The sequence below is a fragment of the Arachis stenosperma genome, chromosome 4 (genome assembly GCF_014773155.1).
Source record: "Arachis stenosperma cultivar V10309 chromosome 4, arast.V10309.gnm1.PFL2, whole genome shotgun sequence".
NCBI lineage: Eukaryota > Viridiplantae > Streptophyta > Magnoliopsida > Fabales > Fabaceae > Arachis > Arachis stenosperma.
The window spans coordinates 144152462-144211447 of record NC_080380.1 but is presented as its reverse complement, the minus strand read 5'-3'; the positions used below and the strand labels follow the sequence as shown (position 1 = coordinate 144211447).

Sequence of the window (58986 nt, the reverse complement as noted above, 5' to 3'; positions counted from 1 at the left end):
TACTGTTGTTCATATAATGAATAGACTACCTACTGTTGTTCTTGATTTTATGTCACCGTTTGAAAAATTGCATAATCAGAAACTAGATTATAGTGCGTTAAAGGTGTTTGGGTGCACTTGTTTTCCATTTCTTTGACCATACAATAAGCATAAACTTGAATATCACTCTAAGAAATGTTTATTTTTAGGCTATGACACAAAATTTCATGGATATAAATGTATGAGTAAGTCTAGAAAAGTTTATATGTCTCGCTATGTGATCTTTGATGAGTTGAGTTTTCCTTATCATGATTTGTTTCAAAATTTTTCTGCTCACATTACTAACACTGAATCTGTTCCTAGCTATATTACTGATGCTTATTACAGCTTACCCTCCACATTAAAGTCACCAAATACTACCATGACAAGTAACTCGTTCTCAAATCAAACTCAAACTGGTGGAACAACTACACATTTGCAATCACCTACACCTACTAGTGTGCATGACACTAGTATTACCCCTAACCCAGTTTTAGAGACTAATGTCTCTATGCATAGTGAGGCTACTGGTTAGGGACTTGATCCCCCTCCAAGTCAGGTTCCTCATCTAACCACCAATACACACAATATGGTAACAAGATCAAAGGCGGGCATACACAAGCCAAAGTCCTATATTACACATGTTGATATTGATCTTAAACAACAAGTACCTAAAACTGCTGCTCAAACTATCCAAACCCCTCACTGGAAGGAGGCTATGGATGCTGAGCTTAAAGCACTAAAGCAATGCAATACTTGGTGTCTTGTGACTCCTCCACCGAATGCAACTAAAGTAGGGAGCAAGTGAGTTTTTGCCATTAAACAAAATACTGATGGTGAAGTTGTTCGTTATAAAGCTCGTCTTGTTGCCAAAGATTTTCATCAAATGGAAGGCATAGACTATGAGCAGATATATAGCCCTGTGATAAGACCTTCTTCTGTTAGTGTTGTGCTTACTCTAGCCATCACAAAAGGATGGGTTCTACATCAATTTGATTTTAATAATGCTTTCTTAAATAGAATTTTAATGGAACAGGTTTTTATGACTCAACCACAAGGCTATGAAGGCAGTAATACTAACCTGGTATGCAAGCTGAATAGGGCCCTGTATGGCCTGAAACAGGCGCCACGAGCATGTTACTTCACTTTGAAAGAAACATTGACAAAGTTTGGGTTTGAAAATACTCGATCCGATATTTTCCTATTTGTAAGAAAAAATACCAAATCAGTTATATACATGTTAGTATATGTCGATGACATTGTTGTCACTAAAAATGATGCTAATGAAATTGATCTATTAATTAAGCAACTCAATACAATTTTCCCTCTTAAAGATCTTGGTAATTTAAATTTTTTCCTTGACATAGAATTTTTTTATTTGCAGGGAGGACGTGTACACCTATCTCAAAGGAAATATGCAATGGAAATTTTGAAAAAGGCCAACATGGAAACGGCAAATGCCTTGCCTACTCCCATGGTTGGGAATTTGAAACTCTATACAAATGATTCTAAACCTTGCTCTGATCCGAAGTTTTATCGTTCTATAGTAGGGGCTCTCCAATATTTGACTATGTCAAGGCCTGATCTTGTATTTTCTGTGAATAGAGTTTCACAATTTTTGTACAACACCACTCTTAATCACTGGAAAGCAGTGAAGAGGATCTTGCGATATTTGAAAGGAACGGTAAGTGATGGGATTATCTTTTCAAAGTGTACTGATTTTGGACTCCTGGGTTTTACTGATGCAGATTGGACAAGTGATCTCGATGACCGGCGGTCTGTCATAGGCTACTGTGTATATCTAGGAACAAATCTAATTTTTGAAAGTGCCATAAACAATCTAAAGTCAGCCATAGTAGCACAGAGGATGAGTATCGTGCGTTGGCTTCTGTGTAGTCTGAACTTGTGTCACTACAGCATCTTCTTAGTGAACTGGGTGTGTCTCAAAAGATTGCTCCAACAATTTACTGTGACAACCAGGGTGCGTGTATGCTTGCAGCCAATCCAGTTCTCTATAGCCGTTGCAAGCATTTGGAATTAGACTTGCATTCATTAAGAGAAATGGTGAATAAAAAAGAACTGTTTGTAGTTAACATTCCTGCACTTGACCAAATTGCAGATGTGTTAACAAAACCATTATCTTCTAGGTTGTTTGAATTTTTTAAAGGCAAACTTAGGGTCAGTAGTTCACTCCCCCAAAGTTTGAGGGGGGTGTTAGTGTTGTAATTGAGAAAGGATAGTTATTAGCTACACTTGATATGATAAGTATGTGATGTGATCCCTATTATTGTAAACATACTTTCTAATACAATTTCAAAAGCATTTTCTCTTCTAATTTCATTTCTCTTACTGATACCTGTGTTACAATCAAAACTTGGTATGTAGACACATAGTATCAATATCACATGTTTATTTTCGGCGTTCTCATCAGAAAAAATTTTTAATTTTAAAATTTTTAATTATTAGTTAAAATTTTTAATTTTAATTTTTTTATCCTAACTTTTAATCTAAACTATCAACTAGGTTTCGATTCAATTTGACCAATTAATTTCTGCCAATCTTACCAATTCTAAAACGTTTTTATAGTTGTTTATGCAAATTAAACCGCAATTTTCATTAATTTCTAATTTGATTGATCAGTTTGAATTGATTTTTAGAACCCTTGATTTATTCATAACATACATGTCACACAGCACACTTAAATATTGTAATTTTTTAATTTTCTATATATATTTTGTTAGAGATATGACCATTTATGTTGATTTCTCCTTTTAACTTAAATTTTTGGAATAAGTAATTTCACGATTTGATATCAAAACTCTATGTTTAATTCTTGGTTAATCCCAAAAATAAAAAATAAAAAAAGTATAAGACAAATAAAAAAAAAAGAAGGCTCATGTAAAAATAATACAAATACAAAAGAAATTCTTATTTAAAAAAATATTAAAAATATAATCATTTGTGGTGCCTGTTTCTATCAACTTAAATTTTTGAAATAAATAATTTTATGATACGGTTTAAATAACTTTCAAATCCAATTTCTTTTTTTTTTTGGTAGATAAATCCAAGTCCTTATTATAACTAGTCATAGGATTATTGGCACTCTTTTATTTTTAATATTGGATTAACAATGGTGTTTCTCTAAATTGTGATCAACTGTGGTATTTTTCTAAAATGTGGGATGATTTAATGTACGGAATACATATCGGACCGTCTGATTTTTAAAAGGTACAGAAACCAGACCATCCAATTTTTAGGTACACAAATCGGACCGTCCGATTTGTGTTGAAAAAATTAAAAAAATTGGATTACACAAATCGGACCGTCCGATTTGTAGAGGTACAGAAATCGGACTGTCCGATTTGTGAGAGGTACACAAATCGGACCGTCCGATTTGTGTTTAAAAAAAATTAAAAAATTTGAGGTAAAGAAATCGGACCCTCCGATTTGTGTACTTCCACAGATTTGAAAAACACCAAAAATTATAATGTTAAAGTATATTATCACTTCTACTTCCATAACAAAAAAAATTAGCCGGATTATTGGCGCTCATGTTAATTTCCAAAAGCTTTCACACAAAAGGAAGCACTTAAACAAACTACTCTAAATAAAAACCATGAGCAGCGCATGCACATATAGCTTCTAACAATCAATCGTTGTCTACAAAAGTTTTTTTTGCTATACATACTATATCTTGGCAATATCTTTTCTCAACCAAAAGGGTGAAAGAATCCTATTGCGTACCTGGCATGTCGAAACAGAGAAATTCACATCAAGGACGGATAATGTTGTTAATTCACTATTATTATCATATTTTTTGTGTTTTGGTTACAATAAATAATTAAACAGTCATATTACACATCTTTGTAATTTTGTATTTAAGTTTATCCAAGTTGGACTAACACAAAAAAAAAAAAAAAGAAAAAACCAATACCATTAAATGAAACGTGAAATACACGCGTCCAACACACACGAAACCACTCTTGTCCATTGCTTCTTCTCTTTTTCCCCGTGCTTCTTCTTCTTTTTCTCACGCTCGTTTACGCACGGAGTGTCTTCTTCTTCTTCGCCTTCTTCTTCCGTTCCTCCTCCTCCTCATTCTCCTCCTATTTTTTGCGTTCCTTCTTTTTCACATGTTTTCTCCTTATCGTCATTCTTTTGTTGTTGTTGCTGTTGTATTTTTTTGTCTTTTCCTCCTTCTCTCTAGTGAAGAATAGAAATGAACCGAATATGTTATTATGGTAAAACAATTGTATAGTACTAAATGAATGGAACATTATCCATTATATAAATTCAAATTCGAACATCTTTCTGCATAATGAACGAAACACGTACTCATGGTGAAACAATTATATAGTACTGAGTGAACGAAACATAATCCATTATATAAAATCAAATTCAAACAGCTTTCTGTATAATGAACCGAATAGCGAACACGTACTCATGGTGAAACAATTGTATAGTACTGAGTGAACGAAACATAATTCATTATATAAAATAAAATTCAACTACTTTTTGCATAATGAACCGAACGCGTACTCATGGTAAAACAATTGTATAGTACTGAGTGAACGAAATATAATCCATTAAATAAAATCAAATTCAAATAGCTCTGCCTACAATTTACTGATTATCAATTCAATTCAATTCAATTCAGTACACCTCCATCCATTCAATTCAAATTCAATTCAATTCAAATTAGCAATTGCATTCCATTCAATTCGATTCAAAATTGAATAATTCAAACTTCATCAGTTTGATTCGTTTTAGAATTCAACTGATTTGGAGTCATCCATTGTTTCGATTCAGAAGTGTAGATCAAAGAAGAAAACGAAAAAGAACAGGAAGAAGATAAATACAGCGTAACCAAATCGAAAGAAGAAAACGAGAATATGAACGCAACTAGAGGAGAACGAAGAAGGCAATGTAGATCAATAAGGAAAATGCGAGCGTGAGCAGAAAAGAGGGTTTACGTTATAACAGAAGGTTTACATTGAGCAAAGCTTTAGGTTACAGCACGTTATATGTAGCATGTGTATGACAAATGAGAGAGGGAGAGAGGAATGCGTGTGGCCAATATTACTTGGATAACTTGGATGCATTTTTTACATAAATGTAGAGTATTATTGATAATTAAATACTACCTAACAGTATATTTTGTCCTCTTCTAGCATTTAATATAATAGGGTATTGCTTTATTTTGGTACTAGAAAAAGTAGTTTATTAAGTAGCACAGCAACCCAACAAAACTTCGGACAAAACAAATTTGGATGATTGTTGAATTTTATTACATGAATTAATTAAGATCATTAAGATTTTAAAAATAGTTATATAATATTTAAACAACTTTTAATCCTAAGTAGTTATACTAAGACAATGGACAAAAAAAAGAAACATTAATAAAAATATAAAATGTGTATTATTTGAATTTTGTTATATCATATCTTATCAAACTTGTAAATATCATAAAAGATTTTTATTCTAATAAAATAATTTTGTATGAAAAGTCTCTACTTCTAAAAAGAAGAGGCGTAAGAAGATGTGAAAATGATTTAATCTAATTAGACTTGATTTTGCTTGAGTTAGGCTAATGAAAATGCCCGATTCAACATGTAAAATATTCTAATTGTCACAAAACAAAAAAGGAGGGCGAGCACAAGGTACATTGAAGAACTTCAGCAAATTAAGAATCCATAAGAACTCGCAGGTGGTGCTAGCAAGAGCGCGATATTCGGCTTCGGTAGAAGAACAAGCAACAATGGTTTATTTTTTAGTCTTTCATGATACTAAAAATCCCCAAGAAAAAATAATAGATAGCTAAAAACCTACGTGTATCCGGACAATTGACCCAATCTGAACCACTAAAACCGCAAATTTAGAGATTAGAACTTTGAGAAAAGAAAAGTCTCCTGCCAGGACTACTACTCTTATGATACCGAAGGACACAGACAATTGCTTTGTAATGAGTTTGAGTTGGTGCAGCCGTGCAGCTAAAAATTGACTAAGTTGATGAGTTGCATAAGTAATATCCAAACAGAAATGGATCCTCTCAATTTTTTTTAACAATTGAGAGAGTAAAGTATGATCTCTCACTATTAATTTTATAAGTGGGACCAAGAATAAATATGAGAGAGAGAGCAATGAAGGGTTAGAGATCACACTTTACACTCTCAACTTTTTTTAACAATTGAGGGGATCCATCCCCATATCCGAACGAGTAGAGGTTAAATTAATCAAGTGACCAACTAAGCGACGATAAACAAAAGGATCTAGAAGAAGATGGCTGTCATATTGAAAAAGTTTAATTGCACTATCTATGAGAACACTAATGGGCTTAGCTCCTAAAAGACCAAAATGAGTCAAAAGGTATAAGTAGTATTTATGCTGTGAAAGTGCAATTCTTTTACAGAGTGAGCCACTTCAATACCCAAAAATATTTTAAAATTTCAAGATCTTTAATCCTAAAATAAAAGTTTAAGGTTTGTTTAATGACTGTAACATTAGAAATAGAATTTTCAGTAACTACAATATTATTAACATATATTAACAAAATAGTAAATACATACTTCTCTGTCCACAATAATAAATAGACTATAATCGAAAACAATTTGTTGATACTCACAAGAAAGAAGATGAATGAAGAGTTTTTCATACTACATTTAACTAGACTAACGCAACCCATACAAAGATTTATATAGACAACAACATTAAATTGGAAGACTAGAAGAGAGGTCCGATGGCAGCTCCATGTATACCAATTCGGATAAATCATCATGAAAAAATGTATTATTGACATCTAGCTACTGAATTGGCCATTGTTTATTAGAAGCTAAAGCCAAGACTATGTGGATAGTGGCTGGTTTGACAACCGGTAAAAATGTCTCCAAAAAATTATCTCTTTAGTCTGTGTGAAATCTTTGGCCACCAAACGTGCTTTGTATCTTTCAATTGAACCATCTAGACGACGTTTGATTTTATACACCCATCAACAGCCTATGGGTTTCACCTTTGAGGGATACTGTAACATCATTACTACTAGAATGTCATGCTTCTAGTTGCACCACTTTGATAGCAAAAATATTATGACTTTTAAATATATTTTTACATAGTAGGAACCTTTAATTGTAAATCACATTGACTTTTTTTTTTTTTGAAAAACCATATATATATATATATATATATATATATATATATATAAAGCCATATCACAAAACCACAACTCCTATCCCTCTTTATAAAATTATAATAATAATAGCAAAGGCAAGGAAAAATATTTAAGATAATACAGTCATAAAGCACAATCCAACAAGTACAGAAATCTCTTCATAAGCTTTCTCGTCCGTTTCTTAAAAAAGATAAGGGTGTAGATAGTGAGAACCTAACCACACTGTCTTATTAGTGGAGTTTTAGGATTGTTATGGAAGGATATACATATATAATCAAAAATCCGTTTAACAATAGTGATCATTGCTCATCTTATGAATCTTTTTTCTCTAATTTAAATTTATTTCATTCTTAAATTCATCTATTCCCTTACTCGTTAATTCTTTAACCTCAATCTTTGTTTTAAAGTTATGTGATTATCCATTTAAAATCAAAATCATCAATCACGCCATTACAAGTCAATGTGCATATCAAATTTTTATCGACTTACCAAAATATATAACTTATCGAATTACGACCTCCATCCCAAATAGTTATGACATCTGCCCTAAACATAATCGTCAAACCACGACCTCGATCTAAAACATAATCAAATCACGGCCTAATCCCAACTAGTTTTTCATCTTTTTGGATTCATCATATCACTGACTTCAGCACTTTTTCAACGTTTCGTATATCCAAACTAGTTTTTCATATTTTTTTTTAAAGCGAATTTATCATGTAGCAAAATTATTGAACCAACAACACATACGGATACTGTAAGGTCCCACATCGATTGGAGAGGAGAACGAAGCATGCCTTATAAGGGTGTGAATACCTCTCTCTAGTATGACGTATTTTAACGAGTGAGTGTGGGGGGCTTCGGCTATCATCCCTATCGTCAAAGACAAAATCGTGAGGCCTTGTGTGCCAAAGCGGACAATATCGTGCTAGCGGGTGGTCTGGACTGTTACAGATGGTATCAGAGCCGAAACCCGGATCGATGTGCTAGCGAGGGCGCTGGGCTCCCTTATGGGGCTGGATTGTAAGGTCCCACATTGGTTGGGGAGGGGAACGAAGCATGCCTTATAAGGGTGTGGATACCTCTCCCTAGCATGACGCGTTTTGACGAGTGAGTGTGGGGGGCTTCGACTATCATCCCTATCGTCAAAGACAAAACCGTGAGGCTTTATGTTCCAAAGCAGATAATATCGTGCTAGCGGGTGGTCTGGGCTGTTATAGATGGTATTAGAGCCGGAGTCTGAATCGATGTGCCAGCGAGGGCGCTGGGCTCCTTTAGGGGGGTGGATTGTAAGGTCCCACATCGATTGGGGAGAGAACGAAGCATGCCTTATAAGGGTGTGAATACCTCTCCCTAGTGTGACGCATTTTGACGAGTGAGTGTGGGGGGCTTTGGCTATCATCCCTATCGTCAAAGGCAAAACCATGAGGCCTTGTGTGCCAAAGCGGACAATATCGTGCTAGCGGGTGGTCTGGGCTGTTACAGATGGTATCAGAGCCGGAACCCGGATCGATGTGCCAGCAAAGACGCTGGACACCCTTAGGGGTGTGGATTATAAGGCCCCACATCGGTTGGGGAGGAGAACGAAGCATGCCTTATAAGGGTGTGGATACCTCTTCCTAGCATGACGCGTTTTGACGAGTGAGTGTGGGGGGGGGGGGGGGGTTTCGGCTATCATCCCTATCGTCAAAGACAAAACCGTAAGGCCTTGTGTGCCAAAGCGAACAATATCGTACTAACGGATGGTCTGGACTGTTACAGATACTATCTTAATAATTTTCTTATATCCCTAATTGCCACCCTTCCCAAACTCTATTATCAAATAATTACTACTTTTTAATTAATTAAGGTGTCGTTATTTATTTATCTATTGAAATTCTTGTATTTTGTGCGGGTTATTGTAATTCTTGACTATCATGAAAAGCTAAGGTCAAAATCATAAAATTCATGAATATGTTATCTCGTTTCTTAATTGGGATGGATTTATTTTTACATAATGTTAATTATTTAGTTTGTTGTGTGCACGCTTTGAAAATTAATAATAATTAAACTAGGCCTGCTACTTATTTCTTTCTCTTAGATTTGTATGTAGTTATATTATATAATTTGCAATTATGTTGTTAGAGATATAATAATTATTTATGTTATTTTTTTATTAATTTAAATTTTTGGGATGAATGATTTTCTGACATAGTATCAACATTCTGTGTTTAAAAAATTAAGAATTCGATATTTGATAAATTTTAAAAGTGAAAAAGATAGTATACAAAGAAGATCGACTCTTACTTGAGAGAGAGTATTAGAGATAGTATTATTTATATTGTCTTTTTCTATTAACTTAAATTTGAGATAAATAATTTTATGACATATGTTAAATATAGTTTCATAATATTTTCTAACCCGATAAGTCAATAACTAATCCGTCGTAAATTTAAAATCTATTTAAAAATTTATTTTTGAGTCTTGACACAATAAATTATTACACAAGGCAAAATTCAAACTTAAATATAGTTATATAATTTGTAACCATGCCACTAACATGCTTGTGGCTCATAACTCGGTGCGTTACGTTGGAGTCTTAAATTCGGGTGTAGCATATTAAAAATTTAAAAGAGTAAAACTCTATATTTATGTAATTCTTTTATCCAAACTATTTAAGTAACTTCAATCAGACGCGCCTCTCCAACCCCGGCCCCTTACGTGTTTGTTATATACGCGCCTCATATAACGTATATAACGTAAACCTTCTGCTGCGTGATAAACCTTTCTCAACGTAAATCTTGTTCTCTTCTCGCGTTTTCATCCTCCTCCTCCTTCTTCTTCAACCTAATAAAATTCATCGTTTTCCTCTGTTCGCCTTTTTCTTCTCTGCTCGCATTCTTCATTATTGATCTGCATTGAATTCAACGTAATAAGCTCCGTCGTTCTTCTTCTTCTTCTTCATTTTCTTTTTCGATCTACACTTCTGAATGGAAACAATGAATGATTCAACTTCAAATCAGTTGAATGAGGTTATTACATTGAGACACCTAGGAAATGATTGCTGCATGCTATCACAATAATCTTAAACACTGAACAAAGTAAAAGGAGGTCACTGAACCGAACAACATTCATCTAATGAATCAAAATCACAAAGGCCTCCGAACCGAACAATGTTCATGTGGTGAATAAATGGTGATCAACAAGAATAGTATTTCTCCTCCTCTTCCTCTTTTTCCTCATTCTTTCAAATTTGCGCACGTAGTATTTCTCCTCCTCCTCCTTCTTCTTCTTCTCACATTTTATTCAGCACATGATTGGTGTTCGGTTCAATGGTGTTGACCATTTCGGTTCACCTGATTGTTATGTATTCAGTTAATTTCTTTTGCATGGAAAAATACTATTCTTGATGATTGAATGTTTATGACGTTTTATTCAGCACATGAATGTTGCTCGGTTAAGTGGAGTTGCTCATTTTGATTTACTTGATTGTTAGTATGTTCAATTGAGTCTTTGTGCATGTAGAAATATTTTTCTTGATGATTAAATGTTTATGACGTTTTATTCAGCACATGAATGATGTTCGGTTCAGTGGAGTTGACCATTTTGGTTTATTTCTGTTCTGCACAATTCAAAAATTTTCCTCCTCACCTTCTACTGCTTCTTCACCAGGGAGAGAAAGAGAAAAAGACAAAAAATACAACAGCAATAACAACAAAAGAATGAAGATAAGGAGAAAACACGTGAAGAAGAAGGAACACGAAAAAAGAAGGAGGAGAATGAGGAGGAGGAGGAAGGCGAATCTCTGTTGCTGTTTTCGTTCGTTTCTAGTTGTTTCTTGCCAAATCTTCTCGCGATTCTTCCCCAGTAGTTTGAGTGATTTTGAGAGAGATTCGAAGAGAATGAGTGATTTCGTATTGAGGAAGAAGTAACGTTTTTTCATAATGAGCGTGAAGTAACGAATGATTTTCGGGCGCGTGTTTTCACTCGTCATTAATGCGTTTGACTCTATTTGAACTTGGGTCAACTTAGTTACATAGTTATATGGATGTGTAGCACGTCCCAATTTAAAATGCATCATGATCTTTTATTTCAACTAAAACCTCAGCTGCAATTAGGATTAACTTTTTTTTTTGTACATACACTAGAACTTTTTTCTGTCCGCAACTAGGATTAATTAATTATTAGAACTAAATATCCCGTTGTTTGTTGGCATGTATTTAGGGCAGTGGGCGAGCACGATTCATGGTTTCTGAATAATTTTTTTTTTTTTGGACAGGTGAATATTTTTATTAGAACTACGTTTATGTAACAAGTATGTTAGTGGGCTGGACATGGGCTTGAAAGAAATTAATCCAATTTTGTAATATTGATATATCATTCATAAAGTAATTAATCAGCATTAATCATATATATATAAAAAAGGTGATGTATGAAACGAATAATAACCGATTGAATTTATTATTATTTAGCAATATACATGTCGTTCAAGCATTTTGTGGTTGTATATATGGTCAGGTTTTGTTATTTAATTTTGGTGGTTAATAGTTGGCTAACAATTAATAGTGTGACTGCCATGGATGGGGCTGTAGTGATTGTTGAACCTAATACCAGGTGTATATTATTGTTAATTCCCAATTGTCAATTGTATGTATGTCATCCTTTCAGCCATGATTTGAAAGGAAAAAATAAAGCATCCACAAAATAATTATTTTATTTTATTATTTAACTATATATATCTGCTCAACGCGCAACCCTAAACTTTTTGAGTTCCTGATTTCCATATATTCCAAGCGTAGGTAAAGGAATGTGTATGAAAGCGAGTATTTTGACTTTGACAAAGACTGCTACATGTTTTGAACAAATTAAGAACCGGCGATAATGTAAATAATAATAGAATAAAAAAATATTATATATATATATATACACCAAAAATCAATTATTAAATTAATTATTAAATATTTATATATAAATATATATTATTCAATTTTTAAATATATTTTATATTTTAATATATATTTATACAAATAACTAATTTAATAACTTTTTTTACACTTAATAGTTGATAGAATAAATATAAAAAATTAATTTTTAATTATTTAATACTAAAATTTTATTTTTAAATATTTTTTAATTTAAAATTTAAGATTAAAATTAAGATTTAAAATTTAAAATTTATAAAATTAACAAATATTAACTAAAAAGAGTTGCATATCTTTATAATTAAACTAATAATAATAATAATAATAATAATAATAATAATAATAATAATAGCTTATCTTGTGTTTTAAAAATATATTCTAAGAATATAATAATCAAAATATTTTAAATTTTTTAAGTATTTAACATATTAAAAATATAAAATACTATTTCTAATCATTTTTAATAAAATATTTGTTATAATACTATTTTTAGAACACATTTTAATAACTAAAAAAATATTATGTGGAATTAAGAAGAAGTATAACAAAAACGTATTTTTTTTAAATAAAGACACATAATAAAGTTATTAATTAAAAAAGTTTGAGTAAAGGACATTTTTGTCTTTGACCTTTTTTTCGCGGACATTTTTGTTCTAAAGGAATGAAAAATACATTAAAACCCCTGACCCCTGAAAAACGCGGACATTTATGTCCTTCCGTTGAATTCAGCCGTTTGCACTGGACGGAAAAGGATGAGCTAGCAGAGGTGGCGCTGAGGTGGCCGCAACGGAGGCCAGGTGGCATGGAGCATTTCGTAACAGGATATATAAGTTCCTGGAGACGAAAACGACGCCGTTTTTGTAACCTCCCCCGATCCTGTTTCGAATTTCTCTGCCTTTTCTTCTTCCTTCGTCCTTTTTCCCTTCTATTCTTCTTTCTTGGCCCCTGCCTCCATCACCACCTCATAGCGGCGCCTCCGTTAGCCACCATCAATGTCGGCGACCTCCTCCTTCCTCTCTTTTGAGTAGCTGTTGGCCCTGTGAGCGATCCTCAATCTCATACCCATTAATGGATGCTTTCTAATCAGGACAACCTTTTCGGATAATGGATCTTCGATGCTACAAACATCAAAATAATCAGGGTAATCGGCTATAAGAGTCTTCACATAATCATGAGGAAGACCCAGATCCCATTTTAGCTTCTCAATTACATAAAGTGGCAATTTTCCCATACCAGCAAGCATTAGAAGCCTTGCAATCCTATGAACAATGTCTACACGGTTAATGACACATTTGTAGATATCAATTTCTTCTTTGTGTAAGCATAAAGCATGAGCTGTGAGCTTAACATGAGGAGGGAAGCCACGATCTAGTTGGAATTGCATGAAAATACAATGATACTTGTCTATAAATTTGGTGGTTGTCATGGAAAGGTTGAGGGGTTCTTTCAACAGAGAAGCATTGTATAAAAAGCATTGTATAAGGAGAGGGATTTGGAAGTAGATGAAACTATTTCATTCTTGAAGGAAAGGGCCTATTTAAAATATTTCTCTTTAAGGATTGCATTCAACTATGTTGACCAAAGGACAAAACGTCCAACACAAACTTTTGTGCCATTCAACTATGTTCTATTTTAATAGAATGCTATAGCATTGCCTAATCCACTGGAATAAAGCTTAATTATTTTTGTCAACTGTGTTCAATTAAACCCTAATATACTCAAATTGTGTAAACATAACCTACAGAAGAATTCTCAAATTATAGAAAAATTGCAACAGGTGAAGGGAGTGGATCGGACCAAGTCAAGCTGTAAGGGTCATATGTGTAGTTGAAATATTTAGTATGACAGTTAGCAACATCACAACATCCTCTTTCCAATGCAGCAAACAAAACTTTTTTGAAATTCGGCAGCATCTCAGCAGTACATAGTACATTTTTCAAAGTCAAACAAACAATGAATTCAACAGTCAATTATAGGTAGAGAGTGTAGATCAAATAATCAAGTCTCATTGAATCAAAATTGAAGTTCAATATACATTAAGAATTCAGCATCACTAAACAAGAACAAAAACAAGTAACATAACCATAATCAAGCATAGTGAAAACCAAATAGCACAATCAACATAAGTACAGCACAATGCCTTGAAATACAACACAGAGAACAAAAGCACCAGATTCAAGCAGCAATTCTTATCGAGTTCAACAATTATATCAAAAGTAAGCTACATAAAACCTAACAAAAATGCATCATTGAATCAAAGGAATTAGCTCATTTTAAAACAGAGATGTGGCATCAGACAGCAAAATGAGCACATAAGAGTTCATTGTTAACCAAATCAGGCAATGAGAATTTACACAGCAGTAGTGTAAAATATCAGTCTCAGCAATTTTCATTAACCAGCCCTAATCCTAACAACTCAAGAACAATTGAACAAACTAAATATAATGAATTACAAACAGTGATTGCACAGACAGCAGCATTAAGCAAGCAAGACCTAATCCACTATCCACGTCAGATTCTCTAACAACCTAATGTAACTAACTAATCTAACCAAATTGAAATTAGCTAAAAAAAACTAACTAAACAATATTAATTAACTAATTGCATAACAGAGTGAATTAAACAGAGATAAAGAAGACCTGGAAAGCACAGGGGTGGTAATGAGAAAGAGGAAACGATGCTTGGGCCCTAGTAGTGACGGTGGTGTGCCGGTAGAAAGGCGGCGACACGGCAGCAGTGGGTCGCCGAGAAGGTTGTCGCGGACGTATGGTGGGTGGAAGGAGGGTGAGAAGAGAGAGAGACTAATGGGAGTAAGGGAGTGAGAAAGGGAAGAAGACGAGAAAAGAGAGGAAGGAGGAGGTCGCCAACGTTGATGGGGGCTGACGGAGGCGCGCTATGCGGCGGTGATGGAGGCAGGGGCCAAGGAAGTAGAATGGAAGGGAAAAAGGACGAAGGAAGAAGAAAAGGTAGAGAAATTCAAAACCGGATTGGGGGAGGTTACAAAAACGGCATCGTTTTCGTCTCCAAGGACTTATATGTTCTGTTACGAAATGCTCCATGCCACCTAACCTCCGTTACGACCACCTCAGCGCCACTTCTGCCAGCTCATCCTTTTTCGTTCAGTGCAAACGGCTGAATTCAATGGAAGAACATAAATATCCACGTTTTTCAAGAGTGAGGAGTTTTAATGTATTTTTCATTCCTTGAGAATGAAAATATATGCAAAAAAAAAGGTTAGAGACGAAAATGTCCTTTACTCAAAAATTTTTTATAAAAAACAATGCAAAAATTAAAATTTTAATATATTTATTATGTATTTATTAAAATAAATTATTTAAAAAAATTATTATTAATGATCTTTTTATTTATTAAGTTAAAAAAAAAAGTCAAAACTCATAAGAGAGAAAATCATAAAAATGCACAGATCCAGGCTGAAATTCGCCGACAGTTTAATTGCGTACTATTTGCGGTTTGAAAAATGCACGTAACCCAAATTGCATTAAAGGCTTTTTGCACACAACTTGATAACGTCTGAACTACTTTTTAAATTTTATAAATATAAAAACAGGTTCAAACCATATCACATTTACCTCAATATTAAAATGCAATAAATAATAAAAGTCTAAAGATCTACACTTTTATTAAAATTTAATTAGTATTTAATTAATAAAGATAAAAAAATCCCTATGGTTTTTAGTTTTTTTCATCGGCTTGAGTGTGTTGAACAGTAAAACCTTTCTTGTAACTAAATTTCTGGTGACTTTAGTTGATCCGTCACGCTTAGAAAAACGACCAGCAATTCAATTTTTAATACTTAAATAATAACCGCCTTGCTGTCACAAAGTAATTGAGCCACGTGTCTTTCTTGTTTGACTTGTCCTCACCTTACCTTAATTGTTTCCTCATATACATCCCATAATGCACTATATACTATATATAGTAGTTGCATTTCCTCTGAAACTCATGTCCCAATTAGCACTTTAGCAGCATATAATAAAGTGGTCTTAATTTGGAAAAGTAATTAAGTATTATTATTGTTATGGAATATCATGAAATAATAGAGGAGGGAGTAGAACCAGTTAGTCCTGTGGGACAATATTTCAACAGCTCTGCACTATGCATATACATTATTGGAGTTATAGAATTTGAAGTTCCAATTCATGGTTTGCTAATGCAGGCTATGTCTCTTCTCAAACATGTTTTTCTTCCCATCAATCCACGCTTCTCCTCCATCATGGTAAGAAACAAACACATTCAATTGCTAACACTTTAATTAGTTTTTGTTTAAATTTTTAAATTTTAAAAAATATTATTTCTATCATAATATCTAGCTTCTTCACTAGTTCGATTTCTATTGGACTTCTTTTTTCTAATAAAAATAAATTCTATGAAAAAGGTTGACCAAAATTTTCTTATTTTATTTTGTTTTCAAAATTTTGATACTTTTTTGTTGACTCTCTATATAGTAGTGTATATATATTAGGAAAATTTTTAAAATATTTATAAAACATTACTATTTCAGTAATTTTAACCGTCAATTTGTTTTAATTAATATTATATATATTTTATAATTGAGACTAACAATTTAGCTATTGTTATTTTAGAAATATTTAAAATTCTTCTTAATTAATTTGTTTGTTTATATTGTTATCACTAAAAAAACTTGCTAATTTGCGACGATTTTTTACCTTCATTAAATGTATGTATGTGTGTCATGTTATTTAATTGCGGCGGTTTTTAAGAAATATATTGTGGCGGTATTTTTTTTTTTTATCAAGTTTTAACATTGACACATATCATATATATGGTTGAAGGTGCAAGACAAAAAAGGAGAGAAAAGATGGAAGAAAGTTGATGTAAACTTGAAAGAACATGTGAGAACCCCAATATTCCCAAAAACACTAGAATCAAATGACAAGTGGTTTGAAGATTACTTATCAAGAATATCAATGGAGGAATTACCACAAAGCAAGCCCTTATGGGAAGTTCACATAGTGAATAGCCCGACAAGTGATGCAAATGGGAGTGTGATATTCAAGCTTCACCATGCACTTGGAGATGGCTACTCTCTAATGGGTGCACTTCTCTCATGTCTTCAAAGAGCTGATGACCCTTCTCTTCCTTTGTCTTTTCCAACTCTCAAGCCTTCAAAGCAAGAATCTAAGTCCACCAAGGGAATTTGTTCAAGCTTTTCTTGGTTGGTGTCTTCGGCATTTTACACCGTGGCAGATTTTGGATGGAGCATGTTGAAGAGTAGCATCATTAATGATGAAAAGACACCAATTAGATCTGGGAATGTTGGTGTTGAGTTTCAACCGATTTCTATATCAACCATGGCTTTCTCTATCAATCAAGTCTCGGATATCAAGTCTAGGCTTGGAGTGGTAAGACCATTATTACAATTGTTTATTAACTAGATTAATTTAACTAATTTAATTATTTTAAGAAGGAAAAATATGAACAATATGAACAATAGAGTTAAAAAAGTAAATTAATCTTAAATTTAGTTAATAGCATGAGTAATTAAGATAAGAATAACATTTTTTGGATCAAACTTGTTAACATACCTTAAGATAAGATTTTAAAAGCACTATAAAAAAATAAACATTTTATTAAAAATGATTAAAAATATAAATACTCCTTTACTCGATTCAAATTGAGTAAGTTTAATTCAATTTTAAAAAGTTAATTTATGAAATAAGAGATATCTCATATTTATAAATTATTTGAAGATCTTATTCTTAAAAAATACGAGATTTATATTACATATTTTTTATGATTAGAAATAATCGTATGGAACATGAACGTGTAATTCAATGATATTAGTTTGATTCCGATTTTGTCATAATATAATTTTTTAAAAATATTTGACGGACAAAAAAAAAATACATTAATAGTTATATCTTTAATAAAATATATAAAAAAATAAAAAAATTATTATTATATTATTATATCATTAGTGATCCTTTTTGGTTGTTTAATATATGTTTGTATATAAAGTGCAGACAATAAACGATGTAGTAACTGGAATAGTGTTCTATGGGACAAGATTGTATATGGAACAAATGAACTCCAAATCAAAGACAGCAGAATCCACTGCATTGGTGTTACTGAATACAAGAAACATTGAAGGATACCAATCAATCAATGATATGCTCAACACCAAAGCCAAGGGTCCTTGGGGCAACAAAATTTCCTTCTTGCATGTTCCTATTCCCAAATTAAAACAAAGTAGAACCTCAAATCCTTTAGAGTTTATTTGGGAAGCACATAACATAATCAAGAGAAAGAAACAATCTTTAGCTGTTCCTCTTACCGGCACACTATTGGAAATGGAGGGTAAATTCAGAGGGCAAGAGGTAATTTAATTTGCTACATTATTATATATTTGGCTAATTAAACTAATCAATTTTGATAATCATGATGATAAGTTTTCTGTTATATCATTACTTCATTAGTTTTATGGTGATTATTTTGTTTATCCTGTTCGAAAAGGTTTTGTCACTTTTTACTCCAAATATATATACACTTAAAAAAAAAAGTTAATTCAGTAACTTCAAAAATATTTAAAATAATGTTAGTACTACTAATTAACCTTTAAAATCTATTAAACACTTAGTTATTATAAATTCATGAGTTGTTTTGAGAGTGAATATGTGTATATATTTACTAATATTGATGATAACAATATTTAAAAGTTTTTATTCTTCTAATATATTTAATGCGTAGATATTTATAAACTTATTACTAAACTTTTTATGATAATATTGTTAAAAGAACATTTTTATTAGTAAGGCCCTGAAATTTTAAATAAAAAGTAACCTAGCTGTAAAAAATGGAGATATAGATCTAATGTGCTTGTCTAATATACCAAATATGGATTCATGGGACAATATCAAATTTAAAGTATAAACCTTAATATTAAAGTATTCTCTAATATGGTATGGTTTATTGGTTGGTCAAAGTTGTTGTATGGAGTAGAGTAACTAATTAAAAACGTTCAAGGAATCATGGGACATACGTACACAAAAAAAGTATAAACCTTATTAATAATATTATTAATCTTTTATGGATGTTTTAATGGTTTTGGTTGACCAATAATGTTGTTGTAGGCAGTAGCTAAACACATTTATGGGACATTATCAAATTCAAGTGCGGTTATTTCAAACTTAGTTGGACCACTACAACAAATGGCTTTAGCTAATCATCCTGTCAAAGGCTTGTATTTTACTCTCGCTGGTGGACCTGAGGTATAATGTTTATTAATCAATTAATTAATTAATTAATTAATTAATTAATTAAATCCTATTCTTATTATTACCTATCTATGAAAAACTACCTATCTATAAACTATGAACACTTCATTGAGTTGTCGTATTCGCGTATCGGACACATTCTAGACACGACACTCATCGACACGTGTGTCTGGCGTGTCTAACCGTGTCTTAATAAAAAAATAAAAAATTCTTTTTCAAACACGTTTGGACGCACTTAAATACTATCACGTGTCAACGTGTCCAGTTTTATTCTTAACATGTATTCTTAAAATAAATTTAGAAATAGTTTAGTATATATTTATTATTTATTAAAACAAAATAATATTTTAAATACCTTATATAATTAAATTAAGACATTAAAAATAATTAAAAAATTAATTTATATTTTAATATTAATAAAATATCAAAATATCATTACGATTTATTTAAAAAATACTTTATATTTATATATATGCGTGTTTTTCGTGTCTTATAAAATTTTAAAATTCGTCATGTGTCGATATATCTCGTATCGTGTTGTGTCCCATATCTATGAGTCAGTGTCTGTATATCATACTTACCTATTGATCCTATGAAAAATTTAAATAAAGCTATGTATTAGAATAAATAATATTAATTAATTTTGTTGAATGTAATAGAATTGGAAGACATCTTAAGAAGGCATTTTCACTTATATTCTTACCTTTTTTATTATCTTATTTAAACATTTTTTTTGGACATCAACGTAAGACACAATTTAGGACTTATATATATGTTAATAAAAAATACTTACACTTTTTTGTTACTAATTTTTTATTTTTAAATGTGTGGTGTTCAGAGTCTTGTCATTTCAATTATGAGTTATATGGGAGTGCTAAGAGTTACCTTCAAGACCGAAAAAGATTTTATAGATGAACAAAAATTGAAGTCATGCATGCAAAGTGCATTTCAGAAGATACTCAAAGCAGCAAAGGAAATTCCTGACAAAACCAGATATTAATGAGTTCGTGAGAATGAAGGTTATTAAAATTTCTTGTATTTAGTTAGAATTATTGGAATTATTTGTTATGTCGCCTTAATTATTTTATTACTCCGTACATGAGTTGAAAATTAGTAAAAAGAAAAGCCCACTCTTAATATAATGTTTATTCTAAGTTGTTTGAGATTTAATTAAATGTATATCATTTGTTTGTTTTTTTAATATTACTAAATTCTTTATAGTTTTGGGTCAGAATATTTTTGGGGGTTAACCAGTTTGATATGATCTGTTTATTTTCTTGGGTTGAAGTTTGATATGATCTTGACTTCTTTAGAGATTATAAACCCATTAACAAGATTTCGAAGCCCAAGTTAATTGATGAGCTACTTTACATACGCGTTCTCTCAAACCACATCATAATGGACTCAGCGTTACGGAGTTGGGCTTTTTCCGGTTTGACTTTTTTCATAAAGTTAACAAAATTAATAAATAAATTTATAAAAAATTGAACTAATTTGGGTTGGTCCAGTAGGGAAATGGATCCTCTCCAGTTTTTTCAACACTTCACAAAATACAGTGCAATCTCTCACCTTTGATTTTAATAGTGGGACCAAAAATAAATAAGAGAGAGAATGATGAATGGTTAGATTAAACATTGCACACCATCCAGTTTTTTATTCACTGGAGAGGATCCACTCCCGGTCCAGTAGTTAGCTCAGCTTTGTACATGCAGCAGACCTTTTGGATAATCAATTCAATTATAAGTTAACTTAATGCTTCACCCGAAATTGTCAAATTAGAAAGTATTAAATTTCTATTTTATTTTTATTTGTTATCTTTTCTTAAAAAAAATTTGTTATGTTTGTCTTTTTTTGGTTAGTTATACTTATTTTTTTTAATAGAATTATCTAGAGATTTTAGTTTATTTTAAAATTTAAAGTCAGTTTAATAATTAGTATAAATAGATAGCATTATTTTTTTAAAAAATAACAATACACCAATAAAAATTCTTTTTTTTTTTACAGTTTTATCATGATACCAGAGTCATGATATCCTACTCAAAAAAAATACATAAGCTATCATACGAGAAATTACCATGCTTCTAATTTTGTTCTTGCTACCGATTCTATACTTTCTTACCTCATCATGCGCCTCTTCCTTCCGAAAATTTCATATGTGCTTTTTCAGTTCCGTCTGCATTTTTATTGTGCTCTACGTGCTTTCTCTTATGGTTCGTTTGGTTATTGTCCATGTCCATCAAAGACATAGACACACACGTCCAGTGTTTGTTGTATGAGACACAAAAAAAAGTGAGAAACGCAGTTACACATAAGAATACATGGAATACGTGTATTTTATGTCTCTTCTAAATGGTGAGATACGAATTTTTAAAAGTGGACACAAATTATATCATTTTTTTGGACAATTTTACCCTTACTAATTTTATAAAATTCGTAACACTACCCTCCTTTCTACTTCATCTCCTCCCACTTCATCTTTTTCAGTGAATATGAACTCCTCTATCTCCTCAAGTCCATCTTTCTCTTTTTCTTCATCATGGTCTATTTCTATTCGAGGATAGCTACATATTTTTCTCTTCCTCCTCTTTATTTTTGTTTATTTCCATAATCTCTTTTTTTATTCTTCTTCTTCTTCATTTATTCCTCTGTCTCTTCTACTTCTTGTTGTATTTACCTTTGTTTATGCCCAAATCCACCATTGTTACTGCTCCATATCGCATCTATCATCGTCTTTAATGTCGTTAACTTCCAAATTTGCCATTCTTCTTCTCCTTTTCTCGATTTATTTCCGCCTTTCTCTCTTTTATTCAAGAGCTTCATCATTTTCATGATTTTTGAAATCAAGGTTACAACAATGGCTACTATCCTTGCTGGTAGATCTTTAAATTGAAGATGGAAAGAAGACCTTGGTGTTGTTGGAGTCAAATGGTTAGGATTGTTTGTTGATGGAGTGTTCTTTTCTTTTTTAAAAATAAATTGTATTTTATTGGAGGTCGATTAGGACCATTTGTTAAATATCTTAGATTATTTTATTTGATTAATTTCTTTTATTAGTTCAAAAGTTGTTAATGGTAGTAGAAAAGTGGAGGTGGTTGTTTAAACAGTAGCTGAGAGAAAATGATGATAATGGTAGTGATATTTTGTAATAAGGATAATATTAACATTTTATAAAGAGTTAATTTATTGTTGTGTCTTGTGCTTACTTATTAAACAAATTAAAAAAATATGTATCTCACTGTATCTATGTTTTTAATGTCTATATATTTATGTCTATGTCTCAAACTACACATAAACCAAACACAGCATTATTGCACTCTAAGCGCTCTCTATCGCGCATAACAAATAAAAATAATAAAAATTTAATAGAAAGCAATCATAATTGTTGACTTCTATTACATCCCTCTTAAATTATAAAATATAAAATAAAAAAAACTTGTATTTAAAAAAATAAGTATTTTTTTAAATTTATCAAATCAGGCCTAAATTCCCACAATACATGAATAAAAAGTTAGGAAGCAAGATAAAAAACTAGGTATTAATGAAGGGTTATAAAGTAGCACTAATAATTGTGACAATAATAAAAACCGTTCTTATTTTTTATTGCAACAAACCACAAGAACTATGGATGAAATGTGAAATCATGTTACACAAATTTATTAAATCTACGATGTATTAGATTAAACTCAGTACATTATGCACTAAGGTAATTCAATCGTATAAATTTGAATTATAATAAAATTACCTTAGCGCATGATGTACTAAATAACTAAATTCAACATAGTACACCTAATATGTGGAAAATTTAAAGAGCATAAAATGCTTGTAAGGCTTTTGAGGGGTGACAATAGTTGAAGGGAAATTTGGGTGATTCACTGAATCAGGAAAAGCTTGACTCTCCAAACACAATCCAGCATGAGATTGATACACATATCCACCTTTACCCTTCAAATTACTAAGGTAGTTCCCGGTATAAAACTGCAAACCAGGGGCATTTGTGTAAAGTTCCAACACCCTGCCTGATTTATGATCCTTAACTATTGCTGCTAGCTTGATTTTCTTCTCACTATCAAGAACATAGTTGATGTCATAGCCTTTTGTTGAGGCTAGCTTGTTAATCCTGCTTCCAACAACTTGTGGCTTGAGAAAATCATAGGGTGTTCCTTTCACTGAAGCAAATTTTCCTGTGGGAATGAGTTTGCTATCAACAACTGTGATCTTTGAACCAAAGATTTGGACAACCTCGTCAAGAATGTTGCCACTGTTTTGACCTCCTAGGTTCCAATAAGCATGGTTGGCTAAGTTCACTGGGGTGGCTTTGTTTAATGCTTTTGCTTTCATCACTATGGCCAAATGGTTTTTCCTACTTAGAATGTAGCTCACAGTAACTATGAGATCACCAGGGAATCCTGAAATAATAAACACAATGCAATCTCATGAATATTAGTATCTAGTAAAGGTTTAATTTAATTCAGTTCCTAAAATTATCTAGTAAAGGTTTAATTTTAGTCTTTGAAAAATTTTAAATCTTTTACGGACTTAAGGTTCAATTCTCAGATTAAGTTTAAAGTTACGGTCCAATTCTCAAATTAAATTTAAAGTTATAGTCCATCAAAAATTCTTGTAGGAGCATGCTAGCTCATAAAAAACATAATCTAAATTATATTCACATAGAATCTTGTGTATATCTTAAATAAATTTATTTAAATTATTTTTAAATTCACTTTTTAAATAATATAAATAAAAGGCTTAACACATATCTAAAATATGTTATTTTATCTCTAACAATTATTTCGCTTGATTAGACTATTACTGAGTTGAGTATCAGAAACTCTTATAGGTATACTGGATCACCATGAAAAACGCTAATCAATTATTATAATTCTACTTCTGGCCAATCAATTATTAGATGATTGTGGTTATTTGTTTACCTTCTTCACCATCAAAACTATGGTAACTGAAGGTAATACTTGGGTTCTTGGCATCTCTTTTGTAGCTTTCCACTTTCCAAAGAACATCACTGAATCCTCTGGTTCCACCTAATTAGTAAAAGCCAAGCAAAGTAGAATGAGCATGCATTTTCTAAGAGAAATATAATAATCGGTAATATCAGGAAACAAAAAAAAAATATATTTATCTTATTTAATATTAATTAATAATACTAATTAAGATAAATTCTGATTATTTTTTATTAATTTTTTTTGTTACCAAAAATTTATATAACTATCCATAGGATAAATATTTTATTTAATGTTAGAATTTAATTAGGTTAAGCATACCATGAAGTGTATTGTTTCCTTCATTAGCAACTAATTTGTAATGGACTCCGTTTAGAGTAAACTGAGCTCCTCCAATTCTGTTTGCAACTCGCCCAACAGTAGCACCAAAGTAAGTTGTACCATTCTGCAAATTATTAAAATCAAAATATGTGACCACTTTTATTTTGGTATATTTATTTCCAATCCTGTTACATCTATATTTTTTAAAATAGATATTATTTGATAATAATATTTTTCTTAACAATTAATATATGTTTTTTTGTTAATTAAAAATAAATTTAAATACATAATTAATTAATAATAATATTTTTATATAAATGTCAAAAGTGATCGATGCAGGAATAGTGTTATTATTGATTTATTTTAAATTTTATTTAACCTTTTCTACAACTCTGCTCACCCTTTTTGTCTATTCATTATCTGCAAAATATAAAATATGAAGAAAAATAATGATACAACGCCCTAGAAACCATCTTAAACATACAATTTAATATAAGTGTAATTACTCTGATGTTTATACATAGTTTTACCAAATTTGTATATAGAATTTTATTTTATTTTTAATTAAATTTTTATATAATTTTTAATTTTACAATTATATTTTTTATATCAAAAAATTAAAATTAATAAAATATTTTTTTAAAATATATAATTAAAAATTTAATTAAAATTTTAATGGTAAATATTTTTAATTTATAAAAAAATATTTAATTAATTTTAATATTTTTTATTTAAAAAATTTAATTATAAAATTAAAAATAATATAAATATTTAATTAAAAAATATAAAAATATAAGAATCATACGACTAGGTACGTTTTTAATATATTCCATGTCTTTATCTTCAAAAAGTGATTAGTTCTTTCTTCGTATACTAATTAATAGAATAAAATCATTTTCCAAGAATAGCATGCTCAACTTTTACCTTTTGGGAGAGAAATGCGTCCCTAGCTACATAGTACTAAATAACATCTTTTTTCAACAAAATATAGTAAAACAACATTTTAAAATAAAAATATCAGTTTTTTAAATGAAAATAAAAATACTCTTCACTTAGATATTTTCGAAAAATAATTATTTCTTTTTAAAAGATGAAAGAAAGCACGACTGTACCAGTTTCCTTTAATATCACACATGAAGTATTCAATCTACCAAACAGTTAAAATAAAATAAAATTTTCATGTTTCTTTTTGGTACAACATCAAGTTTTCATGTGAGAAAAATAAAATCAAGCTAGAATTAATCATTTTATTTCATTTTTCATCCATATTATCATGCGAAACCGATAGTCATTATTCTCATCAATTATTGAGCCAAAAACATAATTGGAACCATCATCTATGGCTCCTGTTCCAATCTACACAATGCAAGTATTATATAGACAAAACTCACGTTGTGGACCATTATTTATATAAAAAATTATATTACTCTATATATTACCGCTACTAATTATACTCACGTTGTTGACTGAATATGAATATAAATATATCCGTATTAAATTAGCATCACTAATATTATGCTCTTTTGTCTTTTTCTACTTGTGAAACAGAATCCCGAGAAGGAAAAAAAATTGGGGGCGTTTTAAATTTTGGTTTAATTATTTTGTCAGTATTATAATTTTATTAAATTTTTAATTAAATTATTATATATTTTTAATTAAATTTTTATATTATTTTTAATTTTATAATTAAATTATTTTTACATCAAAAATATTAAAATTAATAGAATATTTCTTTTAAAATATATATAGCCAAAAGACCAAATTAAATTTTTAATTATAAATACTTTAAATTTACGAAAAAATATTTAGTTAATTCTAATATTTTTTACCGTAAAAAAGACTTAATTATAAAATTAAAAATTATATAAAACCTAACCAATTAAAAATAAATATAAATATCTAATTAAAAATTTAGTAAAACTATAAAGACCAATGACATAATTAAACTTTAAAGTTTTAATAGATAAGGAAAAGAATTCATAAAAAAAAATTAAGGGAAAACAAAGTTGAAAATTTTCAAAGTTATTCAAATGCCAATGGTGTATTTTCTTTTTCATTTAAAGTTAAATTTAATTGGGACCCACATTTTCTATGGATTAATTGAGTCAACTAAAGTATTAAACTCCTAATCTATACTCTTGTAAGAAAATAAAATTTAGAACCTTAGCTTGTTGAAAAGTAAAACAAAAGGAAATTAATAATTTGAAAATTGGTATATGATTTTCGCATAACAAAATAGTTTGATAAATTCACTTTTTCCCAATTTAATATTTCTATTCATTTCATTCAAAAGTTATTTTTTACTTCACATAAAGAAAAAGAGAACCAAACTCTTTTATTATTAAACAATTCGTAAAACGTTAGTTGATTATTCTAAAAAATAATTAATTATGGTTGAAAAGACGCAATTGCTGACTATAAGTCACATTGTTTTGAAGGCCAGCACATGAAGACAAACTATAGTATGAAACTTATGTATATCATATCATATTTGTCTTAATTCTCTTATCTTATAATTAATTAACTCTCAAATCTTATAGCTGTCACATGTGTGAGTCAACCCAATAATATTGTAGAAAAAATGATGAGGAGAGATTTTCCTTATCTCTAACCTTTATGCACCAAAAAATAAAGCAGAAGAAAGGTGTATAGGAAAATCTGAAATAAACTACAAACAATAAACAAATTCAAGAACAAAATTTTATTTCTTTTGGTATGGAAAATACAAAATAAACTCACAGTGTAATCCTTGATTGACTTGTATCCAAGAATAACATCACCCAACTTTCCTGAAAACAGAGACAAAGTGGAAGAAACAATTAAAATTCAGAATTATTATTACTCACGAAATTAGAAGCATTATCAATAAAACAAAATAATTAAATACCATTCTTATCAGGAAGGATGAGAGACAAAATTGTTGCACCCCAATTGGTAACCTTCAAAGAAAGGTCACCTTTCTTGAGCTCAAAAACCCCAATCTTTTGAGGCTTGGAAGAACCATTGACAAGCCCTGAAGCTGAGAAGAAGAAGAAGAGACATAGGAGCAATACAGAGATCTTGGTCATATTGTTTTCGCAGGAATATGAATTGTGTTGATAAGAATTTGAAGGTGTACTTTTGAGTTATGTAAAGGGTCTTAGGAATCTTGTGATTGAGTAAAAGTGTTTGTTGGGAATGGACAGCGTGTAGAGAACATTGCAGTTTGTGGTTTGAAGCCAAGGTTTATATGAAAGTGTGAGTAAGCTTAGTTGGGCCTGATGATGGACCCAACACATGATGTTGTATTGTTGTGATTCTGAGTTGTCTTCAATGGCATGTGGTCCATTTAAGTTGGATTGTTTCGGTGGTTAATTCATTAGTCTAAATTTAAGAGTCGAAAGTTTGTCGTTTTGTGTATATAGTAATTAATTGCTATTGACTAGCAACAAACTTTTATATAAAGCTTAATATCGCAACAGATTAGTATTTAATTTACCAAATTAAAAAGTACCGTGTGGTCCCACTTCTCATTTCACGGGTCAACCAACGTGTACGTACTTTGTATTTTCAAGGGGTTTTTTTTAAGGCAACGAGATCCTAGACATCCACTGATCCAAGCAAGGATAAGGTAACATGTTTAAAGATTTAAAAATTTCATTAAAATTTAATTGGGATGAATTATATATAATAAAATAATATATTTAATTATTCATGTGTAAAATAATATATTTTAAAAAATATATTATTTATATTTTATTATTTTAAATTGATTAATTATTAAAAATAGATTAATTTAACTAATTTACTGAATTTTTTATCAATTATTTTATTTTTAACCAATTCGCTTGTAATTATTTTTTTTTTTGTTATGAATCAAATTGGTTTAAAACTAGTTTTTAATTAATTCGATTAAATCGGTCAGTTCGAACTAGTTTCATGGTTTTAGTAAAGCTCTTTTTTTTTTTCAAAGATAATACTTTTATTGCAATTAAATGATTCAATTACAATACCCACACAAACAGGGATAAGCATATATAATAATAAAAATTTGAGGAACTTCTAAAAACAATAATACCAAGCTAAAGCAGTAGGGATTAAAACAAAAAGGACAAGCTATTTTTTTCTCTTTAGTTTCAATTGCTATGCCTCCCAAGTCGCCCAGATTCTTCCGCAAATGTCAGAGCTTGGAGCAGAATTTTCCCAACCTCAACTCTGCAATTTTCAAAAATGAGAGCGTTCCTAGACAACCAGATCTGCCATAGAATGTAACTTACTTGATTGATTTTTTCTTTTGAGTCTCTTCTTCTTCTCACCGCTTCCATCAACTGACACCACCACTCCCATGGTTTCATAGTCGGATATCTGGGAATCACACTTGTTACTGGTGATTGATTCCAGACTTGCACAACTCCCGGATAGAAAATCGGAACATGGAGGTGCGTTTCTGGCAGTGAAGAACATCGCGGGCATAAATTGGGGATATGAGGTATCCTCTTATGAAGATTTGTCTTCACTGCTAGCCCTTCTTGAGCAAATTTCCATAGAAATGCCTTGATTTTTGGTTGGCATCGAACCTCCCAGATACTCCTCCATAGTTGTCTACTTTGAAATCTGACATGAAGATCTTCCATAGGCTTATGAAAAAACTTGTAAGCTACTTCATATCCCGTTCTAACATTGTATTGACCAGAATCATGCTTTATCTATCTGACTGAATCTTCACCTTCTTCAATGTCTATTTGGCAGATTTGTTGTGCTATGTTGGGACTGAACTTACTATAAATGAGCTGTGTATTCCAACCCCCTATCTCATTGAATAGTTGTCTTAGTTAGATCAGATTTTCATCACTACAGTCTTCTTCTGAAATTGATAATCTGACCGCTTAGGGAGCCATACTTGGAAATAATTTTATAAAATACGGTGCTTAGGCTGATGGGTCAGATCTGCGACATATTTTCTGCATTTGGAGTCTTTGGAGTTAGACAAATTTGAGTATGGTTGAAGCTCTTTAGTATTCTTCCTCCACCAAAGAAGCGCTTAACTGCCCTGCATACATCCCTCTGATGATTCTCCAATAAAATTGAAAAAATTTTGCCGTCAATCCATCATCTCCCGGGGCAGCCCCCAGGTTAATAGAAAAAAACTGCCCTCTTAATTTTCCCTTCACTGATCGATTTAGTAAGGTACCGATTAGTTTCAGAGGAGACCTTCTTTCTCAATCCAGCCAGCACATGAAAAGGATCTTGAGGATTTTCTGTTGTAAACAACTCTTCAAAGTATCTTTGCGCTCTCGCCCCAATTGTTTCATGATTTTAGTAAAGCTCTTAGGTCCTCATGGGAGAAATTAAATATGGAATTTGCTCTCTTTTCAATTATTAAGAGAGATTATTGGCATTAATTTAGCAAGTTTAATTCTAAGGTTAAGTACGTTTTTTGTTTTTAAAATTTTTCATCTCCAACCTTTTTTACATACAAAATTATTTCTAAAGTTTAACTAAATTTTAAAATCGTCCTTATCTTAAGGAGCAAAATCGTATGGAGATGGCAACAAAAACAGAGACAGAGGTAAATCGTAAACAACTTTTTTTTTTCTTTCCTTCTCTTTTCCCAGGAGCAAAATATTATTTTTTCTTATTTTTTCTTTTTTTGTTATAAATAATTTAATCCAAAATTATAATATTTAAATAAAAGGAATAATTTTAAAATTTGTTTTAAATCTTAATAATGATTTTGTATAAAAAAAGTTTTTTTTTTTAAAAAAAATCAACTTATATCTTAAAAACCAAAATCGTATTTTAACTTTTAATTCTACTTTAGAAGTTAATGTAAAGAATGAAAGTTGTTTAAAACTTACAAATGCTATGAAAACTTAACCTACAACAACTATAAAATAAATGGTAATATTTTAACTAAATTCTAACAATTAGTTAACATAGTGAACCTGTTTAACACCTGTAGCAATTGTTGATATCTTATTTAAATAAACAATTTCAGAGTTGAGACACTGATAATTAGTCTTAAATAAAACTATTTAGTTTGATTATTAGAAGATAAAATTAGACTATTATTAACCAACTTGAGTTAATTTTAGTGGTAAGTTCATTAATTCGTTTAAGTAAAATTGATGATTCGAATTTCACTTTATACTTATAATAATCCATTAGTCAATAACAAATCCTTAAATAAAATTTTAACCTGCGATGGATTAGTCTTTGTTATAACAAGACGAGAAATACCGTGAAAAAAAAATGTTAGACTATTATTGCAAATGTGTATTCAAAGTTGAGGTTTTATCAGAGCTTCTTGGGGCAGTCTTTTTTTTTTTTTGTCGGTGAATTGGACAATCCAAATCCTAAGTATCCCAATAGATTGAACAACCCCTAATTCTGTACACAACACACCCACACTCTCCTCACACATTTTATCACATTTTTCCTCAATTAATGAATAATGCTTAATTGGCTTTATGACAGGCTAAGTCGGACCGAAATTGTGAGAAATAACTTACCCACAGGATTGACCAAAAATATTTAATACCAAAAAGAGGTTGACCAAAATAATTCATTGATCAATATGATTTAGTGACAAGTACACCACAATAATGTTGGCTCTAGCTCTATATATATTGCACCTAAAGTTGAGTCCATGTTATTAATTAAGAAACACTTCATAGTACATACCAAGTTCCCGCTATGATTTATTTTACTTTGACACAAAATGCATAAAGAAAGGTTCCAGAAGTGAAGTTGCCAAGATACAATCCAATACCAACCTTATACCCATTACCAAAGTATATACATCCATCACTAATTGACATTCCACCAAAAACAGTGGCACCAGTCTCATAAGACCAAACAATTTCACCCCTCTTTGTATCAATTGCATAAATAGGACCCTTCCTATTTGTGGAACCAGCAAACACAATGCCATTAGCCACACTAACAGGTCCACTAGCAGTGGCATTGCTTGGGTTTTCTACTGACCATAATATTGTGCCACTATTAGCATCCATTGCCACCCAACCACCACTAGTTGTGGTCTTGTTGGAGGGTTTAAGAGTGAAATTTTTGGCATCAGAGTTTGCAATGTTGGTGTACACTATCTTTGTGTCGGTTGCTGCCCCCCAGTATCCACCTCCTGAAAGCCCACCTGGCCCAGCTTCCTGCTCACATTTTCCAAAACGCACCACACTCTTTTATTATTGGAATTAGAAGATACTTATTAAAATCTTCCATCAAGTTCACATATAACAAAATAAATAAATATTTTTGGGAATGCCTGATACTTATTAAAATCTTGATTTATCTATCTATTTTTTTACCTATATATGTAAAATAATTATGGACTTAAAAAATAATTTTCTTATTAATATTAGTAGTTAACTGTTGCAAGACTTAGTTACTTACTAAAGAAGTGTTGAAGGAGAAAAATAATCAATTAATACCTCTAAAAGAACTAAACCCTTGAAAACAAATTGTTTCATTTAATATTTTTTTTATCATTATTTTTCAAAGGAATATAAGATTAGACTTTCCCTTGTTAGTTGATAAGAAGATATAAAATTCTATAAAATTATGATAAAATGTAATTTAATGTACAAACATTAAATTATAAAATATAAGCATTATAGCTTAATAATTGTATACTTGAACTCGTAATTTTTAAGTCATAAAAAAATAATTCAAAAGTAAAAACTCATGTGCAGTTAATTTCACGTAAATTTGATAACGAAAGTAGTTAAATAAAAATTTAGTCAAATCATTTAAATTATTTAACGACTCTCAACTAATTGTCACCAATTCAAAAATTATTTCAAGAATATTTTTTTATAAAAATTTTAATTTTAAATTTGTTACCGTTGACCAAATGATGGTACCATTGTCCCGGTGCAAAGCCCAAGCAAAACCACTCTTTTGCACAGCAACAACAATATCTTCCTTTCTTCCCTTTACATGAATGGTGATCATCAATGGTGCCTCAGAAAAATCAGCATCTGGATTAGGACCTGGTGGACAATTAGGAGATGAAGATAAATTATTGCACGCAAAGAACCAAACATCATACCCTCCCAATTGATGATACCACTTGATTTCACCATTGTCCAAATTCAAAGCAAGAATCGAATTCGAGTGATTCTCCTCTTCAACACACTCGTCCGGGTGTGTTGGCCGTGTCGTTTGGTTGTTCTGTTTCTCTTGACACTCTTCAACACGCAAAGGCGCCGAGTACAAGTTTCCAGTCGCAATGTAAACATGGTTCCTTGCCTCGTCAATGGAAGGACTACTTCCCCACACGGCGGCTCCGGCGTACTCTCCTAGTTTTCCATGGTTATCTGGCAGCATGTAGGTTTGCCACAAGATGGCGCCAGTGCAAATATCTAGCTTTGAAAAGCTTCCCCGGAATGTGCAACATTCTTCAACGCTTTTCAGTTCTTCTAGTGAGGATGTACCTACATAAAAAGCCCTGGATATAGAAGTATAACAGTGTTAGATATGAGGTGAAAACTCAGGTGCAGTTAATTTCATGTGAAGTTGATAGTCGAGAGTTCGTTAGATGATTTGATTGATTTGACTAAATTTTTATTAAACTGCGGCTCTCAACTATCAACTTCACGTAAGTCGACTGTACCTGAATTTCTACCTTGTTAGATGATTTAATATATTTGACTAAATTAAATATACCAAGTGATATAAACAAAAAAAGATGTTCTCGATTAAAAGCTGTTAAACGACAATTTAATCAAATTTATTAAATTATTTAATTATTTTTAATAATTAATTTTGCATGAAGTTAACTGCACGTCTGCACTTGAATTTTCACCTAAAAAAATTATATAAAAATGGTAAAAATTCATGTGCAGTTGATTTCACGTGAAGTTGATAATGAAAGTTGATAATGAAAGCCGTTAAATAAAAATTTAGTCAAATCAATTAAATCATCTAACAGCTCTCAGTTATCAACTTTAGGTGAAATCGACTGTACCTGAGTAACTGAGTTCCCACTATAAAAAATTTATACAAATTCAATCTTGAAATTAAGAAGAGATATATATACCAATTTATATATATTACCAACCCTTTATAGTAAGTTCCGGACATGGTCACAGTACTTGAATCATGACTATCCAACCTTGTCTGCCAAACTAACTCTCCAGTTAATCTCTTGAGAGCAATAACCACAGCAGGACCATAGATTCCAACAATCACAAATTCATCAGCTATAGTTGGTGTTGCCCTAGCCACTGTCCAATTAACACCAGCAACCAACCCTGTTGGTGTTAACCCTGTCAGTTCTTGCAAGTTTTGCTTCCAAACAAGGCTTCCATCACATGCTCTTACTGCAAACATTTCACCATTCCATGATGGAAAATAGAGAATTCCATCAAAGATAGATGGGGTTGCAGTTATGTCTTTCCCTGCATAGAATTTCCATTTTAGGCTTAAGTTTGAAATGGTTTCACGGCTGATTTTGTGTTCTTTGTTGGCATATCTTCTATTGTATATGTCTCCACCATGGTTTATCCAATTTTGTTGCTCTTTTGTGGGAAGCTTAAACAGAAATCATTCAATAATACTTAGCAACCTCAGTTTAATGGAGTAGTAACTAATAGTATATACTCATCAAATTATATTCATACAGAAGAATAAGAATAAAAAACTAATTTTTTAAAATTATAAAAATTTTCAAGTATTTAAAACTTAAGAATTATAATTTAAAATTTAATATTTAGGACTTAATTTTTTTATTTAAATTTTTAAAAAAATTAATTAATATTGACATAAAAATTTGATTTTTTAGTTGAATTTTTATCTAATGGATAAGAACAAAAAAATTTCATAAATCGATGAGAATGAAAATGGATTTTTTATTTTTATAAATTATATAAATGTAATAATTATCAAAATAAATATTTTTTTTATCTCATTTATACTCGAAACAAGATAATTTTGTATGTATCTTATTTATTCTGTAAATGTGATAGGAGAGGTGTATGTGATACGTGTTTATCTCGTTTACGGCGTAAAGAAGATATAAACGAGATATATGTATTTTTTTAAAAATAATAAAAAATATTAATAATATCAATAATCCAAACTTTGGCATGTAATTAGTATAGAAAAAGGTTGGTAGCTAGAAGAGATTAAAATGGATATGTTTGATCAATTTTAGTCCATTATAAACGTGTTAATTATTATCATTTAAAATTGACTAAAATTGATCAAACATATCCATTTTAATTTCTTCTACCAATCTTTTTATGTACTAATTGCATGCCAAAAGTTTAGAGTATTGATATTATTAATATTTTTTATTATTTTTAAATTTTTTTTTAAAAAAATACATATATTTCATTTACACTTTAAATGAGATAAACACATGTTGCATACACCTTTCTTATCTTGTTTACAATGTAAAAACGAGGTACATGCAAAATTATTCTGTTTACACTGTAAACCAGATAAGAGAATGGTATTTATTTCGGAAAATATTTTTAAAATTATTTATTTTGGTAATTATTATATTTATTTAATTTATAAAAATAAAAAATTCAAATGAAAATTAATTTAAAGTAATTAAGTATATAGTACAGGGAAACAAATTAAAATTGAGTATAGTATATATCCTTACGTTAAGAGCTTCGGATAATGAAATTGCTAACAGGCAGAAAACAAACACAGAGATTACAAAGCTGGCCATTTGCTTCAAATAATGATGCAACTCAAATGTAGCCGTGAAAGTATTCAAAGTGTTTTCCACCTTTAATTTGCACATATATCGTTATAGGACCTAGACACTGCTTCAATTGATGCATCTAACTCATGCACCAAAGGCCTCATTTTATAGGCTCCGAGAACAAGTACTGTAGTGCCGGCTATCACCACCTATTGGAAGTGCCAAATTTTTTCTAAGTACGGTGCCTAACTTTCTTTGAATTTTCTTTTATTTGGTTAGTGTAATATTATGAAGAGTGTGTGATATGAGTGTTGTGAGGAATAAATATTGAAAAACTTTTTAGTACTCGTTAGTTATTATAAATTAATAAATTATAGTAGAAAAATATTTCATTGTGATTATACTATATTAAAATTAAGATTAAATATAGTACATTTTCGAAATTTGGCCCGTTACTTTTTTTGCTAATTTTAGAATTTTTTACATTAAATTCAGAATGTTATTTTAATATAAACATAATACGTATTTTACTATTTACTGTAAGGATATTATTCATTATTGTATAGTATTATTTACTTAGGTTATGCTGTTAGGAAATTATTTGATTTCCTAACTTATTTGTTGACAATACATATATTAATTATAATTACAAATTATGCTATTTCAAATTAAATGACTTATATAATGATGATCTCATTTATTGTTATAAATGCTAATTGAATAAGTCATTGTTACTTTTGATTTGGAATTAAATGAGAATAAAATCGAATATTATCTTTTGTTCCTTAGATAATTATCTTTTGGATTTTAGATATATTATCTTTTGGACTTTAGATACTATTTTATTTGGGCTTTAGGATTTAATGGGTGCCATGCTCAAATATAAATAGACCTTCAGGGTTTCAGTCCCCAATATACCAAAGCCGCATTTGTTGCTCTTTTCCCATCAAAGGAGTCACAATTCAGCCGCTTAGAAATACAGAACGCTTTGGTTGAGGAAGATCGAAAGAACCACAAGATCCAAACTCTTCCAATCATAATTCATGTTTATGAACTCAGGTACGCTTCCGCACTACAGTATTTTTGGTAATTCAATATGGATGATCTGGGTTATTGAAATTAATTTATTCCAACAAGTGGTATCAGAGCCATCCATAATTTAATCTTTGAAAATATTTAATTTTATTTTATTGGATTAATCATTAAACACTAGATACGCGTGGTTTCGTCTCCGAGCTGGAGAGCTCCCCGCAACCCACGCCAGATCCAGTCCGAGGTGGAGGCTCTCCTCCACGGTGGCACCTCCTCCACTTGGCCCCTTTCTTTGGGGGGTGCATGTGCTCCTCTGACAGCAGTCGTCAGCCATCGCTTTCAGCTTTTGTCTCACGCAACCTCTGATCCTTTTCACCGAATCACTGAGGCAACCTTGTTCTTGATGGATCTGTTTCAATAGGTAATGATTTCTTTCAACCCTAGGAGCTTTGCTTTCTTCTCCAAGTTTTCTTTCCTCGTCCGTACCAAACTGTGTCTAGGAGCCGTGTTCTCGTGGGAGTTTGTTCGTCGCCGTTCATCCGATTTGTTGATTTCCCAATTTTCCGCTCATATTCAAGATCTCAGATCCTTGTGATGAATTTTGGCATCTGTTCTACGATTGAACCAGGTTTTATTGTCTATGGTTTCTGAAATCCCTAATTGTGCAAATTCTCATGTTTTTTGGTTTCTGTTCTATGGTTAAGCGACGTTTTATTCTCTAGGGTTTGTGAAATCCCTAATCTTTCAAATTTTGTTCCACGATTGACACAGGTTTTATTGTCAATGGTTTCTAAAATCCCTAATTTTGCAAATTCTGATGATTTTGTCTATGGTATCTTAAATCCCTAATATTGCAAATTCTGATGATTTTTGGTATCTGTTATATGGTTAAGGGACATTTTATTCTCTAGGGTTTGTGAAATTCCTAATGTTCCAATTTGTGATTGTTTTGGGTATTTTTTCGATGTTTAACGCACATGTTATGTTTAGGGTTTGTGAAATTTCTAATTTGTAAATTGTGTTTCTGATTTCGTTTTTTTTTTTGTGGGTTCATGTACTTGGTTACATTTTTTGGGATTTGCTGTTAACTTTCATTTTGAACTCATTATCAGATGTGCTTTTGTTACCTGTTCACTTCTTTGTAGCATGTGTGTTGTGTTTTTCATTAATATATTTTTAATTTTTTAATTTCTCTACATTCAATCTCATCCGTTTCTTGAATGTTGATGTCATTGATAGATTTTTACTCATGTTTGTATATATTTTTTTTCCACCCATCTGCTGTTTTCAATGTATCCTTACCTAACATATTTGCCAACTGTTATAGTCATGGGTATAATCATTGTTTGGGTTCTTGATTACTGCCTTGCCTATGGTCTTATGGCGTGTAGATGCACTGTAGTTGGTATGGTCTCATATCTCAATTTCTGGTCCATATTTCTTGATTTATTGAAAGTTTCACTTGTTTTCTGTGTTTTTGTGTTGGTTCATCTTTTGCTCCTATTATTAGTTGTCTCTATGCCATTGAATGGAGATCAGAATGTGAGAATGCCTATCAAGGTATGGGCTTTCTATTTAACCCATTTGGTGACTATTGATGTGATTGATATGAATTGATTCATAGCATCTTCCTCATTGAATGAAAGATTATTTTTCTCAAGTCAATTGCATTGTCAGTTTTTTTTATTATTTATGTAAAAATTCTGTTGATTGTGTTAAATTTGTTTATATTTCAGCTGTTGGATGGATATATACCTCCTTGTCCCCAAGTTAAGAGGTTAATTCAGAAAAGAATGCCCTTCTGCCTGTAAAATGGCTTCATGGTGTTCTTTTTCTAACTAGCACATGTGTTTAGCCAAAGAAAAAAGTATCTAGCAGTTGGTCTTCCCATGAAACTGTGTTCTCCACACCTAATAAGATTGTGCTATATATTTTTTATTGGAAATGGGAAATTTTGGAATCATTATCAAGGTATGAGGTTTCAGTCTCATGCTTTTCATGAATGTTGATGTGATTGACTGATTTTTATTCATGTTTGTGTGTGCTTTTGTTCCGTATTATCTGCTGCTTTGAATGTATCCCTACCTAACACATTTACCAACTCTGATTGCCATCGCTAGAATCATTGTTTGGGGTAGTTGGTGACTGCCTTCCATGTGGTCTAGTGACATGTAGCTGGATTGTAGTAGGTGAGGTGTGATATCTCAATTTTTTGTCCCTATTTTTAGATTTCTCAAAAGGTTCAGTTATTTTGCCTTTTTTGTGTTAGTTCAGCTTTTACTGCTATGATTAGTTGTCTATGTGCTATTGAATGTTGATGAGAATGTGGGAATGGCTATCAAGGTATGGGCTTTCTGTCTAACGTATTTGGTGAGTGGTGATGTGATTGATTTGAATTGGTTCATAGCTTCTTCCTCATTAAATGAAAGATTTGGTTATTCAATTCTTTTGTGGGTTTATCTTCTTGGTTACAATTTTTGGGAGTTGGTGTTAACTTTTAGTTTGAACTCATTATCAGATCTCCATTTTGTTACCTGTTATATTGTTTGTTGCATGTGTTTTGTTTTTTTCATGAATATCTTTTAAAATTTCTTAGTTTCTGTATGTTCAAGAAATCCCTTGAGTTTTTAAACTGTTTTCTGTATACACAAACATGTCCCCTTATGTATGTTTGATGTAGTATTCGCATGAAAATGTGGTATGGATACATAATAAGGTTGTAATGTATATTCTTCATTTGATAATTCGAAATTTGGGAATCATTATCAACGTATGAGGTTTCAATCTCATCCCTTACATGAATGTTTATGTCATTGAGAGATTTTTACTCATGTTTGTCTATACTTTTTTTTCCCACTCATCTAATGTTTTGAATGTATCCTTATCTAACCAATTTATACCAATTCTCATTGTCATGAGTAGAATCATTGTTTGGGGTATATGATTACCGCCTTCCCTATGGTCTTATGAGGTGTGGGTTTACTGTAGTAGTTGTGGTCTCATATATCAATTTCTGATCCCTATTTCTTGCTTTCTTGAAAGTTTGACTTTTTTTTACTGTTTTTGTGTTGGTTCAGGTTTTGCTCCTATGATTAGTTGTCTCTATGCCATTGAATGGAGATGATAATGTGGGAATCCGTATCAAGGTATGAGCTTTCTATCTAACCTATTTGGTGAGTGTTGATGTGATTGATATGAATTGATTAATAGTTTTTTTCTGATTGAATAAAAGATTTGGTTATTGAATTCAATTTCATTGTCTATTTTTTTAATTATTTATTTATGTAAAAATTGTTTTGTATTTCACCTCTTGAAAAGAGATGCGGTTTTTCTGCTAAATTTGAGATGTCATTCACAAAGGAAGTGTTAAATGTGTTTCATATCTCAGCTGTTGGATGGAGATACACCTCTTTGTCCTCAAGTTAAGAGGTTCATTGAGAAAAGAATGGGCTTGTGCAAGTAGAATGGGTTCATGTTATTGTTTGTCTAACTACCACATGTCGTTAGCCAAAGAAAAAAGTATCCAGCAGCTGCTGTTCCCATGAAAAAGTGTTTTCCACACATAATACGGTTGTGCTATATATACACACACACACACACACACACACACACACACACATATATATATATATATATTCTTTATTGGAAATTGGAAATTTTCAATAATTATGAAGGTATGAGGTTTCATTATCATCCATTTCATGAATGTTGATGTGATTGACAGATTTTTATTCATGTTTGTTTATACTTTTGTTCCTATTTAGCTGCTTTTTCCAATGTATCCCTACCTAAGACATTTACCAACTGTAATTGCCATCACTAGAATCATTGTTCAGGGTAGTTGGTGACTACCTATTTTATTATTTCTCGAAAGTATCACTTATTTTTCCTGTTTTTGTGTTGTTTCAGCTTTTGCTGCTATGATTAGTTGTCTATGTTCCATTAAATGGGGGTGAGAATGTGGGAATGCCTATCATGGTATGGGCTTTCTATCTAACCTATTTGGTTAGTGGTGATGTGATTGATATCAATTGATTCATTTCTTCTTCCTCATTAAATGAAAAATTTGGTTATTCAACTCCACTACCCTCCATTTCCCTCCTCAATTTGATTTGAATTCAGAAAGGTGAGATTGTGTCCTGGATTTTTTCTATAAAAGGATGGTTGGTGAAGCACATTGAATGCACAAACATTCTGATTTGTTGTATTTGCTCCTAAGCTATATTTATTTCAGAAGTTTACTGTTTACATTTTGATCTATTTCATCAAGTCTCTTTATCTCCTTTCTTTTTACTGCAATGCCTCCACCATTTGATATGATTTCTAAGATGCATCCTCCTAGAGAGGCTTGGAGGATGAAAGTTAGGGTTCTAAGGCTTTGGGTTGTACCCTCTTTTGGTAACCATGAGGTTCCTAACTCAATGGAGATGATTCTCCTTGATGAGCATGTTAGCCCCTATTAGCTTCTCTTTTAAATATAGTCTTACTTGCTGTTTTTAAGTTTTCAACTTTAAATTATGTGTTTCATTAATCTGATTTGTTCTTTTGTTCCATTTCTAGTGTGGAAAAATTCAAGCTACAGTCAAGAAACCACTCCTTAATAGGTTTAGGGATCATATAGTTGAAGGACAAGTTTATAGAATGGCATATTTTAGTGTTGTGTCAAATCATGGTAGTTATAGAGCAACTTCTCATGAATTCAAATTGGTTTTCCTTCACCGAACCACTGTTGTAGCTGTTGATAAAGATGTTATCCCTAAGACTTGTTTCAACATGTTTTCTTTTTCTGAGCTGCTGAACATGATCCAAGATTATGATTTCTTAGTTGGTGTGTATATCTTCATGCTGTTCTATTTTTGAAGTTTTTTAAACAAGTCCTTTGAGTACTTAATAGGTTGTGTTTATTTTGAATAGATGTCATTGGTCTTTTAACTTCAGTCGGAGAAGAGAAAGAATATGCAAAAGAGGGAAAAATTGTGAAAATGATTGCATTGGAATTAACTTCAAAAGAGTATGTTCATTAAGTCATTTCTGGTGCTTTCTCTTTATCTTTTAATTATCTTTTTTGCTTATTTTCTGTTTGATTCTTTGTCATCTTTTGAGTTTCAGTCTTACAGTGTGATGTGCATTGTTTGGGGATTATGTTAATCAAGTAAATTATTTCCTTGCCTCTGGGTATGTGGAGCAGCCTGTTGTAGTTATTCAACTTGCAAAAGTCAAGTTCTTTAGGGGTATGTTGTTGTTTTTTTTCCTGTACATCTCATGGCTGCTCTAGGTGTTGTCTCCAATAAGGTTTTGCTAGACTCTTTCTTTGTTTCTGTGTAGGTCAAGTAGGTCTTCAAAACGTGATGTATGCCACTCAAATGTTATTTAATCATGATATTCCTGAAGTTGTTGAATTCAGGCAGAGGTTAGGATGCTTTATTTTGTTGATGTTTATTGTATTTTTTATTTACAAGCAATCTGGAGTAACAAGTACAACCATTTGCATTAATTTTTTTTAGTATGATTGAGCAAGGTGTCAGTGGTACCCAGCCACTGTTTATTGCAAATGAGGGTAAAGTTCTCTCCTTGGAAGATGATTTCATGCATTTAACTAGAAAATGCACTATTGAAGAGCTTCAAGATAACAATCAGGTTGTCTTCTTTTGAGTTAGTTGTGTTTCTGCTTGTTTTATACACAAATGAGCAAAAAAGAAAATCAAACAAGGATTTCCAGATCTGTTTTTACATTCATGTTGTTAATTAACTTTGAAATGCCCATTGGATAGGAGGGTTCTTTTATCATTTTTGGTGCAATCCAAGGTATTGTTGAGGATGGAGGTTGGTGGTATTCTGCTTGTGTGTGTGGAAAGGGTATCTATCCTCAAAATGGTGCCTATTACTGTGATTTTTGTTTGAAGCACATAACCAATGTCACTCCAAGGTCATAATTTATTTTGAAAATGTGTTTTCATTTTGTAGAGTGGATTGTTTATAAAAATAAGGTTTCTTGGTATTATGTATTTGAATGATTGTGTTCCCCCTTTTTTTTTCTCTCTGCAGATTTAAAATTAAAGTAACAGTTGAAGATCATATTGGGGAGGGTATTTTCCTTCTCTTTGATCGTGAGGCTTCTTATTTGCTTAAGAAATCATGTGCTGACTTGTTTACTGAGGTTCAAAGAGATGCAAGTGTGTGTTGTTAGTTTTCTTTCATGCATTGTTCATTTTATGGGATGGCATGTTTCTTATTCAAACTCTATATTTCTTATGTGTTGCTTTCAAAATAGCTTATATGTGGGGATACTTATCCTCCCATATTCCAAGGGCTCATTGGAAAGAAGTTGCTGCTCAAGGTTGATACCAAAGGTGTCCCACATGATACATTTTATGGGACTTTCCGAGTTAGGAGAATTTGTGATGATTCCACCATTATTGCGATGTTTGAACTTCCCAATTATGAAGCTGATGATGAGTCTACTCCAAAAAAGGTTAGATATACATACAAATGTTTTTAGATCCTGTTAATTCATCATTAATTTCATATTTTTTGTTTCTTTATTGTGCTGTGGTCAATTTCTGTTATGGTCTTATGTATTTTTAAACTCTTATGGCATATGAATAGGAGCATGATTTACACAAATCTGTTCCTCGTGGAAAAGCGGATGTGGGTATTAAGAAGGAGTCTTTGGATAGTTTTATCAAAAGTGAGAAACATGATGGTGAGTGTTCTGAGATTTTGTATAAATCCCCTGTTCTTATAGATTTTTTGGCTGAAAAATAGCCTGTTGTTTCCGGGAGGACTGAGTTTGTTGGCTTAATTGATGGTGAGCATGGAAAAGAAGAGAAAACTCCCAGCAATGATACTTTTAGTGATGATCTTTCTGCTGAACTGGATATATTGCTTAGCTCAACAGAAAAAGAAACTCAGGTGCTGATGTATAATATTTTTTTTCTCATTCTTTTGTCTGCTGTTTCTAATTGTATTTTGCATTCTTGAGTGAGATTCATAAGTTTTTTTAATTTCTGTCATAGGATCTGATGTCCCATGTTCTTGAAGCACCTTCTCAAAATGGAGAGAAGCTTACCCATGAAAATCATGTTTTCACCTCCAAGAGTAAGAGGAATTTGAATCCTAAATTTGAAGAGGCTGCTGTTGATGCAGATGGGCGTGGGTTCAAGGTTGCCAAGGTTAATGGAGTTTGATTGAAGGTGTGGAATTGAGCTGCTGTGTCTAGGTGTATGTGTCTTATATAGTTTATATATAAGTATTTAGGAAGGCTTCTGATTCCAAATAGATGGACATGTAATCATGCTGGCTGGATGGTATTTTGATTTGACTTTTTTGGATTGTGTCCAAAAAATAGGATTGTCAGATATAGGGGTTTTGCTTTTGTGATGGCTCGGGTAATGTGCCAAGTATGTCTATTCTCAACTCCTCCTTTTGTAATAGTGACTTTGCTAGGGATTGGACACATTTTGAATGTTGTAGCCTCTTTAGGTTACATACTAGGATATGTAGTTAGATGTTGGAATCCTCCTTATCATAGGGGAGATAGCCATATGTATTTGTGTAGATCACTATCAGTGAAATTTGAATGAAATGCAGCAGTTTTTATTTTGTATTTGTTTATTGTTGTACAATTTTATCTTTTCATGTTGATGTTGATGTCCATTAGTTATTGTTGTTCATTATAATACTTTATTTCCTTCATTTTGTTTGTTATCAAAATTTGTGCATGGTTATATGAGTTTTTTGTTGGTGTGTTTCACATCTTTTGCCCCCATCCATTTCCATCCTCTTCCCCCCCTTTTTTTTTCATTTATTGCTTATAGGATCTTAACGATGTGCATCTCTCTTTTCAATTAATTAGGGTTACTCCTTGCTTTTCATGTTTCAACCTTTTTTCCTATTTAGTACGAGTAACAAATATGTCTCATAACTCAGTTCGTGCTAGAGAGTATAGGCGAAATTGTTTGAAAAGAAAGCGAACACAAATTCATCATCGAAATTCAAGAGGTCAGTTCTGAATTGAGTTTCATGATATTTTTAGTGGTTTATACTCCAATTTTTAGTGATTTGATATATATGCGACTGTTTGTAATTTTTTTGTTTTGTTTTGTAATGCTTTAGAGGTCCTTGATTCCTCGATGCCTGTTCTCTCTTTGAATGATTATATGGGTAATTTTTATTGCTCTCTTTATATTTTTGTATTTAATCTTTGTGTTTCTAATAATCTATTTTCTTATTTTATATGTTTTCAATGTCTCTATTTCTTCTTATGTTTTAGAAAATTTATTTGAGGTGTCCCAGAATGTTAATCAGAGTTCACATCTTATTTTGTCAGGTATAATAATATATTTAAGTATTTTATCCCAGTTCGTTTCTTTTCTGTTAAATTATATTTTAAGTTTCTTTGGTTTATATGTAATAGCAAATGTATTTAAGTCATTTATTATTATTTTTTTATGCTGTTACACCTAAAAAGGTTATTTTAACTATTAGTAGCCCAGAGAATTTCTAATTAAATATATGTCTAGATTTCTGTACTGGGTCTCTTTTAATTTGACAGCTCAATTAATATTTGTAGAATCAAATGTGATGTAAGGTAATTATAATAACCCTAAATTGTGATAAGTTGTTATTAAATTAGGTAATGTAATCGTGAAATTGTTTAGTTGTTGTTGTTGTTTACATGGCTGAAAGTTATTGAAGTACTTAATAATTGATTCAAAGCGCACAGTTATTGAAAGTAATTAGATTAGCTACTGTAAGCCTGATTAGCTATCGTATGTGGTAAACATAATTAATACCATTATAAAATTCTTTATTGAATCGTTTAGATCAGTAGATAGGTTTAATTTATATAGTTCTTTCAAAGATACACAAGGAGTAGAGGTTATTAAATTGTTTAATTATAGTTTATTTTTGTCTTCAACAATATTAAAAGTTTGTTGGTTATGTGATTGGAACAACGTAATTAGTTAATTAGTTAACTTTTTTAGCTAAATAATAGACCAAAGGTATTTCTTGAAAGTTTCTTAGTTTTATGTGTAGTTCTCATAATTGTATTGGTTATCAAACCAGTCAGGTTACTGTGTCACTTGTTCACCGGTTCAACCGATGAGTCGTTGGTTGAATCGATAGAACCAGTTGTACGTCAATAAAATATATAAAATAGTAAAAAAATGAATAAAGTGACAATTAAGTCTATTCTTAACACACCAGGTTGGTGGTATCCCTTATGCTTTCCTAGCAAGCACAATTGGGTTCAATACCCATTGCAAGCATTTTTTAATATTCGATCCAATATTCAAATGCTACTGGATGACCCAAGAGTTGCATTTGTTGTTAGCACCATAGGACTGGCCTGATCGAATTGGCTGGTTTGTCCGCTTTTTGAAGAACTGGCCGGTTTTAAGCGGTTCACATTGTTCCTTGGTTCAAACCTAAACCTGACCCAGCTAGACTACCAGTTCGAATGGATTATCGATTTTCCGGCCGAACCGGTAGATCCGGTCCGATTCTTATAGCTATGGTTTTATGTCGTAATCAGTAGTTCTACATTAAAAAAAATGTTTAATTAATTTGTCCATTCTTTTAATTTTTGCAAATCTTCTATCAGTTCCATATAATTATTTTTTCTTTTAGTTCTCTTTGTTAGAAATTATTTTTTTTCAATTTCTTCAATTATGCCTTTGTCGATAGTGATTTGGTGAATTGTATGGCGAGCTATTTACAATAAATAATATGATGCATGGATTGAAGTAAGAGAAAAAGAAAGCCTTGGTAGCCAATTAAGAGAAAAAATTGTGCAATGACTGAATTAAAGTTAAAAACAACAATATATGCACTTGTTCTAAAATGTTAGAAAATTCTTAGGACCGATTGAGCCATTAGTGTCTAACAAAATACAGATTGATTTTAATAGTAATTTAGATTATTTAATTTGGACGTTCGTAGTTAGTATCATTGATTAAAATAATAAAACAAAGTCTATTCTAATGTTAACAAAAATGAAATTGTTCATGAGTATGCATTTAAATTTATTTATATTTACTTAGTTGATAAATGAATGTTTAATTTTTATACATTTTCATAGTTTATTATATTTGTAATGTTTACCTTACATGTTCATTATTAGATAATTAATTAATTTTTTATTACATGAATATTTTGTTTTTTATATTTGGTTTTTGAATATATATTTACATAAGTTTGTCTTATTTTAAATCAAAATGGATGATATAGACCAATCAGAAATATATGATCCTTCGATAAATTCATTCAGTCAAGTTGGTTCTGTTATTGATCATCCTCTGTTCTTTCTTAAATCATATATTATTAAAGAATAGTAAAATAGATTGCTTATTTATTTAGTGTTAAAACATCCGACTGTGATTATGTCATGAGATGTTATTCAGTTAGTGTAAAATAAAAATAGTATTTTGTGATATATTCTCCTCACAAGATTCAAATGAGTCAAGTATTTAGTCTATATAATATCTTTATGCTAATGGTTTATTCACATGAGGTTCTTTTATTGTTGTGTATATTTTTCTCGATTTTATGTCTACCAGGTTGCCTTGATGTTGGTGACCCTAACTATGAATGTTCAATTTGTGGCACGTGTTTCTGGTTATTAGAACGTGTTGAAAGAGATTCTACAGTTAATCGTCCTATTTTTACTGTTTGTTGCTCAAAGGGAAAAATTCAGTTACCTTATCTCCAAAAGCCCCCAGATCTCTTATATGATTTGATCAATGGACATGATAGCAAGAGTTTGTACTTCCAAAAAAATATTCGATCTTATAACAGTATGTTTGCCTTCACGTCTCTTGGCGGTAAGGTATTGGATTCAGTGAATGATGGGAAGTTTGCTCCCAGATGCTGATGAGAAGCCTAAATTTTTGCAGTTATACGTATACGACACTCAGCATGAGATAATGCATAGGCAGCGAATTTTCGGGTATGTGTGTTTGAAACTTTGTTGTATAGTGTTTTTTGTTGAATTTTCCTGATGTTTTATTGTTATCTGTATTGGAAAATAGGTTTATAGTTGTGACTTCATAGTTATACTGTGTTTTGTTCTTGTTATAATATGCTATTAGTTATTTTTTGCTAATAAAAGATTTTTAATATCAAAATATGTTACAATTGTATTCTGTGTGGTTTTTAAATATATTTTCTGTGGTTAATATATTTTTGTTTTAGGCAAACATCTGAGATAGATAAAGAATTGATAACTGAGTTGTTGCAAATGATCGATACTCATAATGTCATAGCACAGTCTTTTTGAAGAGTTAGAGAATTCTATGAGTGTCACCCATCTGATATTTTCTCATTGGAGTTGTATTCGCAACGGAATGTTGATCGAAGAATGTACAGCTCTCCCTCTTGCGATGAAGTTGCTGCTTTGATTGTTGGAGATTTTGATTCGTCGGACCATGGTCGTGACATTATTGTTCGATCTACTGGTGGTCGGTTGCAACGTATATATGAAACTCATGTTCTGTATTGGCCCTTACAGTATCCTCTGTTGTTTCCATATGGCGAGAATGGTTATCAGCTGAACATTGGTTATCGTGGTCAACAGCTTGGATATGTTCCTGGAAGGAGAACAAGAGTTTCCCTCAGGGAATTCATATGTTTTCGTCTCCAGATTAGGGAGCATGAAGATGGAATTATTCACAAGTGTAGGCGGTTGTTTCAACAATCTGTTGTTGATTGTTTCACCATGATTGAATCTCAGAGGTTGTATGAGATTAGAATGAAGCAAAGTACAATTAGAGGAGAAGTCCTTCAAGGAATAGAGGAGGCTATGCGTCGTGGCGATGACGAGGCTTCTTCAATTGGGACACGAATCATTTTGCCTTCCTCCTTCACTGGTGGTAGACGTTATATGTTTAACCGTTGTCAGGATGCCATGGCAATTTGCAAACATTTTGAGTATCCAGATTTATTCCTCACTATTACGTGTAATCCAAATTGGCCTGAGTTTTAGCGGTTCACGGAGCGAGAGCGAATTCCGATCGCTGATCGTCCTGATATCTCTTGTCGTGTCTTTCATGCCAAGTTGAAGTGCCTCCTTAGTGATCTCAAGGAAGGTGTGTTTTTTGGTCCACTTAATGCAGGTAAGTTCTCTTCTCGCTTAGCATTTCAATTTCTTTCAGTCATCTTCGGACATGTAGTTGTCTGGCTTCTTCAGGATGTTTTTTGTATTTTTTAGGTATGTATACTATTGAGTTCCAAAAAAGAGGTCTACCACATGCACACATGTTACTCTGGCTTAACGGGGAAAGCAACTTACAAAGTGTTGAAATTGTTAATGAATTCATATGTGCCGAGCTACCCAATCCCCAGAAATTTCCATCTCTTTATAATGTCGTCACCAAGTACATGATCCATGGTCTCTGTGGTCGACTTAGACCGAGTTCTCCTTGCATGAAAGATGGTAAGTGTTCAAAATTTTATCCGAAAAGATTCGTTGACCAAACGAGCTTTGATGAAGATGGCTATCCAATATATAGACGTCGTAATATGGGTGTCACAGTGAAGATCAATGATGTTGATATCGACAATAGATTTGTTGTGCCATATAATCCACTGTTGTTAATGAAATATCAAGCTCACATAAATCTCGAGTTCTGTAACAAGTCAAACGTCATCAAGTATCTATTTAAGTATGTTAACAAGGGTCCGGATCGGGTGACCGCAACTGTTGGAGAAAGATATGATGTTGGTGAATCTTCTCAGGTGGTTGATGAGATCAAACAGTATTACGATTGTCGTTATTTGTCACCGTCTGAATCCATGTGGAGAATTTTTGCTTACGATATTCATCAAAGATGGCCGTCGGTACAGAGGTTGACTTTTCACTTGCCCAACCAGCAACATGTTGTATTCGATGATGCTGATATCACTACTCATATTTACTTGCGCAACAAAGATTTGCTGACGATGTTTACAAGTTGGATGATGGCCAACAGGCGGTTCTCGGAGGGGCGGTCTCTAACATATGTTGAATATCCAGGCAAATTTGTCTATTGTTTGAGGATCAGGGAGTGGAAGCCAAGACAGAGGGGATTCTCAATTGGAAGATTGAGTTTTGCTCATCCCTCATCTGGTAAACTTTTCTACATGCGGATGCTTTTGAATGTGCAGAGAGGTTGTACCAGCTTTCGAAGTATAAGAACCGTGAATGGTGTTACTTATGATACATTTCAAGAGGCATGTTCTGCCATGGGATTCTTGATAGATGATAAGGAGTATGTTTCTGCTATTAAGGAAGTCGCCGAGTTAGCGTCAGCTGCACAGCTAACGAGGCTTTTTGTGATGTTGCTGTTATCTGGTTCCATGGGAAGACCTCTGTCAGTTTGGGAGCAAACTTAGACTTATTTGTCTGATGATATTCTTTACCGCAGAAGACACGAGCTGCAATATCCTTGTAAGATTTTTGTTTGTTCTGAATTTATTACAAGACAGGTAGGCACACACGCATGCACATAGTAGAGAAGTTATATTATGGTGCTAATATTTATTAATTATTGTTAAACGTAGATCTAACTATGAGTCAGAACGAGTTACAAACGTTTTGTTTGTTGGAGATTGAGAGACTATTGCAGAGTAATGGGAAATCATTGAGAAATTATGCTGGGATGCCGGTTCCTAATAACTCTTTAGTCTCTCAATTTAGCAATTTGATGCTGCTGCGTGAGTTGCAGTATGATACTGTTTCTTTGTCTCATGAGCACGATGCAAATATCTTAAAGTTAAATGAAGAACAGAGGGTGGTCTACGATAAAATTGTTGACTGTGTTTCGAATAAGAGGGATGGATTCTTTTTTGTGTACGGGTTTGGTGGCACTGGAAAAACTTTTTTATACAGAGTTTTGTCATCTAGATTGTGATCTGAGAAAAAGATTGTTATAAATGTTGCTTCTAGTGGTATTGCTTCTCTGTTGTTACCTGGTTATAAGACGGCGCATTCTATGTTCAATATTCCTGTTGACCTGACTGAAGACACTGTTTGCCGGATTAAGAAGGACAGTCCAAAAGCTGAGGTATTTCGATTGGCTGATTTGATTATTTAGGATGAGGCACCGATGACTAACAAATTAGCATTTGAAGCGCTTGATAGGACATTACGTGATATAATGGTTTCAGTCTCTGATAGGAATAAAGATTTACCTTTTGGTGGGAAGGTGGTCGTTCTGGGTGGTGATTTCAGGCAGGTCTTGCCAGTTATTCCAAAAGGTTCACGTGCTGAGATTGTCATGGCTTCCATAAATTCTTCTGTCATTTGGAAATATTGTGAAGTTTTGCGATTGACAAAAAATATGAGGTTAGCAATCGGATCGGAACAATCAACTGCTCAGGAGTTAAGGTCGTTTTCAGATTGGATACTTCAAATCGGTGAAGGTCGATGTGGAACAGTGGTCAGCGATAAACTTTTTGTTGATATTCCTTCTGATCTAATCATTCCTGTCTTGGAAAATCCAATGGAAGATATTGTAAATACAATCTATCCAAATTTGGTTCAGAGTTTTTGTGATCCAAGCTTTTTCCAAGATAAGGCAATACTCGCTCCGACTGTCGACAATGTTGAAGAGATAAACAATTATATAGTTGACTTATTGCCCGGTGAGGAGAAAATTTATATCAATGCTGATTCAATATGTGGTAGTGATGCCTATTCTGATGTTGATGTTGATTGGATAACTGTTGAATTCTTGAATCAGATTAGGTGTTCTGGTCTACCTAATCATTTGTTGAAGTTGAAAATAGGCGTGCCTATTATTTTGTTGAGGAATATTGATCCGGCTGGGGGTTTGTGTAATGGGACTCGACTTGTTGTGCGAGATCTAGGGACAAATGTGATCGGTGCCGATATTGTTTCTGGTAGCAATGTTGGAGATAAAGTTTTTATCACTAGAATGAATATGATTCCTAGTGATACGGTTATACCGTTTAAATTCCAACGTCGTCAATTTCCTATTTCTCTGTCGTTTGTGATGACAATCAATAAAAGCCAGGGTTAGACATTATCAACAGTCGGTTTGTTCTTGCGTCGTCCTGTGTTTTCTCACGGTCAGCTTTATGTAGCTCTTTCCCGAGTTAGGAATAGAAATGGTCTTAAGATTTTACTTTGTGATGAAGGATTAGTTGATGCTGCCAGGACTGAAAACGTCGTATTTAAGGAAGTTTTTGATAAGATATAATGTATTTTTTTGTTATATGTTTCAGTCTTATCTGTGTAATTTATAGATTTTTGAAAATTCAGATTTTTGTTTACAATTTTACATGTTATGTAACCACTGACTGCTGAGACTGGATGTGAATGTGATTGAAACTTTGAAAAATTGAAACAGACAAATCTATTAATGACGATGATGATGTAAGACAGTGTAGGGGGGAGAAAATGAAGTATACGTTACCAATAAATATATAAATAAATAAATTGCATAATATATACTGTATTTAAAAGAAAAAAAAGAAAGAATACTCCGAATTAATAAATTTCACCCGACTAATCATCAGTATCGAAATAAATGGGGTTAAATTGAATAATATATACTGTATTTATAAATATGGGATACTGTATAAGTAGATAATTGTTCTTTAATGGATAAATTTAACGATTTATATTTTCGTTTTTTTTTTTTACTTGGAAAAGCTATTTTTTAAATACAGTTATTTTGTTTGATATGAAAAAGTTATTTCATTACGTGGTTTTGAAAAGATTCAATTTTATTAAAAAACTTAGTTATTTACTTTTTTTTAAGTGGATATTGTTTTTTCCAAAAAAAAAAAGATAAAGAAACTATATCCTTAATATATTAATAAGAATAAAATATGACCAGTTTATTAATAAAAAATAATTATTTATCTTTTTTTAGAAAAAAATGTCACATCATATTAATGCATATTTTGGTTTTGCTCTGTCAAAAAAATGTTAATTATAATCTAATTATATATTTTGTTAGAAAAAAAATTTCTTCAGGATTTCTGTCTTCTGTTTTTTTTATTATTATTTTGGTTTTAATATTTAGGTCAAATTCTAATTTCATGTTTAATATTTTAAATATTTTATTTTAGTGCAGAATAATTTTACACCAATTTAGTATTATTTCAATATTAAAATTGGTACAAATTCTATGTATTAGGAAATATTCTGTATTAGACTATTCAAATTTAAAGTACTTAATTATGTAGTAAAATGTTATGCATTTATTACAGTTCATCAATGTTCTTTTTTTATATTAACCTTTGATTTCTATATAATGTAATGAACTGATCTATATAAATGTGGAATACTGTATAAGTAGATAATTATTCTGCTTATTTAAAAGATACCCCCTTCTTTAGTGGATAACTTTGATGATTCATATCTTCATATTTTATTTTGATTTTTTTTTAGTTTAAAAATCGATTTTTTAAAATACAGTTATTTTTTTTTATATGAAAAAGTTATTTCTTTACATGCTTTTGAAAATATTCAATTTTATTAAAAAACTTACTTATTTACTTTTTTTATTTTGATATTGTTTTTTCGAAAGAAAAAGATAAGCAAAGTATATTCTTAATATATTAATAAGAATAAGATATGAGCATTTTATTAATAAAAAAAATTATTTATCTTTTCTTATAAGGAAAAGTCAAATCATATCAATGCAAATTTGATTTTAAATTGTCAATAAAATTTGATTTTAATGTAGATTATATCTTTTGTTAGAATAAAAATTTCTTGGTGCCTTCTGTCTTCTATTTTTTATTATTATTTTGGTTCTAATATTTAGGTCAAATTGTAATTTGATGTTTTGATATTTTAAATATTTTATTTTAGTGCAGAATAATTTTGCCCGCGTTTAATATTATTTCAGTCTTAAATTTGATACAAATTATTTGTATTAGGAAATATTTTGTATTAGGCTATTGAAATTTAAAGTAGTAAGTGTTGCACTAAAATGTTATACATTTATTAGAGTTTATCAATATTCTTCTTTTATATTAAACTTTGATTTCTATATAATATAATAAAATGGTCTATATAAATATGAGATATTCTACTAGCAGATAATTGTTGTGCTCATTTAAAAGATACCCTCTTCTTAATTTATTATGTGGTTTTGATGGTATTAAAATTTATTAAAAACCTTTATTATTTATTTTTTGAAATCTAATATTGTCTTTTCCAAATAAATTGAAAGAAACTATATTGTTAATATGTCAATAAAAAAAATATCATAATTTTATTAATGAAAAATAATAATTTATTTTTTTATACAAAGAATAGTCACGTCATCCCAGTGCAAATTTGATCTTAATTTGTTATACAAAAATTTCATGAAAATCTAAATTAAACTCTATGCATACTATTTTATTTTATTCTTGATATTTCTAACATATATATTTAAGTAATAAATATAATATTAGTAATGAATTTTTTATAATGTCATATGTCAATTTTTTCTTAGCACCTCTTAACATACTTGCTTGTAGAATTTTGTTTTTATTAATATAATCCTCTCAATTTAGCCATAACCCTAACTAAAGTTAGATAATGTGAGTTTAATTAATTTTGTTTTCCCAAATTCATCACTTTCTCCCTAAAAGACCTTTGGAGCTCACCGCATCTTCTTCATCCCTAAGCTGAGTGCATCTGTCGCATCATTTTCGTGTGGGCTCCGTCGGCTGATGTTTCTTCTTCTCTCCTGGGTTTTGGCCACATGCAGAGAAGGTATGGGTATCTCTGCGATTCCATTCGATTCTACCACGAAGGTGTTGTTCTGTCGGTTGCGTGTGTTCTCTCTCCCCAAGGTTCCTCTTTCTGTCTCTCTCTCTCGTGCATACGGCATTTCTCCATCTCCATTTCTGTGATTTGGATAGCAGATGTCGCCACCGCTTTTCAAGAGGTATATGTGGTCTATGTTCCATTCTCCTCCTTTTGAATCGTTCTGGTTTCCTTCTCCATTTTCAATTTTTTTTTCCTGATAATTGTTACTGTTTTCCTTATGCATCGTTTAATTTTTAGTTGTTTGGTTTCTGATCTAAGCATGGTGATTGTTACTTTTTTTTTAAATCAATGGTTCTCTCATATGTTTGTGCTTTTGGTGTTTCGGGAAAATAATTTTCTTCTTGGGGTTTTGCTGATTATAATTTATATCATATTCTTTCTGCTATTGGACTGAAGTTTACTGTAGTGTTAGGTATACTTGACTCATGAAATTCTGTTCTTGCTTTATTGTGAATTGTCAAATCAACTATATGTGGTAGGTACTTGGTAATTTGTAACAGGTCTCTTCCCACATTGTTTTTGCTCTTTTCCCATCAGTATTTGGTTACTTGTGATATCTTTCTAAATGATGTGTATAGGGATATCAATCTATATATGCCTATTAGTCTATCTCTGTCCCATATGTGAAGCTTTCGTTGTAAGCTTTAATGTTTGTTAACTTTGGGAGTTTATAACTCCAACTCCTCTGTTTATCTTCTCTTATTGGTTCTGAAATTTTCTCTGTATATTTTCTTCTTTTGGGGTTGTTGTTCTATATATGTTGGGAATGAATAACCGTGTTGATTTGGTGGAGAAAATCACTCCCTGGAGGGAATCATGGAAAGTGCATGTTAAAGTTGTGAAGTTGTGGTACCACAAGAATCCTGCTTTGGGTCCTTCTCAAAATTTGTTGCATATGGTCTTAATGGATGAGAAGGTCAGTTTTATTTTATGTTAGTATTTCCTTAAGTTGTTGCCACTTTTCTTTTTTTTTTTTTAAGTATGTTGAAGGGAATTTTTATTCTTGGTTGCAAACTGATGTGTTTTTGTTGTTTTAAGTTTTTAATGAATTGTTTTTATGCTGTTTGGATACTGAAATTTGTTAATAAATTCAAAATATTAACCATTTTTTTTCAATTGCAGTTACACAAGATCCAAGCTACCATTAGAGATCATCTTATATCAAAGTTTGCTGTGTCTCTAAATGAAGGTGATCTGTATTTGATGACCCATTTTACAGTTTTGCCAAACACTGGTTTGAACAGAGTGACCAAACATCGGTTCAGACTTTTATTCCAATACAATACCTCTGTTGTTTCTGTGGTCTCTCCAAGGATACCTCATTCTGGGTTGTGTTTTACATCAATAGATGAAATTGATCAAATGACAAAGGACCACAATTTCCTCATTGGTTTGTACAAGTTTCTTGCTCTACCCTTTTAGGATCATAGTATTCTGTTTTAACAAGTGTGTTTTCTGATTCAAATTTGTATATATTTCAATCTAATTATTAGACTTTGTTGGGATCATTACTGGTGTTCGAAAAGAAAGAGATGTAGCATCATATGGGAAGCTCATCAAAGCAGTTGTGCTAGAAGTTTTTACTCATGGGTAATATGTCTTTGACTTTTTCCCATATCAGTAGTTATCTTCTATGCATTCAATTTTTTTTTGTTCCAGGCTTTATGTTTATAACAATAAATATATAGTTAGATCCTTTTGATCTTTTGAAAGTTATTTCTCTAGGAAAAAGGTCCAATGCAATGTGTTTGGAAATGCTTGTGATCTCTTGGAATATGAAAACTTACAAAAATATCCAAGATCTCCGCTGATTGTCCTCGAGTCTTTTAAAATCAAAGCAATTAAAGGTTAGTTTCAGGCATATTCAGGGAATTTTTACTCTAATATTTACTTTTCTGATTTCTGATCTTTTAATTTTAATATGGTTTGAGGCTAATAGAGTAGGATTCTTGCATGCAGGTGGAGTAATTCTACAGAATGTGATCAATGTCTCTAGATTATTCATTAATCCAGACATTCCTGAGTCTGTTGAGTTCCTAAGCATGTTAGTTTTGATAAGAGTATTGTAGAGCTACAAGCTGCTTTGGTTATTTTGTTTGTATTCATGTATATGTTTGTGTTATGAAGATTAGTTATTGTGTCTTTTATGTAGGTTTAGTGTAGCCAGTTATGGATTCTCAAGACTTGTGACCAATGACCTTGGATACTTAATTTCTAAAGTTGATGGTGATTATTTCAATCCCAAAGAGATCAGTAATATTCAAGATCTTGATGTAGATAACGGGGTACTATTTTAGATTGGCAAACTTTTCATTTAATACTTAAACTTCAGTTTCTTAAACATGTGTGTTCAGTTTATATCATTGTTTTTATAATTTTACAGGATGCTCATTACTTTGTAATTGGGACAATTAAGAAAGTTATGGATGAAGCAGATTGGTGGTACTACTCATGTGTATGTGGTCATGCTGTTGTTGACCATGAGGATCTCTACCTTTGTGATGATTGTGGTTCATGTGTTGAACATGTTATGCTCAAGTAAGGTTCATGTGTAACTCTACTATGTAATAGATTAATTCTCAATCTTTTGGATTTTTGGTAGGTTCTCTGTTATGCGTCACTGTATGTGTTGTTAAGCAGGTTTAATTTCTTGGTTTTAGTTATGATTCTTGGTTGTTAATTGTGTTAGGTATAGGATTCAGGTAAAGATTCACCATGCTGGTTGTGATGTTTTGTTTATTCTTCTTGATAATGCGGCAACAAAACTATTTGGAAAAACCTGTTCTGAAGCATTTCTCAGGATAGACAAAGAATTCCCTGTTGATCCTAGTGTGCTTGCAGTATGAACTCTTTCATATTGAACCTCATTTAATATTTATTATATTTTTTTTTTGTTCAAGTTTATTGATTCTTTTATATTAAACTCCCAAGGTCTGTCAGTCATATTCTCCACAAATGTTTGGTGATGTTGTTGGAGAGGATAAAGTTTTCAAGGTTGAAATCCTTTCTGCAGTTGATCCAGATTACTCCGGGTCCTTTAAAATTGTAAATGTCTTTAGTGATAATTCCGAACCAGCTACAACTGATGATTATATGAATGTATGATTTCTCACTCTATGTTACAACATGTTCATGCATTTTTCTTTTTCTGAATCAATGGATTCGATACTTATTCTAACCAAATTATCCCAGGCAAGGCTTCATGATCCAATTTTTCCACCAATCTACGATGCCTATTTGCAGTATGGAAGTGGGGAAGATTACAAGACTCAAGTAGTGTGTGATAATTCTATTCAATCAGAAACTATTGAAGATATTATTACTGATCTTATTTCACCCAATCGCTGCTATTCTGATGTTGAGAATGTATTTTTTTTCTCATTTGTGTTAAAATCTCTTGGTTCTTTCTTTTTGTTATTCTTGTTACATGATATGCTAAAAAGTCAGTAATTGATAGTTTTGTAAATTATTTGAAATTTGAAATGCTGTATTAATTTTTTCTTTGCTGGCAGGGTGGTTTTGTTTTTATTCTGGGAACTATATCATCTGTTTTCAAGAATCATAAGTGGTGGTTCTCAACTTGTTTATGTGGTTCTCTTGTGTCAACTAATAATCAAATTTTATCATGTGATCTATGTCAGCTTCAATGCATTGATGCTGTCCCAAGGTGTTTTGTTCTTTAGTTTTATTCTATTTTCCTAACTGATTATTATTTCATGTTAACTCAAAATTTCGTTGTTTTTTCCTGGTTTTCAAGATTCTGCTTGAAGATTGTAGTTTCTCATGGAAATGGCAACAATATATTTGTTCTTAAAGATCGTGAGGTTGTGCAACTTATAAAGACAAGATGCTCCACGTTTTTGGATAATCTCCCAGAGTTGGATCAGGTTGTTATCCAACTGTGGTTTTAATTAGTATATAGATATAGATACAGTTAGTTTGTATTTATTGACATTCCTAAGGAAAGCCTAAATTATTATTATGCTATTTTTTAACTTTTTTTTTTGTTTTTAGGGATCTTATTGCAAAGTTGTTCCATTGAAACTCATTTAAAGTGTTTTGCACAAAAAAGTTGTATTCATGGTTGATGCTAGGCCTGTGGGTTATGAGATGAATCGATCTGTGTATATTGTTCAACAAATTTGGGATGATGCCTCTGTTATTAATGTTTTTGAGGCTGCTGCTGAGATGAATGAGCATAAGGTTTGGTTGCATAGTTTTTGTAATTTGTTGTTCAATTATTAGTATTTAAAAATATCAATAACTGAGAGGATTTCAATTTTGTTCAGATTCATGTTCTGGTTGATTCTATGCCTGAAGTTGAAGATGCTTTTAGCCAATGTGCAAGCGATCATGAGGCTGTGGAAGATCTAAATGCTTTTTAGTTTAATATGTTAAGATAGTAGTTTAAGTTGTTGTAGTGCATGATCTTGATGCTTTTTAGTATAATATGCTCAGATACTATTTTAAATTGTTGTTTGATTTGTAATATAATGTTAGTGTTTTCTCAATTCTAATGTGGATATATCTGTGATATTTATATATTTAATGAAATTCCTTTTTTAATTACAGCAAAAAAAATATGTGTTTATTTTACGAGTTTCAAATAAACTGGTGCAATAATTAATCAATTATTAATCAGTATTAAAAAAGAAATGATAATTGTAAAAAAAAATATAGATACTTTTTAATACATTGGTTTTCATTACGATTTTTAAATGTATTCATCCTAAAGTTAAATTTAACTGTTATTAAAAAATATATATCTCTTTATTTTTTATGTATTTAATCAAATCCCTTTTTAATTACAAAAAAATAATATGTGTTTATTTTACCAGTTTCAAATAAACCCATGAAATAATTAATTTATTATTAATTAATATTAAAATAAATGATAAATGA

The 58986-nt window shown here is 31.3% G+C and overlaps 8 protein-coding genes across 8 annotated transcripts; 5 read left to right on the top strand and 3 right to left on the bottom strand.

Moving 5' to 3' along the window:
• The first annotated feature begins 16066 nt into the window (after nucleotides 1–16066).
• On the top strand, nucleotides 16067–20488 carry LOC130976270 (wax ester synthase/diacylglycerol acyltransferase 4-like). Its single transcript, XM_057901088.1, has 5 exons — nucleotides 16067–16321; nucleotides 16899–17468; nucleotides 18090–18443; nucleotides 19197–19334; nucleotides 20179–20488. The coding sequence occupies exons 1-5, from the start codon at nucleotides 16124–16126 to the stop codon at nucleotides 20338–20340; spliced, it is 1422 nt and encodes a 473-aa protein (XP_057757071.1). The 5' UTR covers nucleotides 16067–16123; the 3' UTR covers nucleotides 20341–20488.
• Nucleotides 20489–22898: 2410 nt separating this feature from the next.
• Nucleotides 22899–27846, bottom strand: LOC130976042 (uncharacterized). Its single transcript, XM_057900781.1, has 5 exons — nucleotides 27504–27846; nucleotides 27356–27405; nucleotides 24617–24740; nucleotides 24269–24376; nucleotides 22899–23746 (listed from the first exon to the last, which is right to left on the bottom strand). The coding sequence occupies exons 1-5, from the start codon at nucleotides 27682–27684 to the stop codon at nucleotides 23127–23129; spliced, it is 1083 nt and encodes a 360-aa protein (XP_057756764.1). The 5' UTR covers nucleotides 27685–27846; the 3' UTR covers nucleotides 22899–23126.
• A 3450-nt stretch (nucleotides 27847–31296) lies between these two features.
• LOC130975814 (uncharacterized) lies at nucleotides 31297–32651 on the bottom strand. The gene is made up of 2 exons (XM_057900547.1): nucleotides 32456–32651; nucleotides 31297–31761 (listed from the first exon to the last, which is right to left on the bottom strand). The coding sequence occupies exons 1-2, from the start codon at nucleotides 32564–32566 to the stop codon at nucleotides 31297–31299; spliced, it is 576 nt and encodes a 191-aa protein (XP_057756530.1). The 5' UTR covers nucleotides 32567–32651.
• Nucleotides 32652–32657: 6 nt separating this feature from the next.
• On the bottom strand, nucleotides 32658–35372 carry LOC130975813 (uncharacterized). Its single transcript, XM_057900546.1, has 4 exons — nucleotides 35229–35372; nucleotides 33675–34147; nucleotides 32800–33062; nucleotides 32658–32683 (listed from the first exon to the last, which is right to left on the bottom strand). Exons 1-4 carry the CDS (start codon nucleotides 35370–35372, stop codon nucleotides 32658–32660), a joined length of 906 nt encoding a protein of 301 aa, XP_057756529.1.
• A 5231-nt stretch (nucleotides 35373–40603) lies between these two features.
• LOC130975812 (replication protein A 70 kDa DNA-binding subunit C-like) lies at nucleotides 40604–43492 on the top strand. The gene is made up of 12 exons (XM_057900544.1): nucleotides 40604–40753; nucleotides 40866–41133; nucleotides 41220–41316; nucleotides 41415–41421; nucleotides 41494–41536; nucleotides 41631–41715; nucleotides 41810–41942; nucleotides 42077–42231; nucleotides 42351–42462; nucleotides 42577–42777; nucleotides 43071–43217; nucleotides 43322–43492. Exons 1-12 carry the CDS (start codon nucleotides 40604–40606, stop codon nucleotides 43490–43492), a joined length of 1569 nt encoding a protein of 522 aa, XP_057756527.1.
• A 4175-nt stretch (nucleotides 43493–47667) lies between these two features.
• On the top strand, nucleotides 47668–49679 carry LOC130975811 (uncharacterized). Its single transcript, XM_057900543.1, has 3 exons — nucleotides 47668–48216; nucleotides 48292–48421; nucleotides 48517–49679. Exons 1-3 carry the CDS (start codon nucleotides 47668–47670, stop codon nucleotides 49677–49679), a joined length of 1842 nt encoding a protein of 613 aa, XP_057756526.1.
• Nucleotides 49680–49855: 176 nt separating this feature from the next.
• Nucleotides 49856–50380, top strand: LOC130975810 (uncharacterized). The gene is made up of 2 exons (XM_057900542.1): nucleotides 49856–50142; nucleotides 50233–50380. Exons 1-2 carry the CDS (start codon nucleotides 49856–49858, stop codon nucleotides 50378–50380), a joined length of 435 nt encoding a protein of 144 aa, XP_057756525.1.
• Nucleotides 50381–50392: 12 nt separating this feature from the next.
• Nucleotides 50393–51328, top strand: LOC130975808 (uncharacterized). Its single transcript, XM_057900541.1, has one exon. The coding sequence runs from the start codon at nucleotides 50393–50395 to the stop codon at nucleotides 51326–51328; it is 936 nt and encodes a 311-aa protein (XP_057756524.1).
• Nucleotides 51329–58986: the final 7658 nt, after the last annotated feature.

Bases quoted from the DNA above. Each gene is read 5' to 3' on its own strand.
- LOC130976270 (XM_057901088.1), top strand. From the start codon at position 16,124: ATGGAATATCATGAAATAATAGAGGAGGGAGTAGAACCAGTTAGTCCT. The intron at 16,322-16,898 runs GTAAGAAACAAA...ATATGGTTGAAG, and splicing joins CACGCTTCTCCTCCATCATG to GTGCAAGACAAAAAAGGAGA. The intron at 18,444-19,196 runs GTAATTTAATTT...ATGTTGTTGTAG, and splicing joins GTAAATTCAGAGGGCAAGAG to GCAGTAGCTAAACACATTTA.
- LOC130976042 (XM_057900781.1), bottom strand. From the start codon at position 27,684: ATGACCAAGATCTCTGTATTGCTCCTATGTCTCTTCTTCTTCTTCTCA. The intron at 24,741-27,355 runs GTGAGTTTATTT...AATAATTTGCAG, and splicing joins AGTCAATCAAGGATTACACT to AATGGTACAACTTACTTTGG. The intron at 23,747-24,268 runs GTAAACAAATAA...TTATTATTTCAG, and splicing joins TAGTTTTGATGGTGAAGAAG to GATTCCCTGGTGATCTCATA.
- LOC130975814 (XM_057900547.1), bottom strand. From the start codon at position 32,566: ATGATCACCATTCATGTAAAGGGAAGAAAGGAAGATATTGTTGTTGCT. The intron at 31,762-32,455 runs GTAACAAATTTA...AAATGTGAGCAG, and splicing joins GTACCATCATTTGGTCAACG to GAAGCTGGGCCAGGTGGGCT.
- LOC130975813 (XM_057900546.1), bottom strand. From the start codon at position 35,372: ATGTGCAAATTAAAGGTGGAAAACACTTTGAATACTTTCACGGCTACA. The intron at 34,148-35,228 runs GTAAGGATATAT...TTTCTGTTTAAG, and splicing joins CATTATCCGAAGCTCTTAAC to CTTCCCACAAAAGAGCAACA. The intron at 33,063-33,674 runs GTTGGTAATATA...TTCTATATCCAG, and splicing joins TCCGGAACTTACTATAAAGG to GGCTTTTTATGTAGGTACAT.
- LOC130975812 (XM_057900544.1), top strand. From the start codon at position 40,604: ATGCCTCCACCATTTGATATGATTTCTAAGATGCATCCTCCTAGAGAG. The intron at 41,134-41,219 runs GTGTGTATATCT...TATTTTGAATAG, and splicing joins AGATTATGATTTCTTAGTTG to ATGTCATTGGTCTTTTAACT. The intron at 41,537-41,630 runs GTATGTTGTTGT...GTTTCTGTGTAG, and splicing joins AAAAGTCAAGTTCTTTAGGG to GTCAAGTAGGTCTTCAAAAC.
- LOC130975811 (XM_057900543.1), top strand. From the start codon at position 47,668: ATGTACAGCTCTCCCTCTTGCGATGAAGTTGCTGCTTTGATTGTTGGA. The intron at 48,217-48,291 runs GCAATTTGCAAA...CCTGAGTTTTAG, and splicing joins ACCGTTGTCAGGATGCCATG to CGGTTCACGGAGCGAGAGCG. The intron at 48,422-48,516 runs GTAAGTTCTCTT...TGTATTTTTTAG, and splicing joins TTTTGGTCCACTTAATGCAG to GTATGTATACTATTGAGTTC.
- LOC130975810 (XM_057900542.1), top strand. From the start codon at position 49,856: ATGAGTCAGAACGAGTTACAAACGTTTTGTTTGTTGGAGATTGAGAGA. The intron at 50,143-50,232 runs GTTTGGTGGCAC...TGTTGCTTCTAG, and splicing joins GGATTCTTTTTTGTGTACGG to TGGTATTGCTTCTCTGTTGT.
- LOC130975808 (XM_057900541.1), top strand. From the start codon at position 50,393: ATGACTAACAAATTAGCATTTGAAGCGCTTGATAGGACATTACGTGAT.